The sequence below is a fragment of the Crocuta crocuta genome, unplaced genomic scaffold (genome assembly GCF_008692635.1).
Source record: "Crocuta crocuta isolate KB4526 unplaced genomic scaffold, BGI_CrCroc_1.0 scaffold226, whole genome shotgun sequence".
In the NCBI taxonomy this organism is placed as follows: Eukaryota; Metazoa; Chordata; class Mammalia; order Carnivora; family Hyaenidae; genus Crocuta; species Crocuta crocuta.
This window is the reverse complement of record NW_027530997.1, coordinates 594,785-666,873: the sequence shown is the minus strand read 5'-3', so window position 1 is coordinate 666,873 and position 72,089 is coordinate 594,785. Positions and strand designations below refer to the sequence as shown.

At 38.2% G+C, this 72,089-nt stretch overlaps 1 non-coding gene and 2 pseudogenes across 1 annotated transcript; 2 read left to right on the top strand and 1 right to left on the bottom strand.

Moving 5' to 3' along the window:
* The first annotated feature begins 14,774 nt into the window (after window positions 1–14,774).
* On the top strand, window positions 14,775–15,650 carry LOC144236871 (small ribosomal subunit protein uS2B pseudogene; annotated as a pseudogene).
* A 29,308-nt stretch (window positions 15,651–44,958) lies between these two features.
* On the top strand, window positions 44,959–45,090 carry LOC144236878 (small nucleolar RNA SNORA72). Its single transcript, XR_013336676.1, has one exon. It is a non-coding gene; the product is annotated as a small nucleolar RNA SNORA72 (small nucleolar RNA).
* Window positions 45,091–48,001: 2,911 nt separating this feature from the next.
* On the bottom strand, window positions 48,002–59,839 carry LOC144236856 (E3 ubiquitin-protein ligase FANCL pseudogene; annotated as a pseudogene).
* Between the last annotated feature and the right edge of the window lie 12,250 nt (window positions 59,840–72,089).

Here is a 72,089-nt window from a genome sequence, read left to right as displayed (position 1 = left end):
TCTTTAGACTGGCAAATTTATGAATACATATCATACTTTCTAGAAGCATGTGCCCCCTTTACTAGTACTATCTTTCAATGTGGCACAGGACATATTTACTAACAAATCCAAACATCTTTAGTTTTTCTGTTATAAGAAAATAATAGTAGATAAACCTTGTATGGAGAACAAAGGCAAAAGAAATATAGAAAAAATGAAATTTCTTTGCAACTTACAGTGACCTTCCTCTAGGAACTCAACTGCCCCGTTAATACCTTAGCCTAACTGAGCCTGACCTCCGGGATCCTGTAAGGAGGATCTCCTTTAACATATAAAAATTCCTTTGGAAACCTCCTTTTTCTCTACCCACCAAGATGTATGCCAGCAATCATCCTTCAAACATATGGCCCACTGATATACATGTGAAGGGTCTCATGACTAAGGTTTTGCTAGAGAGTAGTAAATAACCTTATCCTAACAACAGCTAGCTCCTCAACATCCTGGAAACCTTGCTTCCAAATTCCTTAGAGACTTACACTATCCCTAACCTTCTCCCAGCTTGAAAATATGTAATGAGCCAGACCTCACAATCCCAATGCAGCTCTTTCTGTCCACAGGTCCTATCCCCATGCTTTAATAAAACCACCTTTTGGTACCAAAGATGTCTCAATAATTCTTTCTTGACCATTTGCTCCAAACCCCAATGTTTTCATATCAAAACCCATGTTCAATCATTAATGTTTCAGTATTTTATCTTATTTGGAAATGATCTACATATTTAATGAATTTCCATCATCTAATTTAACTTAGCAAAACTGTAAGGTTTTAAGTTACCAAAAATATTTAGGGAAACTATTTAAGTAGACAAAAATATTACTGAAAAGTTCATTTATAAATTTTAATCTCACTTACGCTTATTTAATTCACTTGTTATTAATAGTTATGTTCAGATTAGTTATGAAAACTTCAGGTCTTGCTGACAAATGTAACAGAGACAATATAAATTTGATTAGTAAACCCACATAGTTGTCTATCTGCATTACATTTAATGTTGGTAACTCTGAAAGCATGTCTATTTTAATTAAACCAATATATTTCAAGTAGCTTTATTTACCAAAGATTATCCTAGATCAGGTGAACTTGAAAAGCATTTGGGTTAGTTTCTGTTATTCAGTTATATTATTTCAGAATTTTTATGAATACTGAATACATATAAGCACTTGTTTAAGCCAATTAAACAAAGCTCTTTCACAAATTAATTTTGGGAACACCATCTGGAGGTAGAAAAATATCACACATCTACAACATACATTCATAGATACACATAAACATACAGACAGACACAATCATGGACCTTAGAGCACCAATATTTGTGAACAAGATTTTTCATTTGCCCAATATCAAAATTCTCTCTCTCTCTCTCTCTTTCTCTCTCCTCCCACCTCTCTTTAGTAACCCTACTAATGAGAAATTTCTCTCTAAAGTTTGCATTTCAGAAGAATGGCTCTTGGGTCCTAAAGAAGACGGGCATAAGAAACCTACATCACAAAGGCACAGAAAGTATCCAAGTTTTCTCCAAAGTGGAGTTTTGGGGGCATATTTGCCCATTATCAGAGGTCTAGCATAATTTAAATTTTTCCTTCTTTTTTCTGAAGTGCAGGAAAATTTCATTTTCAATGTCCCAAAATCTGCAAGCATTTTGAGATGAATATACAAGGTCTGGGATTTGGTAAAGATAGGTGGGATTTGAACTGCTTCTGGAGTCACATTCCTGGTTTTGTAGAGAGTTGCAAGACAAAAACAGTTGTTTCAATTCTCCTAAAAAACTGGTTACAGGGGTACCTGGGTGGCTCAGTTGGTTAAGCATCCAATTCTTGATTTCAGCTCTGGTCATAATCTCATGGTTCATGGGTTCAAGCCCCACATCCGGCTCTGCACTAACAGTGCAGAATCTGCTTAGGATTCTGTTTCTCCCCCCCTCTTTCTGCCCCTCTCCTGCTCTCACATGCATGTGTACACGCTCTCTCTCAAAATAAATAAACTTAAAAAAAATGGATTCCAGCTTGAATATCAAAGGAATGATCATCTTTTCAACTATACTTGCTTCTTTCTTTAGGGGTGCCTAGGTGGCTCAGTCGGTTAAGTGTCCGACTTCAACTCAGGTCATGATCTCACAGTTCCTGGGTTCAAGCCCCACATGGGGCTCTATGCTGACAGCTTGGAGCCTGGAACCTGTTTCAGATTCTGTGTCTCCCTCACTCTCTGCCCCTCCCCTACTCATACTCTGTCTCTCTGTCTCTCTCTCTCTCTGGAAAATAAATAAACGTTTAAAAATTAAAAAAAAAAAACTTGCTTCTTTATATCAGGAAAATTTNCTCACAGTTCCTGGGTTCAAGCCCCACATGGGGCTCTATGCTGACAGCTTGGAGCCTGGAACCTGTTTCAGATTCTGTGTCTCCCTCACTCTCTGCCCCTCCCCTACTCATACTCTGTCTCTCTGTCTCTCTCTCTCTCTGGAAAATAAATAAACGTTTAAAAATTTAAAAAAAAAACTTGCTTCTTTATATCAGGGAGATTTCTAACTAAGATGAGAATCAAAATAATTATGCCTTTGTAAAGCCTGTATAAATGTTTTAACAAAAGCCTTCTTTCTGAGTACACGATTCAGCCTTGGCCTTTTATCAGCCTCTAAACATTGGACTTCAGCTGAGCATTTCTAGGAGGGCCCAGGAGTAATTTTGGTCATTTGTTCCTCTGTGAGGTGGGTTGTGAATGGCCACTAACTTTCTAACTTCTGTCTAAATTTGGATAGTCTAAAAAGGGAGGTAGAAGGGTTTTATAACTTAGAAGATCTGTTGCTGTCCAGAGGACAAGAGTTCTTTGGGTGGAGGGTCTAGGATAGATCCACAAAGATTGTGTAGGAAAATCTGAAGCTGGCGGATTACAGAGCCCTGGAAAGTAGGAGTGTGAAGAAATAGCAAAGTGAGGGGCACCTGGGTGGCTCAGTCGGTTAAGTGTCTGACTTCAGCTCAGGTCATGATCTCATAGTTCGTGGGTTCAAGCCCCACGTCTGGCTCTGTCCTGACAGCTCAGATCCTGGAGCTTGCTTCAGATTCTGTATCTCCCTCTCTCTCTCTGACCCTCCCCTGTTCACGCTGTCTCTCTCTCTCTCTCAGAAATAAATAAAACATTAAAAAAAGAAGAAGAAGAAATAGCAAGTGAGCCCTACTGCCTATCCCAGGTGCTTCTGGTAAATTTACTTTCTGAGTTTCAGCATTTTCCTTAATAACCTGTATACTTTGGTCTTAGAGATTAGGAGAGAGTGTTCTTTATAAATTTCATAAGGGAAAGGAAGTTAAAACAGGCAGATGAGGCCAGGTTTGAGGGAAAGGAATTCATGCTGGATGTGGATATTATTTTTTCCTTACGTCTAATTTCTGTTCCTTCATCTTGTGAAGAGCTTTAAGGCTAGCCATTATACCTCTTTGTGTCCACATTTTAATTTGGTCTTTCCATAGGTGCCAATAAGACAATTGTTTAGTAGGAGAGCTCTCTTTTAAAAAGAAATTCAAATATAGAACTTTTGTCCAAGTCAAAGGATTCATCATCTGGCCGTTGATAAGTAGAGTCTATTAATCTTAATAGCAACTCAAATCAATAAGCCCTTTTATGCCTTAACCAGAGATGAAAGAACCACCCTACAAGAGGGTGCAAAAAAATGCAGACCTTCTAAGATCCAGAAAGCTTGCTCCCAAAGGTAGTCCAAGAAAGCAAAGGTCTTCATCGTTGTAAGTGGTAAGAATGGTGTGGTGAAAATATCATTTCCAGTTTCCCACAAGAACAGGAGGTACCTCCAGACACAGATCCAGTAATCTGTGACAGCAGGCAGATGCTACTATAATGGGATTTTTTTCACACTAGCAGAACAATGGAGGTTGAGATGACAAAAGCCGCTTATGGGACAGGACTTCCAATAACAAACTCCCTGGAGAGCTGGCACAGTTGAACAAAAAGAATGCTGCTTGTGACTTTGTGTCTCAGAACCCCTGTCTATTCGACTGGCTACCAAAATGCACACCAGTAAGTCTGTCTTCTGGCTGGGAGACCAAACAGAATATTCTCACTGGTCACAAAGCCACGCTCTTAGGACACAGAACCTAAGATAACAAATGACACAGCAGAGACAAAGAAAACTTGTGACTATCTCTGGGAAGGAAAGGATCAGTAAAAAACAAGAAGTAATCTTTATCAACGTAGAGGCCACTTTTAGGAAACAGGCTTGAGCAATGGCAACCTGAGTAAGGTATAAGGGCCCACAGTGACCACCCAGCTGAATGCAAACAGGTTCATTCAAAATATCTATAAGCTCTAGCTGACAAATAGGCTACTTACAACTGGGCGCAGTTACTAAAAAAAAGGAAAATTCCATATGTTCCCATGACTCTTCACTTCTCCCTTAACTATAGTCCTCCATCCAGCCTCTTGGCAAACAGTCTCTCCTTTGCTCTCCGGCCTGGCCTACTGCTCCCAGGCGGTATATTCAAAACTTCTATCTCCTTTGCTCTGCCTTGGGTGAATTCTTTCACCACCCACACAACCAGCCTCCACCCAATCAGGTTGCTGCACAACAATTCTTTACCAGAATCACTCTACCAAAGGAACTAGTTCCACAACTATTTCCTCCTGCTAATCTACATTTAGAAAAGGAGAAATTCCCTTCACTCTTGCTTTCATCAGACCCTATAGGCCTAGAACTGGTAACTTGACATGATCAGAATTCTTACTTTCTGTTGTCAGAGGTCCTGGAATCACTTAGCTGCTGTAGCCTCAGAGCAAGCAAAGTCAATTCAGTCCTTTGTGATCATCATCTGTAGGGGCAAAAAAGTCCCCCCCCCCCTTTTTTTTTCCTGTCTAGGTTCTTTGGCTGGTCTAAAATTAAGTTGCTATAAGACAGATCAACAGGACAAAATAAAGCAAAAGTGCACTAGAATGTATACCTCCTGTATCCATGGGAGAGACCCAAGAAAATTGAGTAACTAGTCCAAATGGCCAAAGGCATCAATCATGTTAAATATCATCCTCAGCTAAAGACAAAAGATGTTGGGGGCTGGGAGCCAGTTACGGGAGGTTACCAAGAAAAGCACAGGAAGTAAGAGTAAGCTGGTAATGCAGATGTAACTCCATACCTTCTCCACGGATAGCAGTTTCTAGAGACTAAAACTACACAGTTTCCTCTTCATCCTAGCACAGTCAGGGAGAAACCCTTACAATGGAGATTTCTCTTATAAAGGTACAGGTCTCTTACAAAAAGATCACTTCCACTGGGTTTTCAGAGTTTCTCTTCTGTCTGCAGTTTCTTAAAAATGATCAACTTAAAATAATAAATATGCCAAGGAGGCATATTTTTTGGTGTCATATTTTGCTTCCTTTCTAGACAAGTAAATATAAATAAATATATGTTACACATATGTATGTATATATGTTGAAGATACATATACATGGAGAGATGTCAAAGTACCCATAACCCACCAGAATACCACAAAGATTACTTTAAATGAGAAATATTTGAGCTACAAAATATGCATAAGGAAATCTTATCTGAAATTTCCTTATCTAACTACAGCAGAGCCCCCAGAATATACAGCTGCCATTAACCCCCCTTTGAGGAATTTTCCTGTTTGTGAGTAAACGGACTCCTAGAACCAGTAGTTGAGAATTCAGCTGCCATAAATTGCCCTCCAGGGGAGTTTCCAGCCAGGAAGGAGCCGGTCCATTAACATCAGGAGAAAAAAGCCTGCATACATTCCCACTGAAGCTCTTAACTTCCCACACCCTTTCCCCCTACTAAACTGCTATATAAACTATTGTGAATGCTCCCACATGTATATAAATAAATCTTGTCTTTTCTCCTATGAACCTGGCTATTGTCAATTAAGTCACAGGCCCCCATGACCCCAATGTGACCTAAGTTGGTAGAGAAAAAGTCCCCCCAACCCACAAAAAGCAAATGATAAAGTAAATGAGATAAGATGTTAATGATAGATGATTCTAGGTAAAGGGTATATAGATGTTTTTTTGCACTATTCTTGCAAAATTTTTGGAAGTTTGAAATTATATCCAAATAAAAATACAAGAAAAATACAAAATAAAAAAAACAGAGCTACTCATGGAAATGTTATCTATGATAACAAAAGGAGGAAATTTATTAAATAAATGTTTATGTATCCATTCAATACTATCATATAGTCATCAAAGCTTTTTTTTTTCTTAAATTTTTTTCATGTTTATTTATTTTTAAAANTAAAGAGCTCAAGCAGCGGAGGGGCAGAGAGGGAGGGAGACACAGATCCAAAGCAGCCTCCAGTTTCTGAGCTGCCAGCCCAGAGCCCCAAGTGAGGCTCAGACTCATGAACTGTGAGATCATGACCTGATCCACAGTCAGAAACCTAACAGACTGAGCCACCCAGGTGCCCCAAAGCTAATGTTCTTAAAAATGTTCCATAACATGGGAAATGTTACACAAATGTTCTTTTTTTAAAAAAAGATTATAAATAGATAATAAAATAAATAAAATAAAATAAAATAAAATAAAGGGGCGCCTGGGTGGCTCAGTCGGTTGAGTGACCCACTTCGGCTCAGGTCATGATTTCACGGTTCGTGGGTTCAAGCTTCGCATCAGGCTCTGTGCTGACAGCTAGCTCAGAGCCTGGAGCCTGTTTCAGATTCTGTATCTCCCTCTCTCTCTGACCCTCCCCTGCTCATTCTGTCTCTCTCTCTTTCTCAGAAAAAATAAAACATAAACAAATTAATTAATTAAAAAAAGATTAGAGGGGCACCTGCTGGTTTCATCAGTGGAGTATGCAACTCTTAATCTTGGGGTCATGAGTTTCAGTCCCACGTTGGGTATGGAGCTTAATTTAAAAAAAAAAAAAGAATAGAAATCAAAATAATCCATACAAGATAATCCCAATTAGGTTAAATATTAGTTCATGTGTTTGTCCCAGATGTCAACTGAGGTAAGAAGATCCTGTGTCAGTGCTGGGGTGGAAGTGGGTATGGAGAAGGGGGTACTACATTTCTCCTTGTCTTCTTTGGCTCTAAACTTTTGCTTTTGATAAATTATTTGTGTATGGATGCCATATCTCTTGTTTAGAGTGTGGTCTCCAATATAAGTTATATCTCCTTTTTCTTAATTTCCTTCTAAAGCATTAAGTAAGACTTTTGCATGTGTTAGGGAAATAAAAGTCCTTTGAAAAAGAGAGACCCCTCTACATCAATGCAGAAAAGAAAGAAAACTGATTTAGGACTTGTGATCATCTAAATGACCAAATACATATTTCCCATATATATTTGGTTTTTTGTCCACTGTTCCTGGCTCATGAAGCTCCCCAAACCCTTGGAATTTCGTAGGTGTGGAGAGTGATATGGGTGTCTTTGTTATGTTAATAGAGTGACTTTTGGAAAGCACATAATGATAGGGGCTGGTAGCCAATAGAGTCAATGATGTGATTACAGGTTTGGAATTTCGGTCCCACCCCAACCACCTCTTCGGAGAGGGGAAAGGAGGTAGGGGTTGGAGTTTGAATCAATACCAATGGCCAATGATTTAATTAATCATGCCTGTTTAATAAAGCCTCCATAAAAACCCAAATGGATGGGGTTTGGAGACTTTTCTAGGTTGGTGAACATGTGGAGATTAGAGAGAGTGGCATGCTTGGAGAGAGCATGGAAACCCCAAGCCCTTTCCCCACACCTTACTTAAAAATTTTTTTTTAATGTTTTTACTTATTTTTGAGAGAGACAGAGACAGAGACAGAGCATGAGCTGGGGAAGGGCAGAGAGAGAGAAGGAGACACAGAATCTGAAGTAGGCTCCTGGCTCTGAGCTGTCGGCACAAGTCCAATGTGGGGCTTGAATTCGTGAACCGAGACTGTGACATGAGCTGAAGTTGGATGTTCAACTGACTGAACTACCCAGGCTTCCCTTCCCATACCTTACTTTAGCATTTCTTCTACCTCAGATCAATCAAACCCAAGGAGGAGGTTATGGGAATCTGATTTATAGCTAGATGTTTAGAAACACAGGTAATAAGTAGTCTGGGCTTCTGACTGGCTGGTGTCTGAAATGAGGAGGAGGCGAGGGAGGGAGGGAGTAGTCTTGTGGAACTGAACTCTTAGTCTATGGAATCGGATACTATCTCTGGGTAGAGAGTGTCAGAATTGAGTTAGATTCTTGGACATCCTGCTGGTGTGTGAGAATTGCTTGGTGTTTGGGATGTGCTCCCCCTGTCAAACACACACACTGGAATTGTAAGCCAACAGAGTAGTACATGCACATAGGTAGCCTGTGAGTAACCCTGAAGTCAGGATAAAACTTCACACAATTAATTGCATAAAGCAGAAGAGAGAATTAAACTCTTATCTACTTGAGAGACAGATAGTTACTCAGGATAGTCTGCTAGATTAGCTCAGAGTCCTATGTGAAACTTTCAAGGGAGTATGAGGCCAGACTTTGGAGACATCTTTGCATAGGGAAACAGGAGATGGGGCTTGTCTAGTCCTGGAGAGATCTATCTACCTTCCCAAATGTTAAGAGTAAGGGAATCAAGGACTGTTTTGTTTCCCAAAGAGACCTTCAAGGAAATATTCAAGGAATATTTCTCTTCCCCTTTACAAGCAGAAGAAAAATCATTTTAATTTATCCTCAAATATGTGTATCAGCTTTTCAGACTTCTGGAATAATGTGTCTGAAGGATGAGACTACAAGACAGTGGCAGCTGGCAAACTGAAAGTTGACCTTGTTAAAGTCAGCTGGTCATACCAATGACAGGAATTTTGCCCAGAGCGCCTCCATCTCCAAAGATTCTGGCCTCCTGCCATATTTTTGTATTCCCCTTCTGATTCCACACTTCCTCCATCTCCCCTTTAGAAACCTTCCTCCCCTAGATTTTCCTAATAAACTCAATTTCCCTTGTATTATTATGCAAAGCACTTTTGTTTCAACCCCTAACTAGGCTCTGACACATCAATGACATTTCCACTCCCAAGTGCCTTTTTTAAAGTTTATTTATTAATTTTGGGGGGCAGACAGAGAGAGAGAAAATTTCAAGTAGGCTTTGCACCGTCAGCATGGAGCCAGACATGGGGCTCAAACTTACCAACCTCAAGATCATGACCTGAGCCAAAACCAAGAGCCAGACCCTCACCTGACTGAGCCACCCAGGCGCCCCTCCACTCCCAAATGCTTTAATTACTGTGGGCATCAACTCTAGATACCACTCTTTCTCTGAAAAGAAAAAAAATGGGCAGAGGCTTTGAATTTTCAGTCTTTTCCCTTCTTCCTTTCTCACCAGTTTCTGAAGGAAGAGAGAAGTAAAAATATATTCCTCAACTGCTAATAGGAATTATGCTATTGTAGAGGCCAAGGTCAGATTGCCCCACAACAGGTCACCTTGGCATGTAGATTATTTTGTCAATGTAATTCTTAATCCAGTTAGAAGAATTTTGAACAGTGGAAAATTCCTTCCTCCCCAATACCATCCTTCACTTCCATTCCTGGCCCCCCCCCACCCCAAGGCAGAAATGTCTATACTTGGGTTTAGTTTAAAATTTTTAATGTTCTACATGATTTTTCATATTTCTTTGTTCTAATGTTATGGAATCTGGTCTGGGTCACCTGACAGAAGAACTTGGAGATCTAGGGAGGCAGGAGGTTTATTTTACACCAGTGGGCTCAGAGGAGATCACTCTTTAGAGGTCTGAGTCTCGTGCATAAGTAGAGGGAACAATTTATAGTCTGTTACTTCTACATTGCTCTACATTCCTCATTGGTAGTAATTTGGTGTGTGACAAGCAGGGTGGGAAGAAGAGCCCAGAAGGGGCGTCTTCCATCAGGGACAGGAATTTCCCTATCAGTCCCATTAGCCATCTTATAACAGATTTTTTCCCTATCACTAAGATATCTATTTTATTTATGTCTTACCTAAAAATTGAAATATCTTTTATTTGCCATCAAGTGATGATATACTACTTTTATAAAAAATTAGCAAAGATTTTTGGTTTTGTTTGACCAGAGGAGTTAACAAATATGTTGTCAATAGCTAGCTGAATAATAAATGGGACTGATAACTATATTCAAGGCTCAATTCTAACCTAAATTTGGAGTCTGAATGTTCTTAAATTGTCGTCAAAAAACGTGTATCCAAAGAGCACAGAGATAGAGCTATAGAAAGTATAAATCATGTAAAGTCAGTAATAGCCACTGAGGAATGACCACATATAGATAAAGCTGTCTTTCTTATTGTCACTAATACAAGTGCAAAATAACTGCCTGTCACATACCAGGAAATGCTGTCAAAAGATTAGAGAAATTATCAGAGTTCTGGAATAGATCATAGAATTTTCAAGGCTAGGGGAGGGTGGTGTGACTCATCCACGCTTCATGAAGGACTCACAGTAAGACGTTGACCATCAATCTGTCAAGTCTCATGCTGACTTTTAGGAGGAGTTATTTATATTCCCTCAAAATAGAATTCAGTTAAGGAATGCAGCAGAGCCTATGAGTTTAACCAAATAGGTAACATAGTCAAAACCCTGAAATTCAGGAGCACATGTTCTGGACATTACCATGTCTCCATGAGGATCTGCAGAGAATATGCATATCGAAAATATGGGAAAGTCCTGACTCATATGTCAATTACAATACTGAAGAGAAAAAAAGGTAATTATGTAGATGAATTGAATTGTATCAGTTGCTTAGGCTGCCATAACAAACTATCACAGACGGGGTGGCTTAAACAGCAGAAATTTAGTTTCTGACAATCCTGGAGACTGGCAGTCCAGGATCAAAGTGCTTGTTTGCAGATGACTTCCTTTTTGCTGTGTCCTAACATGGCCTTTTCTCCATATGCACTCACCTCTGGTGTCTCTCTGCATGTCCAAATTTCTTCTTCTTATAAGGACACCAGTCATATTTGATTAAGGTTCCCATTTTAATAACCCCATTTAAACTTAATCACTTCTTTAAAGGCTCTTTCTCCAAATGCAATCACATTCTCAGGTACTGGGATTCAACACATGAATTTTGAGAGGACACAATTCAGCTCATAATATGTATGTACTGAAAGTCAGTAGGGATTGTAAGGTGTTTTTTAAAATTTTTATATATTTTTTAAGTAAGCTCTACACCCTACATGGGGCTTGATCTCATGACCTCAAGAGACGAGTCTCATGCTCTACCAAATGAACCAACTAGCTGTCCCTGAAGTCAGTGGGGAAAAAGTGTAATAAACTACTACATGTATATAATAAAATATGTACCTCATACTATTTCCCTCAAGTTTTATATAAACTCTTTTTCCTAGAGTCTAAGGTGTCAACAAATGTAACATTTCACTTCAAGATAATTACTTGAAGTTAATTATAGAAACTTTAGAAAACAGAGACAAATTTAAAGGATAAAACCGTACCCCATTTCCTTTAAACCTTTCTCTATTTTCCAAAATTTTCTATAATAAACATGTATTGATTTTATAATAAAAGTTATATTTTAAATAAATGAAATGAAATATACTTAAGATCTATTCTCTATGGGGAAAAAGAGCAGCCAAATGACAACCGGTTCTCTCTCTTCCTATTTTTCAAAAAAAAATTTTTTTTTAATGTTTATTTATTTTTGAAACGGGAGAGACAGAGCACGAGCTGGAGAGGGGCAGAGAGAGAGGGAGACACAGAATCTGAAGCAGGCTCCAGGCTCTGAGCTGTCAGCACAGAGCCTGACGCGGGGCTCGAACCCACAAACTGTGAGATCATGACCTGAGCTGACGTCGGATGCTTAACTGACTGAGCCACCCAGGCGCCCCTCTCCTCCTATTTATCTACTTTCAATTGAGCTACAATTTGAAGGAAAGAAATTACATTATTTCAGGGTTTTGAGAATTAAAAACAGCCATACAGCATCATAGGATTAAGAACAAAGTGTCTCAGCCTCATGATTTTACTGTTCAACTGTCTGTAATAAAGTGACTTTACTATTTTAAGAAACTCTTGCTCAAGAAATAAAATTGCAAATAACTTTATACTTTTAGGAATTTCCTGAAAAGTAATAAACTAATAACAATACTGAGCTCAACTCAGTGTATCAACTCTGAGACTTGCTCTGAAACTCTCCCCTCACTGTAAACTATTTAGTTTATGTAACTAAACTATTTTATGTAAACATAAACAATTATGTCCCAACTTCACCAATCCTAATCAAGCCCTCCCCTTCACCCCAAAAACCCCTGACTCTCTCCTTCATCCCCCTCACTCCTGCATTGCAAGGTCCACCTTAAACCATATCCTAAAAAAACCTCATATATATCCTGCCTTTGCCCTCCCCACTCTGAAACACTGCCAAGACTCTTCGAAATGGTATTCTCCTTTTCCATTGTAAGCAATAAAACTCAGCTTTGTTTTATCAAGAGGTTCTTTTGGTGGTATTTTTGGGGAGACAGTTCTCAAGATTCATAAGATGCTTGAGAAGTTGCCCAGTTCTACTATCCATTATGCTTGAGTCCCTCATACATTATCTCTAACAAGCGACATTCTGGTTTCTTCTTGAATACTCCTAGGGCCTGGGGTCTCACTATCTCCCAAGTCATCCTTTAGACAGTGACATATTTGTGGAGTCATTCAGGTGTTTAATAGGGAGTAATAATATGATGGCAATAAGTATCATTTGAGTGAATGAAAGGATGGATAGTACATTTCAGTTTTATTACTCTTTCCAGTTAGCTGAGAAAACTATGGTTAACAATTTTATCCTCTTTCTTTTGTGTCTCTGTGTCTGATTAATGTATTCTCTGTGTAAAAAAGAAAGTGTGTGTGTGTGTGTGTGTGTGTGTGTGTAGAAGAGTGTTGGAAACTCCAAAAGTACAGAAAAAAATAAATCTTTGAAATGTAAAAAAAAAGCTTAAGTAATAAAGAAAATTTTAGAAAATACATTTAACTTTACTTTCAAAGCTTTATAATTATGTGCTATAGATTTCTGACTTCTTTGTTATACTCTTTCTAAGTTCAGTTTGAATTATGAAGATGTAGTCTCAACTGGTAATAATTCAAAAAATTAATAAAACTAAGTTGTGAAAAAAGAGAAGGAAAAAATATGAGGAGTTCCTCCAAATGTATTAATTAGGAAAAATACAAACTTCTGACACATCAACAAGGAGAAGAGCATGGCTGATTATCATCATTTCAATGCAGAAATCAGACACATTTGCCAAAAGCTACCGTCAATAAACCAACTGAAAATAAAATTGAAAATCTTTTATTAAGTTCTACTTACCAATGAAAACCACTTACTAGTCTAATTGCTTCAAGGAGGAAAAAAAAATGTAAGAAAAAGTCCGAATTAATAAGAAGTTAGTAATCAGTATACGAAGAAAGATGTATATGCATGTCAGGAGGAGTGTCCTCCAGCACTAACTCTAACACCAGTTTTCTGATTCTCTGAACATCAACTTAGTATCCTTAAATCCTTCAGTCCTCCACAAGACTACCTCTGCTTCAGATGCAAATACAACTTATACTTCCAACCAACTTCTTCAATTTAAAAGTTCTCATAATTCCCCTCCTAAGGTTTGACACTTCGCTAGTATGGCTCACAGGTCCCAGGGGAACACTTTACTTACATTCACCAGTTTATTATAAAGGATACAACTCAAGAACTCAAGAACAGTAGATGGAAGAGACGCAGAGGTCAACGTATGGGTTAGGGCTACACTTGCAAGCTCCGTGCTTTCTTTTGACTTGCCACCCTCCCAGCACATCATATGTTTACCATCCAGAAGCACATCAAATCTTGTGATTCAAAAGTTTTTACAGACTTCATGACCAGCCCTGCTTCCCACCTTGGAGATTGGTGAGTGGGACTAAAATTTCCAACCCTCTAATAACTTGTTTTTTCTGGTGACCAGCCATCTCCTCATCCCACCCTAAGTCACCTTACTAATATAAATTCCAGGCATATCCAAAGGGACTTATGAATAACAATTCACTTCTATCACTCAAGGATTTCAAGGAGTTAGGAGCTCTGCTGTCCACCTCCACCCTCCACTACACATGGTGTGCATAAAGCCTACATGCCTGGAATAGTCCCTGGGTGCCCTGGAGGGCAATCAAGGGTCTAATCTCCCTCTGAATATTGACTTCACACAATCCCTTCTGTTTTCAATATCAGACCTTAATTCTTAGGATCTCTGAAATGTAAGACTTTCAGGGATTCTGGAGGGAAAACAGGTTCATTTCTTGATTCTCAGCTAGTCTTTAGCTTATTTTGACCAACAGAATATGGTAGAAGTAACACTGTGTGACTTCAGAGCTTCAATCTCAGGAGATATTGCAGCTTCTGCTCTCTTCCTCTTGGAACCCAGCCCTGACACTGCCACGTAAGGAGATTAGCATGACCTACTGGAGGAAGAAAGGCCACTTAGAGAACTGAGGCCCCAGTTAACTGCCAGATATGGGAATAAGGTCATCAAGAACCAACTATTCCATAGCCAACCTGCCAACTGATCACAAATGTGTGACCAAGCCCAGACAAACCCACGTGGAGCAGAGAAAAAACACCACAGCTAAGTCCTACAGAATTGTAAAAAAGTGCCAACCCACAGAATTGTAAAAAAATAAATGGTTATTTTAAAATACCAGGCGATTTATAGTAAAAGTTAACTGATACAGCCTTTCTGTGCTACCCAGGGAGGGGTCCATACGGTGTTGTTTTGCGTTCCTTTCATAAGTTAAAGGGAAACTTTCACAATGTCTGGAGACCTTGATGTCCTATAAATGAAGGAAAAGGATGTTCTCAAATTACTTGCAGCAGGAACTCACTTAGGTAGCACCAACCTTGACTTCCAAGTGGAACAGTACGTCTACAGAAGGAAGTGATGGCATTTACATCATAAATCTGAAAGGAACCTGGGAGAAGCTTCTGCTGGCAGCTCGAGCCATTGCTGCCCTTGAAAACCTAGATGATGTCAGTGTCATATGATCCAGGAACACTGGCCAGAAAGCTGTGCTGAAGTTTGCTTCTTCCACTAGAGCCCCTCCTATTGCAGGCCACTTCACTCCTGGAACCTTTGCTAACCAGATCCAGGCGGCCTTCTGGAAGCCAAGACTTCTGGTGGTTACTGAGTTAGGGCTGACCACCCACAGAGGTGTTTAATGTTCACCTGTCTATCATTGCTCTGTGTAACCCAGACTCTCCTCTGCACTATGTGGACACTGCCATCCCACGCAACAGCAAGGGAGCTCACTTAGTGGGTCTGATGTGGTGGATACTGGTCCGGGGAAGTTCTGAGCATGTGAGGTACCGTTTCCTGTGAACACCCATAGGAGGTCATATGTGATCTCTACTTCTACAGAGATTCTAAAGAGATTGAAAACGAAGAGCAGGCCAATGCTGAAAAGGCTATGACTAAGGAGGAATTTCCAGGTAAAAGGACTGCTTCTGCTCCTGAGTTCATTCCTACTCACCCTGAAGTTGAAGACTGGTCTGAAGGTGTGCAGGTGCCCTCTGGGCCTATTCAGTTCCCAACTGAAGACTGGGGTGTTCAGCCTGCCAATGAAGACTGGGCTGCAGCACCCACTGTTCAGGCCATAGTCATAGTCAAAAGGGAGACAAGAAGAATCTGAACCTTGCTGGGTTCCCCTCAGTTTATAGCACTCATTCCTTAACCTGTCATATTCCAATTTTCCTTGATTTCCCACTCTTTATCAAACCTACCACAAAAGTACATAAGTCCGGCTATTTCTCTGGGTTCTTATCTCCTTATGAAGGCTCCCATACCACATCAAACTTACATTAAGTAAACTTGTAAGCTTTTCTTCTTTTTTTAAAGTTTCCTAGTCCAATACAACAGAATTGAATTGCTTCTGTTACCTCAACTAGACTCTCTCAATTTTGTAAAGTTATAGACCCTCTAGGTTATCTGCCTGCTTTCCAACCCTCTGTGTCCTTTCTAGCAGAGTCTGTTTTCCATATAAAGACTGAAAATGACAAATCTTCACTGCCCTAACTCTGCTGTACTTAGGACAGGGGCATGTGACCCCGTTCTGGTCCCATTCTTCTGGAAAGTACTAATTTTTGTGGTTGTTTTAGTAGGCAGCTTACTTGGGTGGAACCAAACTTCAAAGTTTATCTTCCCTGCAGTGGGTGTAAATATTAAATGTGTTCATCTTTGTTTATATGCTAATGAAAAATGCCCATTATGTACCATATGTAAAACAGATAAAACTATTGATTTTTCCTATATATAAAAGTAAATATTGTTAGTGATCAATTGTCTTCACTTGGATTGACTTTACAAATTTGGAGTCTTGCTCAACATTTTATCATCAATAGCAGTTTGGGAAAGCATGACCACTTAGTAAGTTTTTAAAATAAACTTTTTTGGGGTCTCTGGGTGGCTCAGTCAGTTAAGCATACGACTTCAGCTCAGGTCATGATCTCATCATTCGTAGGTTCGAGCCCCATGTTGGGCTCTGTGCTGACAGCTAGCTCAGAGCCTGGAGCCTGTTTTGGATTCTGTCTCCCTCTCTCTCTGACCCCCCCTGTTCACACTGTCTCTCTCTCTCAGAAATAAATTAAACATTAAAAAATTTTTTTAATAAAATAAACTTTTTTTATAAATTTATTTTTATAAATTTTTTTATAAATTTATTTTTAATGTTTATTTTTGAGAGAGAGAGAGAGAGAGGCAGAACGTGAGTAGGGGATGGACAGAGAGAGAGACACAGAGGCTGAAGCAGGCTTCAGGCTCTGAGCTGTCATCACAGAGCCCGATGTGGGGCTCAAACTCACAGACCGTGAGATCATGACCTGAGCCGAAGCTGGACACTTAACCAAGTGAGCCACCCAGGCATCCCTAAAATAAACTTTATACAATGAGTAATGTATACAGTTAATGGAGACATTCTGCAATTTAATTGGGAAAGAATATTTTCCAGGTCAAAATTTAGGATACAATAAATCTTATCCAGCAGACCTATCAGAAAAACAAAGTATTCTATATGATTCTTTTCAATAGCCAGAAATCAATAAATCCAAAAAGGCAGCTATAAGAAGAGCAATACACATGGTAGAAATAGCAGATTGTGAACAAACCTCTTAGAGGCATCTTCCTCTCATTTTACAACAATTCAAATGTAATTATGCATTAATAATATTCTTGGGGGGGTACCTGGGTGGCTCAGTCATTTGGGCATCTGACAGGCTCAGGTCATGATCTCATGGTTCATGAGTTTGAGCCCCACATCGGGTTCTGTGCTGACAGCTTAGAGCCTGGAATCTGTTTCAGATTCTATGTCTCGCTTTTTCTTCCCGCCCCCCACTCAAAATAAATAAATGTTAAAAAGTTAAAAAATAATTTAAAAATAATATTCATGAGATTATGACAATAGACACACATTTTACATGAGCAGCCATACTGAATAAAGTAACAAACACTGTGAGAGTGAAGAGTAAAAGTCAAAAGTAGAGCACATTTGTTTTGGGCTCTGCAAGTTGCTGACATTCCTGAGGTGATGGTGATAGACCCCCAACTTTCCTGGCCTGTACGATGATGAATCAGTGCTAACCAACTGACAGATGACCTTTTCTACACGGCTTCCACTTATTGTTTTTGCAGCTGGTTAAACAGCTGTGTCATAACACCAGCCACTGTGAATCCACAGGAAAGTGATTATAGGCAAGGGGGAAATGTCTTTCTTGGAAATCTAAACTAGTTTGTCTGTATGAATGAGAACCCTTGATGAGAAGACTTTAAACACTATAGTTGTCTGATGATGCAGTGTCAGAGTGGGGCTCTTTATAGAAACCATGCATTATTTATCTGACACCTGGAAATATGTGTAACACAAGCTTCTGAAAGTTTCTTCCAGTAGATCGAAGTTTTGTCCACAAAATAATAATTTCGCAGTCTATACATTCAGCTTCTCTCTCATCTCTTGATACCTGGGAAATGACTACAGTTCACAGATGTATTTTATTCAATTTGCAAGTGTTTAAGACAAATGAAACAATATTTTATTTTATTATTTTTTTAACATTTATTCAGTCTTGAGAAACAGAGAGAGACAGAGTATGAGTGGGGAAGGAGCAGAGAGAGTGGGAGACATAGAATCCAAAGCAGGGTCCAGGTTCCCAGCTGTCAGCACAGAGCCAGATGTGAGGGTCAAACCCACAGACCGTGAGATCATGACCTGAGCTGAAGTTGGATGCTTAGCTGACTGAGCCACCCAGGTGCCCCAACCATATTTTAAAATATGGAGAGTTTGGGGGCACCTGAGTGGCTCAGTTGCTTAAGTGTCTAACTCTTGATCATGATCTTAGATTAATGAGATCAAGCCCCGTGTTGGGCTCTGCACTGGCAGCGTGGAGCCTGCTTGGGACTCTCCCCCTCTCTCTGCCCCTCCCCTGCTTGCATTCTGTCCCTCTCAAAATAAACAAATAAACTTAAAAAAATAAAATATGGGGAGTTTTATCTCAAAAATTCTTTAGAAATAGAAATAAAAACCCAGATTTCCATCTTCTCTTGAAACTAGAAGAATCTGGCAACCCAGCATTGAAAGCCTGCATGAGAACACTGAGGTGAGTTGAGTATTTGTGGCTCCTGGAGGACCTATGCTCCCCATTCACTTTCTTGACCTGCTCAGCCCCTAAAGGAATGGAGTCTGAGATCTAGGCTTTAGACAATTAAAATATTATCTTGTAAGCATTATTCACCAGAGGATGTAAAGATGAAGTTGTTACTGAAATGGCTGAGTGGGCTTTGAGAAATAGTCCAAATACAGGAGATTATAGAGTAACCACACTTTAATCAAACCCTTACAGAGAATATGTAGGTTTTCCTAAAGTGACTTTTTAGCATACAAGCCAGAAACTATCTTGAGGGGATTCATCTATATACAGGCTTTTAGAGAATAGTTGAATACTTTTTTGATGTAATTTATGTTTATTACAAGATTGAGGAATTCACTATTTTTGCCAATCATATATTTCCAATATTGAAGTGAAGGTAGAAATGTCTGTAACCTCTAACTTAAGAGTGATGAGAGAATTTGGGGAAATTTAAAATAAGAACTGAAAGCTATCAGTACATCAAAAATTTGAGCTTGTTGGGGCACCTGGGTGGCTTAGTCAGTTGAGCATCGACTTTCTGTCAGGTCATGATCTCACAGCTTTGAGTTCAAGCCCTGCCTGGGGCTCTGTGATGATAGTTCAGAGCCTGGAGCCTGTTTCGGATTCTGTTTCTCCCTTTCTCTGTCCCTCCCCCACTTGCACTCAGTCTCTCTCTCTCTCTCTCTCTCTCTGTCTCAAAAATAAATACACATTTTTAAAAAATTTAAAAATTGAGCTTGTCAACAGAATAAGTACAATCTATATGAAAGAAGTTACTTCCTGACCAAAGTTCTGATAAACCCGCTAATAATGATAATCTGTACTTGCTCTCATGTATCATTAAGACTATCTTTTTTACTGTGTGAGAGAGAAAGAGTGCACAGAAGGGCAGAAGGAGAAAGAGAGAGGAGAGAGAGAGAGAGAGAGAGAGAGAGAGAGAGAGAGAGAATCTTAAGCAGGCTCCATGCTTAGTGTGGAGCCTGATGCAGGGCTTGATCCCACAACCCTGGGATCATGACCTGAGCCAAAATCAAGAGTAGGATGCTCGACCAACTGAGCCACCCAGGTGCTCCATCAAGACAATGTTATGATATAGATTGTATATGTTATCTATTAACACATAAAAAATTAGCCCAAAACTTAGAAGCTTAAAACAACAAGCATTTACTGTTTGATTAACTCTAAATAAGACTTGGGAAAACCTGTAATTACCAAACTTAAATACTGATATATACTTTCCCTTCCATATGTTCAGATGGTGGCTTGTACAAAAATCCTCCTTAATATACACAAAAAAATATATATGGAAAATAAGTTTTTAAAATATAATATCATACTAGAAATAGGAATGCTTTCCATATGAACTGCTTCCCCCACCTGTTCTCAAAGTGGATCCACATCCTTGGCAAGCTTAGAGCTTCACTATTCACTTTACTCTCATTCTTTCCCTTGCTTTACTTATTTTTTTCTCTATTTCCCTCATTCCCTCTTCAAACAAATCTAATTTTAAAATATTGCTTGAATTTTATGAACCCAATTTTGCTCTTGGGATATTCTACGTAAATTAGGAAATAAAATGTATTCTATTTTTATAGCAACAGTTTGGAGGAAATTAAAACCACCCTATAACAACACACACACATTAAAAAAAAAACCCTGATAAATTGCTATTATAGGCTCTTCTATAATGCAAATTAAATAGTTGACTTCAGTATGCATAGAACATCTGCTAACCCAAATTAAAATGAACGAGGAACTAAATTAGAATTGCTTTTTCCATCTAATCATAAAGAGGATAAAACATATTATGAGCCGGTTATTCTCAGTGTTAAGGCATTGCCTATTAGTAGGCTTAGTACAGAAAATTGAAGCAATAACTAAATAGTATCCTGGGGACTTGAAAGAGTTAATGACTGTAGCTGCCTAAGTGCTTAATTAACAGCTGGGTAGAGTTACCAGGAAATTCTAATTCAGTAATAACAACAACAGGTAGAGATTTATTCTCAATCCCAAACCAATATTGGCCATAGTCCTTTCTCTGGAGTTGAACTATTTTATGCTTTCTTGCTTTAATTACCTGTTATCAAATTTATTACCTCACTATGCATATTATGAAACAGTAGGCAACAGAAAACTATAAAAGATAGAAAATAATTTCTAAAAACATCTCATTCTCACAAATTTGAAAATGTAATTTGAATGCCTGGCAGAAAGAGACAAAATATAATGTTCATTTTTGTATGGAGAACAGCCCATTACCAGTTTCTCTCCCCTACTGTGGCTTTCCCCATTGACTCATGTAATTATCATTGAGGATGACAAGACTTGCTTGATCTTGGTGACCTGAGTTCTTTCTTCTTAAACTTTTTTCCCCCACCATCAAAGAAGAAACAGTATTCTGCTCTTTTCAATAGTACATACATCAAAACTGGAGCAAATCTCAAAAATGGGATTTGCATGACCCCAACTCAAAATGGCATGAGAGCCACTAGAATACTCCATATTTTTCATTACTAAAAATTAAATGAATGGTTTGTAACAGTAGGAATTATTTTCAATTGTTTCAACAAATTTCAATTTGTTTCAACAAATTATGGAGTTATTTTTTGGTTTTTCCAAGGAGCTGTCTAAGATCTAATTACCTTTCTGCTCTAGCATCTCTAGTATGTAGCTATGATCTTCACGAACCCCTCTTATACCAAGATAGCTCTTCTCCTTCCACCTTGCATGTATATTCTAGGAGGAAATAATGAGGAGGAAAAAAGGCAAAAGACATGCACCAGCGTATTACATAATAAAAAAGGATAGAGGTACCTGGCTGGCTTAATCAGTAGAGCATGTGACTCTTGATCTTGAGATGGTAAGTTCGAGCCCATGTTGGGTGTAGAGAATACTTAAATACAAAACTCTTTAAAAAATAATAAATAAATAAAATGAGGAACAAAGATGACCTGTCCAATAATTGATGTTTCTGTGGGGAACTCGCAATAGAAGTTAATACATATTTAGCGCTTAACCACATTCTAAGTATTGATGTAGGTGCTTTCCATATAGTAGGTGTAACTCATTCCATATAGTAACTCATTTAATTTTGATAATAATCCTTTGGGACATTCACTGTTTGTTCACCTCTGTGAGAGGCTGGTAGTCAGCCCTGCTATCAGTAACTTCCTGAAGACACCAGGGAGGCTGTCTGGGCCTGGTTAGCGAAGGTTCCAGAAGTGAAGCAGCCCACAAAAGGAGAGGCTCCAGGGGCAGCAGCCAACTTCAACACCGTCCACAGGCCAGTGCTCCTGGAGGATATAATGTTCACACCACCTGGTTTTTAAATGGTAACAATGGCATGAGCAGCCAGCAGAAGCTTCTTCCAGGTTCTCTCCAGATTTATGTTGCAGATGCCATCACTTTTCCTTCTGTAGATGTATTGTTCCATTTGGAAGTCAAGGTAGGTGCTACCTAAGTGGGTTCCTGCTGCAAGTAGTTTGAGGACATCCTTCTCCTTCATTTGCAGGACATTAAGGGCTCCAGATATTGTTAAAGTTTCCCTTTAAGTTACAATGAGAATGCAGAACAAAGGATCCTGTGCAGAAAAGGTGTTTTATCACCATTTTAGAGAGGAGAAAACAGAGGCATGAAAATAAGCCCATGATAAACAGAAAGTAAGATGAAGAGCCAAGTCTCAAATGTAGGTGTTAGTAACAATCTATAGTCTTCGCACCTCTGCCACAATGCCTTCCATTAGAGTAACCAAGGTTCCTGGGTTCAGCAAAGATAGTCCTGACTTCTAGTATACCTCTCAGTCCCAGCAATGCTGGCATGGTTGGCAACTATTATGCTCCATAGCAGAAAAATTTTCAATGCTAAAACTAACACACAATTTTAAAGAACAATAAAGCATAATGACTACAAATCGTTAATGGTTTTCATAATCTTTTGTCTTAATTTTAGAAGATATGAGAACAATATATCTGAATGAGATAACTGAAGAAAGAGTTATCTGAAGCTGACAATTCTTTATGTTTCACTTCATTTCTTTTTTCTTCTTACATAAATGTGAAAAGGCAGAAAAGGCAGTTTGGAAGTTACTTTGGTTTTAAAATTGAATAATCAGTTTATTAATTTACAGATTCTAATTTTATTCTTCCTTAAGCATTTAACTTCAGTTTACAAATCTCATTATGCCATTATAAGTCTAGCAGATTTGTACTGTCACTTTTAATGGCCTTCAATTCATATTTGGTCACACTCTCAAATGCAGTTAATTAAAGTATTTTAAATGTTTTAAACAAGGCTTGTAAATTTAATAAGTTGCCTTTCTTTTAAGTCCTTCAATTGTCTGAAATATAAACCTTCCCAAGTAATTAAGTCATTCTCATGAACTAAATTTGTTTAACTTAAAAATAGGGTGAAACTTAAGGTTCTAATACTATTATATTAACAGTAAAATTTCTACTTAAATTAATACATTTAAATCAATTACTCAATTCTACATTTAAATGGAAATTACAAGGTTACATTGTTATTTTAAAAACCTAATATTTATTAATATTATAATTTACAATGCTAAATATGCACAGATTCTCTAGCAAAATAGTATGTTGATATGACATATTTTGGTTTCAACTATTTCTGTTGTTAATTCTATAACTTTTATGGGTATTAAAAATGATTATCTGGTTTGAATTTTGGTATCGCTCTCTGGTTTTCTGTAACAATTTTAGTCATAACTTTAAAGGCATTCCACTAGTTCTTCTGTTTAATTCAACTAAATTAAACCCTTTTTGATAGGTTCTGATTTTGTAAGTTTCTCTCTTTCTCTTACTCTATCATGTGAGCAGGTGTGTATACACGCATGTGCACGTGTGATTGTGTGTTGTGTTGTGTTTGCGTGCGTGTTCCTATGTGTATTTGTGTGTATGTGTATTCATGTCTATATTTATATGTATTTGTATGTGTGTGCATGTGTGTGAATGTGTATACACACGTACACGGAGGTGGTAGGGTGAGAGAACGGCTCCCAGTATTTTCAAAGAAAGCTGATAGGAATAGTGCTCAACAACAATAATACTAGTTATTTCAAAATAGTGGGCTTTAGGGACATATGCTGCTTTTTACTTGAAACTTTTCTCTATAGCTTGAATAAGCAAGTGTCACTTTTAAAAGAAAAAAGAAAATGCCTTTTATTTAAAATAATATTTTTAAAAAGGATAACTCCTCTTGTACTGACCATGGGAAGATATCTAGACCATACTGTTAAGTCAAAAAGGGAGATTCAGAGTAATGTATATAATATTATCCTGTGTTTGGGAAAAAAAAAAAAACCTTGGATAAAAATTGAATGTGGTATGGATATAGATGGGGTCTCAAAAAATACACACTATCTCTAGGTAGATCTGGAATTTGGGGCTGGAAGTATGTTCTAGCTATCTAGAACAGGAACATTAACATACACATTTATGATCACATATATCAAGGCCCTAGGCTCTTTCTGGTTTTGATCCCACCATCGCTCAGGTGTGCCTCCCCTATTCACAGTCACATGATTGTTGTTGCACCTACCTCCAAATTACCTCCAAATTCTAGTCATGAAGAAGATAAACAGAAAAAAATGTGTTCCACATGTGTTTATCTCTTTCTCAGGGAAAAAACAGCTTTCCCATAAGTCTTTCCCAGTAAACTTCTATCTCACTGGCCCAACTATGTCATGTGACCAGACAGTTGCAAGGAAACCTGGGAAACCCAGCTTTTCAGTTGGCATGTCAATGCTCCACACATAAAGAATTTTTAACATTAGTGGAGAAAAGATATTTTATATGTATAGACCTATACTACTTCCATTTTTATAAGAAGAATGTACTTACATAGTGTGTGTGTGTATTTTTAATTTGTAAAGAATTTATTTATATAATGAGTGGAGGGGCATTCCAGATAAAAGAAAATAGTCTGATTTAAAATATCTAGGGGTGTCTGACTGGCTCAGTAGGTAAAGCATGTGACTCTTGACCTCAGGTTCATGATTTCAAGCCCCTTGTTGGGTGTAGAGCTTACTTAAAAAAAAAAAAAGACTAAAATATATCTAGATATGTGGAAAATATTTCTTTTTTTTTTTAATGTTTTTATTTATTTCTAGGAGAGAGAGAGAGAGAGACAGTGTGAGCAGGGGAGGGTCAGAGAGAGAGGGAGTCACAGACTGAAACAGGCTCCAGGCTCTGAGCTTACAGCACAGAGCCCGACGCGGGGCTCGAACCCACGAACCGCGAGATCATGACCTAAGCGAAAGTCGGACGCTTAATCAACTGAGCCACCCAGGCGCCCCTGTGGAAAATATTTCTAATATAGTTGTATGTGATTGTATATACTTTTCATTAAAAAGATGAGTTGCTAAAACGATCTAAATTGTTATAATGAATTTCTTACGCAACATAATTCACTGTATTCAAGATATAACAATTAGAATAAGCTAAACCTGGAAGACAGAAAATGCTTCAGGTAGGTTAGAAACTGATTTGATTGTTATGATGGCATTAAAACAAATCAGGCAATTGGGAAACTAGTTGGAGAGAATCCTGCACCAGCACAAGGAAAAAAAAAATTCATATTTGCACTTTATACTCAAATTACTTAAAAAAACACTTATTTGTAAATCCAAATAGTAACATTAGATCAAAGCTCCAAAATAGCAAAAACTTACCCTCAATCATTTCACAACCGTTTATTTTATTTTTTTAAAAGTGAACATTTTGGGGCACCTGGCTGGCTCAGTCAGAAGAGCATGTGACTCTTCATCTCAGCGTCGTGAGTTCAAGCCCATGTTGGGTGTAGAGATTTCTTAAGTAAATAAAAACCTTTAAAAAATAATAATAATGTAAAAAGTAAACACATAAAACATTTTATTTATTTATTTTATGTAATCTGTACACCCAGTGTGGATCAAGAGTTGCACTCTCTTTAGACTGAGATAACCAGGCACCCTACAAACTATTTTTATTTTTATTTTTTATATTAAAAAAATTATTTTTGAGAGAAAGAGCATGTGCATGTGCAGACACACATGAGCAAGGGAGAGGCAGAGAGAGGGAAAGAGAGAATCTTAAGCTGGCTCCATGCTTAGTGTGAAGCTAGACTCAGGGCTTGATATCATGACCCTAGAATCATGACCTGAGCTAACATCCAGAGTCTGTGTTCAACCAACTGAGCCACCCAGGTGCCCTGACAATGATTTTTAAATTTAAGAGATTTCATCCTTTCATTTCCTCTCTGTGTACATGTTTCCCTGTTTGTAATCTCAAATGACTTTCTACTTTACAAACTGGAAATCAATTAGTATGGAGAGGATAATGCAAACATTTTTCTTATTTGCATAAACAAATAAAGAGATACAAAGCAGTGAGCTCTAAGAGAATAAAATAATGCAATATGCTATCTTCTCTGCACTTTGTTTTCTAAAATTCTGTTTTTGAGAGTAGGTGACGGATTTTTTGTATATCCTAAAACTATTGTCTTTTTGATAGAGTGCATCCCATGCATTGGAAGTGGAGGTATAAAAGGTGAAGCTTTGGGAAATAGATTGTGTGCTCTGGTTGAAGGAAGCAGCTGCATGAGGAGAAACAGGAAGAGCTTACTGTGAGCCTCAGAGCCCAGAGCTGGCAGGATTAAGGGCACGGAGGGTATGAAGGATGAGTCAGAAGCCTGGGCTAAGGGAAATTCAGAGGATGTGGGGACAAGGCAAGTTCTAGGGGGAAGTAGTTCCCTCCAACTCTTGTGTGTGTGGGGGGTGGAAGGGGGGGGAGAAGTAAGTAAACAAGGAAGTTGANATTCAGAGGATGTGGGGACAAGGCAAGTTCTAGGGGGAAGTAGTTCCCTCCAACTCTTGTGTGTGTGTGGGGTGGAAGGGGGGGGGGAGAAGTAAGTAAACAAGGAAGTTGGACAAAGAAAGTTTTATTGCAATCTGGAATAAAATTTTCACACAAGTCTAGAAGTAAAAAATAAATTAAATTAAATTAATTAAACAGTATTTGCAAAGCCTCCAGCAATGTACCTTGAATACACTAGGTCCTCAAAAATATTAGCCTCAAGTGTGCCACTGGCTTTGTAGGCCCTTTGATGCCTGTACTGTTTTGCATTTAAGTGTTCACATATGACATGGCTTAGTGTTGGGCTGATGGCCACAGACTGATCATCCTAGGAGACAACATTTGTACAAGATGCTTTCAGCTTTGTAAGCCTTTCTTTCTCTATATCATAACCTTTTCCCAGCATCTTCTGAGCCCATTTGTCTGTCTTTACTGTCTTCCAGAAAACAGGGATCTGCTTCTTTTATGGAGCTCTCTAATCTGTATCGCATGAGATCTCTTTTCTTGTCAGCATTTTAATCCGGGATTTAAGAACTGTCTGCCTCTTGCAGGTGGCTGAGCAGCACCTCCTTGCCTCACACCGAGGCAATCACTAGTTGTACCGCTCCTTGTCTCTCACTGAGACACCAGCTATGCCACCTCATTGCATCAGGCTTGGACCATGCAGTGGAATCCATCCTAACCACTGGTTGTTGGCTGACAGAAAGCTACCTATACAATGGGGAAAAATACAATCTTTTCAACAAACAGTGCTGGTGAGACAGGGAAACTGAAGGAACCCCATGAGGAAAAAAAGCTCTCTTTTTCCCTTTGCTTCTTTTCTGGCTTCTATTCTTGCTAGGACCTGCACCCCCATCCCACTCTACACATGTCTTGTAATGCAAATAGCATAAGTCTTCCTTGTAAGGGATAAGGAGTTAATGATTTCTCTGGAATAGATAACATCTAAGGAAGGAACTGGTGAGAATGACCACAAGAAGCTATCATATGCATATTCCAGACCTCCAGGTGCTAGATATCTTGCTATCTAGATATCTTGATACATAGTTAGCCTGATATTCCTTGACTCTAAGGAATATCACCTGGGCCCTCGACTTTGCTCTAACCAGTTCCTGGATTCCTGAGAGGACATGTGCCCTAGACCACATAAAAACATCCAGGCTCCAAGCAAAGACAAGACCCATATCTTCAATAAACTCTGCCTTCACTTCCTGCTGGTTCATATTTGATTTCCATCCTGCATGAAGCCAAGGACCCGCTTGGCTGGTCCCACGGGAACCTACCCCCGACCATGGTCCTCAGACCCAGCCTGCCTTCATCACCAACTGGATGGCTACATGTAAAAAAGAAACGAAATGAAACGAAACGAAACGAAATGAAAAGAAAAGAAAAGAAAAGAAAAGAAAAGAAAAGAAAAGAAAAAGAAAGCGAAAAAGCAAAAGAAACTGGACCAAGCTAGATTAAAGACCTAAATGTGAGACCTGAAACCATAAAATTCTTTGAATAAAACATAGGCAGAAATGTGTTTGACATCAATCACCCATAGGAATGTTTTTCTAGGTATGCCTCCTCAGGCAAGGGAAACAAAAGCAAAAATAAACTACTGAGATTACATCAAATAAGAAGGTTTTGCACAGCAAAAAAAAAACAAAAACAAACCACAAACAACCCCCCCAAAAACAAACAACAACAACAACAACAACAACAAAACACCAACAAAATGAAAAGGCAACCTATGGAATGAAAGGAGATATTTGCGAATGATTTTTGTGATAAAGGGTTAATATGCAAAATATCTAAAGAACTCATAAAACTCAACACACACCAACCCCCCCTCCACAAATAATCTAATTGAAAAATGGGCAAAGGACTTGAAAAGACATTTTCCCAATCATCAGGGAAATGCAAATCAAAACTATAATGAGGTATCACCTTATGCCTGTCAATGTGGTTAGTATCAAAATGACAAGAAATAACAAGTATTGGCAGGATGTGGAGAAAAATGAACCCACTAGCACTGTTGGTGGGAATGCAAACTGGTACACCCAGTGTGGAAAACAGTATGGAGATTCCTCAAAAATTTAAAAGTAGAAATACTGTATGATCCAGTAACTCTACTACTGGGTATTTACCCAAAGAAAATGAGAACACTAATCCAAAAAAATATATATGCATTCTTATATTTGTTGCAGCATTGTTTACAATAGTCAAGATATGGAAGCAACCCAAGTGTCCATCAGGAGATGGACACATGTATATATATGAATACCACTCAGCCATAAAAGAGAAAAGAAATCTTGCCATTTACAACAACATGGATGGAACGAGGGGGCATAGTGCTAAGTGAAACAAGTCAGACAGAGAACAAATACCATATAATTTCACTCATATGTGGAATTAAGAAACAAATGAACAACAACAGAAGAAACCAAGAAACAGACTCTTAACTATAGAGAACAAACTAATCGCTGCCGGGGGGTAGGTTGGTGGGGGCAATAGTTGAAGGGGATTAAGAGGCACAAACTTTCAGTTACAAAATAAATCACAGAGATGAAAAGTACAGCATAGGAAATATAGTCAATTAGATTGTAATAACTTTGATGACAGATGGTGACTATGTTTACTGTGGCAAGCACAGAGTAATGTATAGAATTGCTAAATCATGTTGTACACCTGGAATGAATGTAATACCGTATGTCAATTATACTTCAGTAAAAAAAAATAATGGAAAAAAAGTAAACTATTTAAAAATCATGCCAGATTTTACTAGGAATATTTAACATCTTTACATCATTCCAAACGTATACATTCCACAGGAAAGTTACATCATCTTTGTTAAATATAATGATTATTCATGAGCACTCTGTTTCATGGTTTTTCTCCTAATTCAGACCATTAATACACCTCATTCAGATTCATAGATCTGCCTGGCTCCTGAAGGAGGACAGGAGTTCCAGGCCCTATATTATATTCAATTTATCTAACTACTATGTTCTAAGACATTTTCATGAAACCCAGATTTGACTATGACTCTCCTGATCAAAAATCTTTAATGATTCCATTGCAGAGGATATATGCTGTCTCTCAAGTTCATGCCCACCTCTATAACCTCAACTGACTTGGGGTTCATTCCACACTCCTCTCAATCGTTGTTCAAGATATTCCTGATATATGGAGTTTTCATCAACTATAGAAGTTTTCCTAGACCCTGCTCCACATTCCAGGAGCTTCTTGAACCTCTTTTTAAGAATCTGTCTTGTGCTAAAATTATATATATATAGGCCTCTTCCATAAGACTGAAACCCAGGGACTGGAACTGGTATTTTATTCATCTTTCTCACTCCCATTTCTTCTTGGATAATTTACCTGTGTGGTATAAAAGTATAAAAGGGGCAACACTATCTACATATGACCTTTGAACTCTTCTTCCTGTGGCAATATTTATTAAAGCCAAATGGATACTTGACTTATGCTGTGCCAATCAGACTCTCTTTTTCTGAATTTGGAAATAGAATACACACAAACTCACACACATAATCTAATTGGAAGATCATGTAGATATAGAGCCTGAAACTATTGTTTGGGGGTAGCTCTGATGGGTCATGAATAAGCAGGTCAGAGAACAGAAAGGAGGCTGACAAAGGCAGAATGAAGCAAAAATACGGCAGGGACAAAATACCATGTTATGAGAAAGAAAAAGGAAACAGAAGACAGAAAGGAAAAGGGTGTGTAAGTCAAGGGAAGGGAAAGAAGATGTCTGGAAGCTTTCCTGTTCCAGTCAGGCCAGCCTGTCCTGCTAATATAGGCTCTATGAGACTTCACATAAACAAACCTGAACTAAAACAGAGTTTCCTTACAACTAAGGGACACCTTATTAATACAGCCTAGCATTATGCTTTGCTCATTAAATGTTTATTAAATTGAAGTGTTAGAGGGGTCCCTGGGTAGCTCAGTCAGTTAAGCGCCTCACTTTGGCTCAGGTCATGATCTCAGCCTGTGAGTTTGAGCCCCACGTCTGAGCTGTCAGCACAGAGCCTGGAGCCTGCTTTGGATTCTGTGTCTTCCTCTCTCTCTGCCCCTCCCTGCTTGCGCTCTGTCTCTCTCTTTCAAAAATAAATAAACATTAAAGAAACCTTTAAATTGAAGTTTAAATTGAATAGAATTTCTTCAAGTTGAATTGGCACTGGGCAGCTTCAGGAATACAAAACACAGGTGGACCAATGTCCTATGCATGATGGTGGTGAGTTGTTCCTATGGAGCAGATCCTCCAACATGGAGGAAAGAAGGCAGAGCTTTCTCCACTGTTCCAAACTGTCTCATAAATTTTGCATTACAAAATCAAGAGTCATTTCTCCAGAGCAATACACATTTATAACCTATGCTATTAAAAATGAATGATTCAATATTTTATACTTTATTCCAGATTTTCAGTAATCTTGGGGTTAATTTGATATTGATTGATAGAATGAGCACTATTACTGGAAGTTACATATAAAATATTCATGAGCATAATCCTATGGACTGAATTAGTCACAGGAGATATGATTAAGATGTATAGAATTCTATCTTTGCTGACCTTAATAAGAGGGCCAAAGTACAGCTTTCATTGGAATTGGACCCTGCATACTAGATCAGAATTGACCTATGGTCAAATTTGACCATTATTTAAACATTTCTATTCTGAAACCTCTACCTAAATTAGAATAAATAAATTATATACTAGTCAGTGCTAAAACAAGAAATACTTTAAACATGAAATTTAGCTTGCATAAAACATAGAGCATATGTTATTAGAACACATTTTAAGAATAGGTTTTTCATGCTATTGTATCTTATAACTATTATCTTTTGTGTGTATGAAGTTAAATGTACATATATGACCAGAAATACAACACAAGGCCTATGTAATAATGTGTGCTTTTTGACCACAATGAGAGAGCTATTTAAAGAATAGCTTGATTGTTTCATCAAATAAAAGGAAAGGCAGTGTTTTATTATGTTCCTACTCTTCATTCAGTTTTATTCTTTATATGCACATTTGTGTAGCTAATTATGCAGAGCAGAGCAAAATGCAGGATCCTGGTCATCTGGGCCAAAGGAATGGAAATTGTTGACTGTTTTTTCCACTTGGCTTCACCTCTGGCAGAGAAAAGGAATCAGTCAAGAATTCTAATGCTAGTGCAGACTGAAGGAGATGCTGTTGAGTAAGAAATTAAGAAACGCTACTCACATTGGAAATATATATAATTTTGAAGCTATATATTTATATAAAATACAAACTATAAACTATATATATAAACAATATATATATGTATGTAAACTATATATATGTGTATATATATAAAACATCCTTATGAAATTCATTTATGGAAAGCAATTTGGGTAGATTTCATGTACATTAAAATGAAAAGAAAAAATAAAATGACATTGCTCCAGCATTCTTGAATCTTTTCCTAGATGTTCAATGTTGTCCTAGAGATGCTCTGTTCTAGAAACTCTGCTGGTGTATCTACAAGCAGAGGGTGTAAGTAAATGGCAGTGACATGGAGAGTGTGCAGTACCACCTTTCAGAGCCAGAGCACCAAATGCTTTCTGTGGTCAGAAAGCAGGTAACTATGATGTCTGAGAAGCAGATGATTTTCTTGATCAATGACAGAGACTGTTTCAGTGGACTGGGAATGGGAAGGGGCAGGATAGGATGTCATCGGGGCCAGGACCTGGACCATCTCGCGATGGGATCCCAATGACCTGGACCCAGGTACATGTTGTGTAGACTAGTTATGTGCCTGAAGGTGCCATATTGAATGGAGAGGCACCAAAAATATTCAAAGACCATGTGAAACATTTCAAATCAGCAGGATGGCCTGACTGTTGATTCTGCAGCAAAGCAGTTGCTAGTTCATCTGTAACCAGTCATCCTGATAGAATCAGAATCTTCCTCAGGGGTGTGTTTGGGTGGCTTTCTAGGAGAGCTGTTTATAGACATTTATTTTCTGCTTGTATTGGATGGTCTCCATCAACTGTCTTCAAGAACAGAGTGCCTGGGAAGGTGCAGGTGAGAAAGACTCCATAAAAGGTGTGATGTCTGTGCAGAGTCTTTAACAATGTCTAGAAGCTCCCCAGGTGTACAGGGAAGAAAACAGAGAGCATGAATATGCAGAGGAGTTGTGAAATAATGGCTTATCTGAGGAACTGCTAGAAGATGGGCATGATACTGTTGTGTACACATGGAGAAGACAGAAGATAAGACCAAGGAAAGTAGGCATTTATATGTGAAATCACCACTTACTTGTGGTGAAAGTCCTTGCCTGACAGGCCTAGGATTTTTCCTTTTATGCTATGAGTGATGAGATATCATCAGAGGGTTTTAAACAAAGAAATGACATTGTTGGATTCACATTTTTAAAAGATTAATTCAAGGCATAATGAAAGACTAAAGAAAAAAGAAAGAAAGAAACAAACAAACAAAAAAGACCAAAAAATAATGAGAGGAAATGGTAAGGCCAGAACTGAGGCAGATCTAGACTGTAAAGGAAGACAAGATCATGAGGAGGTGGGGTGAGCTAGAACTACTGACGAATTACAAGTGGAGGTAAAGGGAAAAGTCTAGGCTGATTCCCAGAGATTCTCCATCTTACAATAGATGAACAGTAAATAAGAGCACAAGAGAAGGAGTGTGCTTGGTGAGTGGGTAAAAGAGGAAGATATTTTCTTTTTTTAATTTAATGTTTTTATTTATTTCTGTGAGAGAAAGAGAAAGAATGAGCAGGGGAAGGTCAGAGAGAGAAGGAGATACAGAATCTGAAGCAGGCTCCAGGCTCTGAGCTAGCTGTCAGCACAGAGCCCCGAGAGGAAGATATTTTCATTTAGAGTTTATGAGACATGTAGCTGAATATGTCTAGTGGCCAGGAGACTTGTCAGGTAAAGAGAAAAAAATGAGGATTGAGAGATAGATCTAAAAGTCACAAAAATATAGAAAGAAATTAAAGTCATGGGACCTTGCCTAGAGAGATACAGAGACTATGCCTTGAACCTAAGACTCTCCTCATAACAGAAGGAAGTCAGGACTTCTAATGCAAATATATGGGAAGCAATTTCTTTTTGAAATCTTTACAGACTTCCCTGATCAAAATTAAGACTTCCCATGTGTATTATTTTGCAAGGACTGCCATAACAAATATGGTGGTTTATACAACAGAAATTTATTTTCTCACTAGACTGAAGACTAGAAGCCCAAGATCAAGATGTTGACAGGTTCCTTTAATTCTGAGGCCTCTCTCCTTGGCTTGCAAGTGGCTGTTGTGTCTTCACATGGTCAGCCGTGTGTGTGTGTGTGTGTGTGTGTGTGTGTGTATGTGTGTATCCTAATCTCTTCTCCCCTTTAAAAATTTTTTATTTAAACAAGTCATTTGGATGACCAGTTTCTTTGTATTTAATTGAGTTACAACTGATATGTGGTTATATCAGTTATAATGAATCACGATAAATTTATCAGTTATGATAAATCATACTGCAATTACAATTACATTACTTTCAGGCATACTACATAGTGATTTGAAAATTATATACATTACAAAATGCTCACCATGAAAAGTGTAATTACTATCTGTCCCCATACAATGTTATTACAGTATTATTGACTATATAATGCTGTCTTTTCATTCCATGACTTACTTATTTTAAAACTGAAAGTTTGTACCTCCTAATCCCCTTCAACTAAATAGGGCATATCCTCCCTGCCCCCTCCCCTCTGGCAACTATAAGTTTGTTCTGTATACTTATGTGTCTGTTTCTGCTTTTTGTTTCTTTAATTTTTTAGATTTCACTTATGCGTGAAATCATCCAGTATTTGTCTGTCTCTTTGACTTATTTCACTTAGCATAATACATTCTAGGTCCGTTTACATTGTTGCAAATGGTAATATTTCATTTCTTTAATGGCTGAGTAATATTCCATTTTGTATATATAGCACTTCTTTATCCATTCACCTATTGGTGGACAGTTAGGTTGCTTCCAAATCTTGGCTATGATAAATCATGCTGCAATAAATACAGGGATGCATATATCTTTTAATATTAGTGTTTTTCTTTTCTTGCTAAATACCCAGAACTAGAATTACTGGGTTGTATGGTACTTCTTTTTTTAACTTTTTTGAGTAAACTCCATTATATTTTCACAGTGGCTACACCAATTTGCATTCCTACCAACAGTGCAAGAGGATTCCTTTTTTCTCCACATTCTCACCAACACTTATTGTTTCTTATCGTTTTTGATACTAGCCGCTCTGACAGGTATAATGTAGTATCTCACTGTGGTTTTGATTTGCGTTTCCTTGATGATTAGTGATGTTGAGCATCTTTTCATGTATGTTGGCCACCTGTATCTTTTTAGAAAAAAATCTACTAGGTCTTCTGCCCATTTGCTAATTGGATTATTTGTGGGGGGTTATGGTGTATGTTGAATTTTGTAATTTTTTATATATTTTTATATTAACCCCTTATCAGATGTCTTCTCCAATTTCTTTTTTTTTTATGCTTTCCTTGATTGTGCAAATCTCTTGAGTTTGAGTAATCACAATGTTTATTTTTGCTTTTGTTTCTCTTGCCAGAGGAGACATATCAAGAAAAATATTGTGAACACCAATCTCCAAGTGTTTATTCCCTATGTTCTCATTTAGGAGTATTATCATTTCAGGTCTTACATTTAGGTCTTTAATCCATTTGAGGTTTTTTTTGTGTATGATGTAAGAAAGTGGTCCAGTTTCATTTTGCATGTGCTGTCCAATTTTCCCAGCACCATTTTTTGAAATGACTTTTTCCTGTTGTATATTCTTGCTTCTTTGTAATAGATAAATTGATCATATAAACATGGATTTATTTCTGGGCTCTCTACTCTGTTCCATTGATCTGTGTCTATTTTTGTGCCAGTACCATAGTGTTTTGATTACTACAGATTTGCAGTATACTTTGAAATCTAGAATTGTGATACCTCCAGTTTTGTTCTTCTTAAGACTGCTTTGGCTATTTGAGGTCTTTTGTAGTTACATACAAATTTTTAGGATTATTTTTGTTCTGGTTCTGTATAAAATACTGTTGGTATTTTGATAGGGATTGCACTGAATTTGTCGATTGCTGTGGCACATGGGTGGCTCAGTTAGTTGAGCGTCCAACTCTTGACTTCAGCTCCGGTCACAATCTCAGGGTCATGGGACTTAGCCCCATGTTGGGCTCCATGCTGAGCCTGGAGCCTGCTTACGATTCTCTCTTTCTCTCCCTTTGCCCCTCTCCCCCACTTGCATTCTCTCTCTAGAAATAAATAGAATAGAATAGAATTTATAGATTGCTTTGGGTACACGGACACTTTAACAATATTAATTCTTCTAAGATGACATCTTTCCATTTATCTATCATCTTTTTTTTTCATCCATGTCTTACAGTTTTCAGAGTACAGGTTTTTCACTTCCTTGGTTAAATTTATTACTAGGTATTTTATTCTCTTTGATGTAATTGTAAATTGGATTAGTTTCTTAATTTCTCTCTCTGCTACTTTGTAATTAGTGTATAGAAATGCAACAGATTTCTGTATATTAATTTTGTATCCTACAACTTTACTGAATTCATTTACTAGTTCTAACATTATTTTTGGTGGAGACTTTGGGTTTTCATATAATCTGCTAATAGCGACAGTTTTACTTCTTCCTTACCAATTTGGATGACTTAATTCTTTTTATTGTTTGATTGAGGTACTAGGACTTGCAGTGCTATGTTGAATACAAGTGGTGAGAATGGACATCCTTCTCTTGATCATAGAGGAAAAGCTCTCAGATTTTCACCATTAAGTAAGACGTTAGCTGTGGGTTTGTCATATATAGCTTTATAATGTTAAGGTATGTATACCTACTTTGTGGAGAGCTTTTTATCATGAATGATATCGAATTTTACTAAATGGTTTTTCTGCATCTACTAAGATTATTGTATGGTTTTTATCCTTCATTTTGCTAATGTGGCGTATCACTTGATTGAATTGTGTATATTGAACCGTGCTTGCATCCCTGGAATAAATCCACTTGATCGTGGTGAATGATCCCCTTAATGTATTGCTGAATTCATTTGCCAATATTTTGTTGAAGATTTCTGCATCTCTGTCCATTAGGGTTATTGACCTCTACATATTTTTGTAGTGCCTTTATCTGGTTTTGGTATGAGGGTAATAGTGGGCTTGTAGAATGAATTTATAAGCATTCCTTCCTTCTCTACCATTTTTGGAGTAGTTTGAGAAGGATGGATATTAACTCTTCTTTAACTGTTTAGTAGAAATCACTTGTGAAGCCATATGGTCTCAGATTTCTCCTTGCAAGTTTTTTGTTTTGTTTTGTTTTTATTGATTTAATTTCATTCCTACTAATCTGTCTGTTCAGATTATTTATTAATTCCTGATTCAGTCTCAGAAGATTGTTTCCAAGAATTTATTATTTTTTTCTAGTTTGTCCAATTTGTTGGCATATAATTGTTAATGTAGTCTTATAATCCTTTGTATTTCTGTGGTGTCTATTGTAACTTCTTCATTCTTTATTTACTTGAGTCCTTGCTTTTTTTTTCTTGGTAAGTCTGGCTAAAGTATTATCTGTTTACCTTTTCAAAGAACCAGCTCTTAGTGTCACTGATCTTTTCTATTGTTGTTGTTGTTTTGGGTTTTTTTTTGTTGTTGTTGTTTCTATTTTATTTATTTCCATTTTGATCTTTATTATTTCCTTCATTCTTCCAAAAACTTTGGGCTTTGTTTGTAATTCTTTTTCCAGATTATTTATGTGTAATGTTAGATTGCTTATTTGAGATTTTGTTTGTTTGCTTGTTTCCTGAGGTAGGTCTAAATTACTATAAATTTCCCTCTTAAAATTGCTTTCACTGAGTCCCAAAGATAGTGACCTGTTGTGTCCATTTTCATTTGTCTCCATGTATTTTTTAAATTTCTTTGGTTTCTTTTTGGCCCATTGATTACTGAGTAGCATGCTGTTTAGCCTCCAGGTATTTGTATTTCTTCCAGGTTTTTTTTTTTCCTGTAATTGATTTCTGGTTTCATGCTTTTGTGGTCGGAAAAGCTGCTTGATATTATTTCAATCTTCTTCAATTTATTGGTACTTGTTTTGTGGCCTAATATGTGATCCAGCCTGGAAAATGTTTCATATGCTTTAGAAAGAATGTGTATTCTGCTGTTCAGATGGAATGTTTGGTATTATTTACTGACTCCATCTGGTCTAATGAGTTGTTCAAAGCCACTTTTTCCTTATTGATTTTTATGTCTAGATGATCTATCCATTGATGCAAGTAGGGTGAAAAAGTCCCCTACTATTATGGTATTATTGTCATTTCTCCCTTTATGTCTGTTAATATTTGCTTTATATATTTAGGTGACTCTATGTTGGGTGCATAGATACTTAGAATTGTTATAACCTCTTGTTAGATCATTCCCTTAAACATTATATAATGCCCTTGTCTCTTTCTTGTTACAGTCTTTGTTTAGTCTATTTTGTCTGATAAAAGTATTGCTATCCCAGTTTTTGTTTTTGTTTTTTTGCTTCCACTTGTATGGAATATCTTTTTCCATCCCTTTCACTTTCAGTCTATATGTGTCTCTAGATCCAAAGTGAGTCTTTTGTAAGCAGTATACAGATAGGTCTTGTATTTTAATCCACTAAACTCTCCTTATTTCTTTTGATAGGAATATTTAGTCAATTTATATTTAAGGTAATTAATAATAGGAATGAACTTATTGCCATTTTGTTGTTTTCTCATTGTTTTTGTAGTTCTCTGTTCCTTTCTTCTCTTACTCTCTGTCCTTGAGGTTTAATGATTTTTTTAGACTAAGCTTTATTTATTTACTTAATATTAACACTTTAAAAGATTTCATTTACTGCAGCAACATGGAAGACAACTGAGCACACTGTTAAAACACTTAAAATCCAGAGGCGGTCAGGGTAGGAAATATCCCAAATAGTGCCTCCATTCCTGACATGGGATGAAAGATCGGTGCCAAGCCTCCAACCTTGGCTAGGCTCTGCCATTAAACTGAGACAACCCAGAGGTAAGACGGCCTTGGTCTCATCCCCATCAGTGGGGCAGCCTTACCTGCTCACAAATAAGAAAGGGCTAGATTGTACTGAGGATTTGGTTCCCGGTGAGTCATCAAGAATGTCAGGTGGTTCTCTCTTCAGCAGGTGGCTCAGCACCTTTCTGGAGAAGAGACAGCAGTAGTCTGAGGTCTGGGGGCTGGAGTGTTATGCTGGGATTCCTTCTCTTATTGTGTGTATGTATGTACATGTATTATAGGTTTTTGGGTTTTGGTTACCAGGAGGTTCCTATGTAGCATCCTATGTATATAGCAGTTATGTTGATAGTTGTGTAAGTTGGAACACACTCTAAGTGCACTACATTTTTATTTCCCCTTCACATCTTATGTATTTGATGCCACATTTTAGATCTTCACTTTGTGTATGTCTTGAGTAATTTTGGTAGATATAATTGATTTTACTACTTGTGTCTTTTAACCTTCATACTAGAATTATAAGTGATTAATCTACTACCTTTACAACCTGGGTGTCTGCATCCTTCCCCAGGTTAGGAAATTTTCAGCTATTACTTCTTCAAACAAGTTTACTACCCCTTTCTATCTCTCATCTCCTTATGGGGCCCCTATAATGCAAATGGTAGTATACTTGATTTTGTTCCATTCCAACCTATCCTCACTTTTTACTTTTTGCTTTTTGCTTTTCAGATTGGTTGGTTTCAACTTCCCTGTCTTCCAGAGTGCTGACCTGTTCTTATGCATTCTCTATTATTCACTCTAGTGTGTTTTTCACCTCAGTTATTGTTTTCTTCAGCTCTGACAGGTTTTTAAAAAAATTTTTTAAATCTCTTTGCTGAAGTTTTCACTGATTTCTTTCACTCTTCTCTAACCTATTGAGTATCTTTATGACGATTACTTTGAACTCTTTATCAGGTATACTGCATTTCTCTATTTCATTTAGCCCTTTTTCTGGGGTTTTGTCTTGTTCTTCCATTTGGAACATATTCCTCTATCTCCTCATTTTGCCTCTCTCTGTTTCTGCATATTACTTAGGTGAGCTACATCTCCTGGTCTTGAAAGCAGTGGCCTATAGAGAAGTCCTGTTGTGGACAGTAGTGCATTCCCTCTTGGTCACCAGAATCTGGTGTTCCAGGGGGTCCCCTATGTGGGCTGTGTGAGCCCGCTTGTTGTGGTGGGCTGAAACTTCTATGGACATACTGATAGGTAGAACTGCCTACCTATCATAGGCATAGCTATGAGCAATTGCTATGAGCAATGACTGGCCAAAATTGATGTGGGCACCCTGGTAGCCGGGTCTTGCCCCCATCCCTGAACTGCTGGCTAAAAAGGCCCAGCTGTGGCTACTGCAGGAGTGCTGGTTGGTGCCAGTCTCAGCTCAAACTCCCCACTGGGTATGGCAGGTGGTAGTCACTCTGGGAAGACATTAGTCTTAACTGAGGATGCTTACTCGGTTGGCAATGTTGGAGCCACTTTGGATACCTGCCACAGCAGGCAGGTTGGGTGTGGTAGGTCTGAAGGGGAAGGCTGGGGTAGGGCAAGTGGTGTTGGCAAGGTAAACGGAGGATGTCAGAACTGCCTCCCACAGCTGTTTGGCTAGAAAGGCTGAAGGAAGACAAGAAAAATGGTGCCCACTAGCCCTTCAATTCCCAGAGAAAGGTTCTGCAGATCCCTGTCCCTCTGGCACATGTCCTAAAATTATTCAATAAATCTTTCATATATAACCCAGGTGCTTTTCAAATTGTTGCTTATGTGCCAGGTCTTGGACCAAGTGATACGGTGCACTGTTCCTTTAAGAGCAGAGTTAGAGCCATCTACATCTACCAGAATTATGCCCTGCTGTTTTCCGAAGCTCCTGGAGTTAAGCCCTGCTGATTTTCAAAGCCAAACCTTATTAAAGCTCGTCTTCCTCCTGCATGTCCCCAGGGCTGGTGGTGCCCAGTGTGGTACTTAACCCCTTTGTTCCTCTGTGCCTGTGAGATTGCTCCCACTTGTGGGTTGCCACACCAGGGGGTTGGTTGGCAATAGCATCTCTGCCTCTCCTACCTTTCTTGATGTAGTCTTCCCTTTATGTCTTTAGCTGTAGATAGTCTGTTCTGCCAGCCTTCAGGTCACTTTTATTTTATTTTTATTTTTATTTTTTTACAAATAGTTTATTGTCAAGTTGGTTTCCCTATAACACCCAGTGCTCATCCCAACAAGTGCCCTCCTCCATGCCCATCACCCCCCTTCCCCCCAACACCCATCAGTCCTCAGCTTGTTCTCATCATTCAAGAGTCTCTCATGGTTTGCCTCTCTCCTTCTCCCCCACCATTTCCCCCCTTCTTCTTCCCCATGGTCCTCCGTTAAGTTCCTCCTAATCCTCCTATACGTGCAAACATATGATATTTGTCCTTCTCTGCCTGTTCAGGTCACTTTTAGAGTGAGTTACATTACATGGAGTTGTTGCCTCAGTGTGTCTATGGGAAGATGTGAATTCAGGGCCCTCCTACTCTGCCATCTTCCCTGGTTCTCTTCCTAATCTATTCTGATAAGGACATCAGTCATAATAGTTTATGGACCATCCTAATGACTCCATTTCAACTTAATTGCCTCTTTAAAGTCCCCATCTCCAAATACAGTCATATTCTGAGATACCAGGGGTTAGGGCTTCAACATATGAATTTGTGGATGGGGGAAAAACAATTCAGCCCATGGCACCATGGCAGGACTAATACTGCATCTCTGCCTGTTCCTCTCTGTATACACTCATGTTGTGACCTAAGCCTTTGGCTACATGCCTGTTACTGCCAAAACTCAGAGCTCCATTCAGTTAGTTGCAATGTGTCACTCATTTCTGAGTCCTGAGACACTGACCTTATACACCAGTTTGCAGAAGTTATTCAAAAACTTGAACACACTCTAAATTTGGGGGTAAACAACTTATTACCAAAACACGTTTTTCCTAGAGATGAACCAGATGGCTAAGGACAAATTCCAGCCCACTGATAGATTGTGTTTGGCCACATTGTTGTTGTTTTATGGAATCAAGAGATTTTATTTTTTAAAAATCTGCAGTTTTGATTCTTTGAAAATGTAGAGACATGGCAAATCACGGCTGTAGAGATAGTTAGCTTGGACATTACCAGATGCCATATTTATTTATTTTTCCAATTTTTATTATTAATATCATAACGAATTCTCATGTACCTGTTACATAACTAGCAATTATTAAAATATTCCCAATTTCATTTCACTTATCCCTCTCCATTTTTTCATTTGCTTAAATATTTTTAAAGCAAATCCCAGGGGCGCCTGGGTGGCTCAGTCAGTTGAGCGTCTGACATTGGCTCAGGTCATGATCTCATAGTTCCTGGGTTCGAGCCCCGTGTCAAGCTCGGTGCTGACATCCAGCTCAGAGCCTGAAGCCTGCTTCAGATTCTGTGTCTCCTTCTCTCTCTGACCCTCCCCTGCTCATGCTGTCTCTCTCTTTTTCTCTCTCTCAGAAATAAATAAAAAATTAAAAAAAATAAAGCAAATCCTAGACATTTTAGTATTCCTCTGTAACTGAAAAATATTTTTTTAACAAAATCACTATGCCATTATTATATCTTTAAAAATAAGCAATAATTCCTTAATAATATCTAATATACAGTATATATTCATATTCTTATTGCAAAATTGTCTCTTTTGTTAGCTTGTTTCAATCAAGATTCAAAATTACTAACCACATTTGATTGTTATGTCTCATAAAACCCTTTTAAAATATCATCTAATTGATAAGACTGAGTCATTTATCTTACAGAATGGCCCAGATTTAAAATTTGGCTGTTTCCTCATGGCATCATTTAATGTGTTCTTCTGGCTTTCATATTTCCTATAAACTGGTAGTCTGACTCAAAGCAGCACTGTTTAACCTCACTTTCTACAGGGTGGCAAATCTATGTCTATGCTGTCCAATAAAATAGTCATGGCTGCATGTGATAAGCCCTTAAAATCACTGAGGTACTGAATTTTCCAGCCTGCCATGTAGCTGTCTGTGTCTATGAGCTAAGGTTTAGTGGATAGAAGAAGGAAGTGATGGACTCACCTTCTGGATCTTGTCTTTAAAGGGAAGGGAGTCAGCTTTCACTCTCCCTTCTTCAGGCTTCTGACATGTGAATGTAGTGATGAGTATAAAACACGATAAGCATGCAAACAATATTCTAGAGATGACAGAGCAATTAGAATGAACCTGGACCCCCAATACCATATCAACCCTAGACTGTTTATGTTTAAACTATTATGGGAGACAAAAACTTTTATCTTACTTAAGCCACTGTTAATTTGGATCTAAGTACAAAGCAGATTCACTAATACATATCCCATTTAACTCATCACAGAAGCCCACTGGGGGTAGGAAAAGGCTCTGAATAACCATATACACAGGAGTACTATTTCTATGGATGTCAGTCATCCTTCTTCCTCACTTCTGGGTGTGTCTTCAATTATCTAATAGACTAAGTACCAATAGGATTTTCAGGGATGGCATATGCATGAGCTCAATAAGGGATATTCTCTTACAGACTCCAGCCCTGCCAATGTTGAGTACTTAATTTTCTAGCAGGGTAGCAAACCGTAGCACTAGGATGGTACCATTCCTCTAGGGTCTTGACAGCTAGCTGTTACCAGGCTGACTTTATTTGACCCCTTTCATCAGGTAGCCCATAATAAGAATAAATGCTTAAATTTGCATTTGAATAGGCTTCCCCTATCCATCATTCTTCTGCCAGGACTAACATCTGTTCACGTATTGAACATCCTATACCAATATGCTTTCTTAGTCAATATTGCCTCTAAACAAAAATTTGTTTTTTTTAGTTTTTTAAAATATTTATTTATTTTTTAAGGAAAGGGAGACAGAGTATGAACTGGGGAGGGTCAGAGAGAGAGTGAGGCACAGAATCTGAAGCGGGCTTCAGGCTTTGAGCTCTCAGCACAGAGCCCGATGTGGGGCTTGAACTCATGAGTTACAAGATCATGACCTAAGCCGAAGTTGGATACTTAACTGACTGAGTCACCTAGGTGTCCCTACGCAAAGGTTTATTTAATGACAAAAAAAAAAAATGTAAAGGAGTAATATAATGCTCCTGCTGTTCTTATCATGTATTCTGGCCTTAAAGAACAGAACAGTAGAGGGGCACGTGGGGTCACTTGGTTGAGCATCCAACTCTTGGTTTCCGCTCAGGTCCAGGATTATGGAATTAAGTCCTGTGTCAGGTTCTGCACTGAGTGTGGAGCCTGCTTGAGATTCTCTCTCTCACAAAAAAAAAAAAAAAAAAAAAAGGAGAGAAAGAAAGAAAGAAAAAAGAACAGAACAGTAGAATGGGTAAAGAAGGGAAATCGTTAGCACCAAACTAAGGCTGCAAGACCATTTGTGAAAATGAGAACAAGACCTGTACTGCATCTGTACTGCATCTTCTTGACTGGGGTGCCTGGGTGGCTTAGTCGGTTAAGCATCCGACTTAGGCTTAGGTCATGATCTCTCGGTTTGTGGGTTCGAGCCTTGCGTCGGGCTCTGTGCTGACAGCCAGCTCAGAGCCTGGAGCCTGTTTCAGAGTCTGTGACTCCCTCTCTCTCTGACCCTCCCCTGCTCACGCTGTCTCTCTCTCTCTCCTAGAAATAAATAAAACATTAAAAAAAAAGAATAATATTTACACTGTCCAGCTTCACTTGCAACTGTCTATGGCTATGAACTAAGATTTAGTGGATAGAGGAAGTGATAGATTCAACTTCTGGGTTGTGCCTCTAAAGGGAAGGTAATAGCTTTCACTTCTCTTCAGACTTCAGACTTCTGCTTGGCATGCAAAAGTAGTGCCAATTGAATATTTGCCCCTTCTCTTTATTTTTTAAGAAGTAGCATAATTTTAAAAAGATCCCTAATCTCTTTCCTCTTCCTTTCCCTCTATTGTTGCTTATACCAGTAGCTTTCAAACCTCTTCGCCATAATTCTTCAAAAGAATTTTTAAAAAACATTGTTGCACAATTTTAAGTAACTTAAATCTTTTTCAGCATGAGCTCAAGTGGTTATAATTTGTGGCAACTATATATATTGACATTTTAAAATAAAATACATCATTTTAAGTAAATTCACTACAAACAACAGTATAGCAATTTGAAAGCTACTAACATCCATTTAAAAAATATATGAATAACCTCTCTCTTTTTTAATTCCAGTGCAGTTAATATACAGTATTATAATAGCTTCAGGTGTACAGTAGAGTGATTCAACTATTCTATACGTTATTCAGTGCTCATCATGATAAGTGCACTCTTAATCCCCTTCATCTATTTTACCCAACCCCACCCCCCACTTCCCATATGGTAGCCATCAGTTTTGAACAAGCTCTTTTTTAAAAATCAAAAGTTCCTGCAAATATTCTCACTGTTCTGATTCTGCAATAATTCTTGCAGGCTAAACATTTGCTATATTAAGACTATGCATGTGTCCCCAGACCTAGTTCTTTCCTTAAGTCTGGTTTTATCAATCCTGCTGATAAACCAAGTCTGACTCATATAATGCAACTTATGTAGGAGATGTCTCTGACTCTAGGAATCTGATCATCCTTGAGAAATGAAAGCAAAGCAAGAGTAATAACTTTTGAAGATAAACATTGCTAATTTGAGGATTACCACTTGCCATTAAATGAATTGTAAAACTAACAATTTAAAAAATAAGATAAAAGTCAAAAGTTTCGGGGCGCCTGGGTGGCTTGGTCGGTTAAGCGTCCGACTTTCGCTTGGGTCATGATCTCGCGGTTCGTGGGTTCGAGCCCCGCGTCGGGCTCTGTGCTGACTGCCAGCTCAGAGCCTGGAGCCTGTTTCAGTCTGTGACTCCCTCTCTCTCTAACCCTCCCCTGCTCACGTTGTCTCTCTCTCTCTCCTAGAAATAAATAAAACATTAAAAAAATTTAAAAAAAAAGTCAAAAGTTTCATATTCATATTTGCATTCAACTTCTTTCACAAAATTTTATCCTCATATATTGTATGTTTATGCTTGAGTGTCTTACATTGACCATTATTTCCTACTCTGTGGCACAAAACCACATAAATATATACTGAAATTAATGTTTTTAGATTCTCTGGAATATAAGACTCTAAGGTTAGAAAGATATCCCCTAGAATGAGTCAACCTTACAATTATTAAATAAACACAAATGATCAAAACAACATGCAAAAATATTCTGATGAAAAATAATAAATATGAAAATAAAAGATTTATTAGACATTCATCTCTTTTTCAATTACACAGAGATTTTTAAATATCTAGCTATGGATTTATAGATGAAAAATACTCATTAGTAGAATGAGACAGGGCACAGAATCAACTATATTTCAATTTTTAAATCTGTATAGATTTTATTTCTGAGAAGTTCTATTCCTATAAATGAGTAGATATGGGATAGAAGGAGTTTTTTCTAGTGGTATGATTTAGTTCTTTGAATTCCTCTTAATTTTTTAATTTTTTTATTTTAATTTTTAAAAATATTTATTTATTTTGAGAGAGAGAGACAGCACAAGCACAAGTAGGGGAGGGGCAGAGAGAAAAGGGGAGAGAGAATCCCAAGCAGGCTCTGACCTTTCAGAGCAGAGCAGGATATGGGGATTGATCTCATGACCTGAGCTGAAATCAAGAGTCTGATGCTCAACCAACTGAGTTACCCAGGTGCTCCCCCCCCACGAGTTATTTTTAAAAAGTCACATGGTATCTATCATCAAAAATATTCTTAAGAATCTAATAGCTGACAACAACACTGACAACAATTAGGCCCTCTTTCAATGTTCTTGCAAGCAAAGAATTACAGACCACTTGGGGCACCTGGGTCGCTTAGTCGGTTAAGCGTCCGACTTTCGCTTAGGTCATGGTCTCGCGGTTCGTGGGTTCGAGCCCCGCGTCAGGCTCTGTGCTGACTGCCAGCCCAGAGCCTGGAGCCTGTTTCAGTCTGTGACTCCCTCTCTCTCTGACCCTCCTCTGCTCACGCTGTCTCTCTCTCTCTCCTAGAAATAAATAAAAATATTTAAAAAAAAAAAAGAATTACAGACCACTTGTCTTGCAAAGGACTTTTTAAATCCAATTATTAGAGTTATGCACTTTCTCATTTCTAGAAAATACACTTAAAAATCTTAACCCATACTTACTAAATGACTATTAAGTATTCCTGTTATTTTTTTTTTTTTAGAAATGCCTCAGTTTTCAAGCTAAAATTGGACAGAAATGGTTTAGAAATAACCCCATAAAACTGGAAATTTCACATTATGATTTTTTACTATTAACTAAAACCTATATCCATAACAAATTTCAATATTTGAAAGTCTCAAAGTGCTTTAAAAAGGTAACAGATGTATGAAGATATGGATACTGATATGACATTATATGTACGGATACTAGACATAGAATAGATACTAGATTTCTCTCTGTATACATAGTTTCATTATCCTTTTTTTTTTCTAAGCAGCCTCCACCCCCAAAGTGGGACTCAAACTCCTGACCCCAAGATCAAGAGTCACATGTTCTACAAACTGAGCCACCCAGGCATCCCACATACAATTCCATTTAATGTCTGAAAATGATAGTTGGTAAGCATGCATTTGACAGAATTAGAATAGCAAATCATCATTTGCAAAAAAAGGAACTAATCTTACTTAGTTGAACAAAATATTTAACTTGGGGCATTACATCCTGACTCCATTTGGATAATACTTATCATAATTGCAGTTTCTAAGAGTATGGTTTAATCTATTTTGTTCACATTAACAAATTTAATCTATTTTGTGCAAATTAACAACAAAATAAAAGAAAAATGTTGGGTTACTAGCAAAGCAGATCTAAAGAAAAGAATTTCAGTGAATGCTGTTAAATGCATTACTCCTATAATTCATAACACATTCCTATTAGTTAATATATATCTAATTAGTACCTTTTAGGAATAAATAAATGAACAGAGAATTGGTTAATGAGTGACAGTCAGCAGACTTCAAGGAAAAATAAATACAGACATAGACTAAACAATACTATTGCTAAATGCTAATGAAAATGATTCTCTTACCAGTCTGAGTACGTGTTTGACAAAAGATAAAATATGTACTCATTCCCAATTCATTTTGTGAACCCCATCAAGATTTTACCAGTCTAGATACTCAATACTTTAATATCTCCATCTTGACACACATACAACTTCTATAACTGGTATGGAGGTCACAGACTTAGAATGTTCTACAGGATTTTGTCTTACAATTTCTTAGTTTATTCTTAGTGAAGAGACAAAGGCAGATGTGTATTATTATGGCTTCATCATTCTTTTTCTCTTCATATTAGTATGTTTTGTTTTATATTTTCTCTGAAGATATAAAATAAAATCTTTTTCATAATTTCTAAAGTTTCTAGTTTCTCACAGAAATGTTACATTCTTATTTCAGGGTCTTCCTCCAGACATTTCCAAGGTTACTGGCTCACCACAATATGGACATTCACCAAAAATGATGCTAATACTCTGTCTACTAGTCAGTAGTCCTATTAACCACTCAATAAGCATACTTGATGGAAAGGCTTTCCACACTGGGAATTATCACACACATGATTAGGAATGACACTATCAAGTTGATAGGCATAACAAACCTCCAATCTGTAGAAAAATCAGATTTTTCCAGGATACCATGAACTGGAAAATCTATTTCTAAAATATTTTTCAAATTTTGTAACAGACTATTTTCTGGATCCCACAAATGTATGTTTCCACATAGCTTAATTCCCAGAAATTTTACCATATGGTCAGCTCTAAGAGAGCAGCACTCAGGAAGTGCGGCAGGATGCCTCACATCTACCTCTATATTTATTGAAGCATCATTATTCCTTAATGCAATTCTGCATGCTGTTGTACTCTGTGTAGGCTTTTCTGGCTCAAATACCCAAGTCTTCTCATTGATTTCATCCACAACATCCCAGAATGCCTTTAGTGATTCTAACACTGCCAAAAAACTGACCATAGACACTTACTAAGGAGCTCTGTGGTGTCCAAAAAACATAAAACACCTACTCATCCTCAGTATATGTTCCTTTGCTTGAAGATATAACATTGATCCATTTTAGAATTAAAAATATATTTTTTTGCTTCCTTTTCATGAATATTTGAAAAACATGCCACTGAGACATACACAAAGGCACAAGTTAATGAAACTAACCACCAAGCTTACCACGAGTGGTATAAATGCAGACAGCTTGCTTCTAAGCACATGGATATTTCTTAAATTGGTCTTGTCACATCCTGAGTGTACAAGTTAGACAGGGCACAGAACCTTGTCATGGGTTTGTCACCCAGCAGAGATAAGGTGCCAAAATCTCCATTTCCTGCTAACAGTCTTTGCTTTCAAGGGACTCTTCCACAGAAAAACAATTCTTTTTAGAAGAGTCAGGGGATAAAAGAGACTAAGTCATTGAATGAAAACTGTCATTTCTCCTGTTTCTAATGTCATGATTTACTGTCAACTGTAAAACATATCAGATAGCAAAAGACACAAAGCTTTCCTGTGGGTTCAAGTTAACTTGATTAAAGAAAGCTTCTCTAACACCAATGACAACAGCCAAATTATGGAAAGAGCCCAAATGTCCATCAACCAATGAATGGATAAAGATGTGGTTTATATATGCAATGGAATACTACTTGGCAATGAGAAAGAATAAAACTTGCCATTTGCAACAACATGGATGGAACTGAAGGGTATTATGCTAAATGAAATAAGTCAGTCAGAGAAAGACAGATATCCTATGTTTTCACTCACATGTGAAATTTGAGAAACTTAACAGAAGACCATGGGGGAATGGAAGACGAAAAAATAGTTTCAAACATAGAGGGAGGCAAACCCATAAGAGACTCTTAAATACAGAGAGCAAACTGAGGGTTGATGGGGAGGGCAGGAGAGGTGGGAAAATGGGTGATGGGCACAGAGGAATGCACTTGTTGGGATGAGCACTGGATGTTGTATGTAAGCAGTGAATCATGGGAATCTACTCCTGAAGCCAAGAGCACACTGTATACACTGTATGTTAGCTAACTTGACAATAAATTATATTTAAAAAATAAAAATAAAATATGTTATAAAATAAAATAAAATAGCTTGTTTTTTTGGTCTTCCTGAGGTTTTACTTCCTGGTAGTTGCAAAATAGTAATAAGACCTGTGATGGGGCAAAGGTATAGTTGAAAAGTAAGGAAAGTCTACTGTAAAAGGGAAGACAGGAAAGCAGAGAGAGGCAAAAGTCCTCTAACTCAAACATATCTTAGGCAAACCAATTACAAGAAAGACTCCATATTAAAGCTGAGGCTCTGGACATGAATTCTCTCAGAACTTTTCATGCTGGAGTGAGTACTCCTTGGAAGGTTTTATTTACCTCTAAATGTACTTGCGCCCCAGTTTAAAAACCACTGTTATTTAACATGTGCTAGTGATGATTAAAATATCCCAGCTAATTCATGGTCTGTGGAGTATATAAGGATATCTGACAGATCCGGAAGAGTAGGCCTACTCTAGGAAATCCTTGGCTTACAGGTGTATGATCCTATGGCATTACCTCTAGATCAACAAAGGGACATGAGTTTGTATCGTCTTCTATTGGAAATGGGTGGCTGCAATTCTGGGTGGGGGTATTGCATAATTCAGAGAGATAGGAGAGCTTCAGATGTATGAGATGGGTTAATGGGTATAGTGGAGAAGACAGTTTTCAAAGTACTGTTCAGTTTACAATACTTTATGTTTCTTTGGAAACTTCCCTTGATACATAAGGTTGAGCAGTCATCAATCATATCTATAATTCACAAATGTGTTCCCCCAAGAATAGATAATTTATTCTGGGATTGATACCCAGCCTAAACTGATCCAATCAAATCTTCTAAGGAATTTGAAATTTTGGACTAAAAGTCACCCAGAACATGAATTGTTATTAGACCTAAGTCACTTAATGGCAGAATTCTTTTAAAAAGATCTATTTCTTGAAGCTTTCTGGTTTCTGACGTTTCAGAGGTGTAGGTTTTCAGTAGTTCCTTATATTTCATGCAATAATACAACATTCCTTATAGTATCTTTTTCAAAATTTAGTAGTGCTACATAAATAAGTAGATCAATGAAACAGAATGGAATCCAGAAATAGATACCAATATGTATGAGAATTTAAAGTACTATAAAGTACTATAAAGGTAGCATTTTAGGAATTAGTAGAGAAATTTACCAAAATAAATTTAAGATAGAACAAATACCTCAATGAAAAATTTTAATAAATTACGTAAGGAAGATTTTTCTGGTTTGTTTTCTTCCAAGATTTCATTCAAGGTATGATTTGGGAGGCTGCCTTTTGAGGGGTTATACAGATTTTACATCTGAATTCATGCCAGTTACAGATTTGGGGCCTTGGATAATTGATTGAAATTCATAAGCTATTGCTTTGTAGAGATTTAGAAATTTGTTGGCAATGTGGTTCCCCAGAATTCAGTATATTCATGGTCTATTGTGAGAACCATAACCAGACTTTACCCAGATATATATTTTTACGTGTGTGGTTATCATTTACTTACTATCCTCTTTATTCTCCACTCCCCCTCCCCCCATAGCTAGCTCCAGACCATTTGGAAGATAAAACTTCTAAAATCTATTCTTTGCTAGTGAGTTTGCTCCTATTTTCTAGTTAAAGATTCTTAGGAGAACACAGTAAGGTGTTCTGCTTTTATTACAGTCACCAAATATTTAAAACAACTTTAGTCTGGGGCATAGAAGCAGCTTGCCTTTTCAAGCTTCAAAATAGAGTGGTCATAACTTGGATTGCAGGCCACAATAGAAAGGACCTTTCCAGACTGAGTCACAATAAGGTTTGGTTACTGTTACTAATTTGGCGGGGACAAACTACTTTATAAGTGGCATTGTGGTTTTTTTTCCAGGCACAAAATACCTGTTTGTCTGTCTTTTTGTGATGCTAGCAGTCACTGATGCTCAATGTTTAGATTTAATAATTCATTAGGGGCTGTCAAGAAAAATGTTCATATTCAAATTCTATTCTTTTTTCTTCAGCCACCTGATGGACTCCCATAAAGAGAAAATGCACATCACCTACTATTTGATTAACTAGTGTTACAGTTTGTACAGGAAAGGCAGGATGAATGCTTGATTGTTTTCTCTTATTTACCAATTTTCAAAATAAAGAGTTGGTTTCCCAGCATCCTTCAGTAATGACCAATTAATTTTTTGGATCAGGATGAAATCATGAATTTAAATACATTTGATGTGTTTTGTTCTTATTGGTCTTAGTGATACGCAAGTTATTCCATCTCTAGTCAGTAAGAGCCAGTAACAATACCACCAATGTGATGACTAGAAAGAGTTACAAAGTTGCATATGCTCTCCATATTCTCACCCACTTCTTTTTACAATTGCACTGTATCTCCATTGTCAGACCATTCAGCCATTACATACCATATTCTCTTCCTTACAGCTCTCATTTAGTTTTAGTTCTACACAGAAGTTATATGTTCATCATGTCATTTTATCACTGTCACTTGAAATATTTTGCTTATTTTAATCCCCTTCTCCAGTAATTTCTTTTTTTTTCCTTAAATTTTTTTAATGTTTTTTATTTATTTCTAGGAGAGAGAGAGAGACAGCGTGAGCAGGGGAGGGTCAGAGAGAGAGGTAGTCACAGACTGAAACAGGCTCCAGGCTCTGAGCGGGCAGTCAGCACAGAGCCTGACGCGGGGCCCGAACCCACGAACCGCGAGATCATGACCTAAGCGAAAGTCAGACGCTCAACCGACTAAGCCACCCAGACGCCCCCCTTCTCCAGTAATTTCATAGAGAATACTATTCCCTGAGTTCTTACGTTGGTGACAGCTTGTATGGATATAAAATTCTTTTTTTTTTAATTTTTAATGTTTTATTTATTTTTGAGAGAGAGAGAGAGAGAGAAGCGTAAGCAGGGGAGGGTCAGAGAGAGAGGGAGATACAGAATCTCAAACAGGCTCCAGGCTCTGAGCTAGCTGTCAGCACAGAGCCCAACCCGGGGCCCATACCCACGAACCGTGAAATCATGACCTGAGCCGAAGTCAGACGCTTAACCGAATGAGCCACCCAGGCACCCCTATAAAATTCTTGCCTCATATTTTCCTGCTTTGAATATCTTAAACACATTACTTACTTTTTTAAACAATAAAGTGTTGGTGTTGAAAACTGTAAAGACAGTATTACTTTCTTCCCTGTATAAATGATGGGCTATTTCTCTAAGTGCCTAAAGGATTTTTTATTTCTATCCCTCTAAAGTCCAATAATTTCACTAGACCATATCTCAGTGATGGTCATTGTGGGTCACCTTTATCAGATAAACTGAGTGCCCTCTCAATATTTCATTTTAATTCTCATTTCAGTTTCTCAAATTACAGATTTCAGGTTTTCATTCTTTGTCAGGATTTTCTTCAGATATTACTAATTACGTTGACCTCCTCTGCCTGTCTTATTGTTTCTATTTTTTTAAGTTTATGTATTTTATTGAGAGAGAGAGTGTGTGTGTGCTGCCATGCATGAGTGGGGAAGGGGCAGAGAGAGAGGGACAGAGAGAATCCCAGGCAGGCTCTGCACTGTCAGCCCAGAGCCTAAAGGAGGGCTCAATCCCATGAACCCATGAGATCAGGACCTGATCTGAACACAAGAGTCAGAAGCTTAACTGACAGAGCCACCCAGGTGCCCTGTTTTTTGACTCCGTTTCATCTCTTTCTTTGTGATTTCTAAAAATTTCCCTTCTTTTCATCTTCCATTGAGGCATTACTTTGTATTCTTTTTCTACTTTTGATTTTGTTTCAGTTCTTTGTTTCTATTTTAACGTATGAAAGTGATAAAAGTGGTATTTTATTGATAGACATTTGTTTTATAAACTCAAATTTATGATACTTACCTAGTATAAAGTCAATAAAAACAAAGGTGAATATAAAATTAGCGAACTTAAAAGTTTTAAACAGGGAGCTATGGAAAACAGCAGCAGTCTATCAACCTTATCATCCAGCTTATTTCTGTATCTTGTTTTAGTTACAAAATATCAAATGGTTAACAAAGATTGGTTTAAAAAAGCACCATTTGCAACAGTTCTCAGTTTGCTTTACAATCTCAAGATGTTCTTTAATTAAATAGAGGATATTTTTTAATTATAATTTTTAAAGTTTACTTATTTTGAGAGAGACAGAGACAGTGTGAGCAGGGGAGGGACAGAGAGAGAAGGGGAGAGAGAGAATCCCAAGCAGGCTCTGTGCTGACAGCAGGGCTTGAACTCATGAAACCCAGGAGATCATGACCTGAGCCAAAACCAAGAGTCAGACACTTAATCGACTGAGCCACCCAGGTGCCCCAAATAGAGGATATTCAATAGAGGATATAGAAAAAGCTGTATAATAAGGCCTATACAAAAATGCATTAATTTGATAGTAAATAACAATACATCTTGGTAATCTCTAGTTTTTTTATATTTGGCATTGTGTATATATTGTTTTTCAGAACATATTTTTTAAAGCTTAGATTAAAATTTAACTGAAGTATAATTGATATCCAATGTTGTATTAGCTTCAGGTGTACAACATAGTTATTAGACAATTCTATATATTATATAATGCTTACCACAATAACTGTAATTAACCATTTGTCACAATATTATTGACTATAATAATATATTTGACTATATTTTTGACTACACTCCCTATGTTACACTTTTCATTCCTTGTTTATTTTATAACTGGAGTTTGTACCTCTTAACATGCTTCACTTATTTTGCCCTCTCTCTCCCCCCTATAGCTACTACCAATTTGTCCTCTGTATTCGAGTCTGTTTCTGTTTTGGTTTTTTGTTTATTTGTTTTTGTTTGTTTGTTTGTTTTACATTCCACATGTAAGTGAAATCATGTGGTATTTGTCTTTCTCTGCCTGACTTATTTACTCAGCATATGTGCTAGGCCCTTCTATGTGGTTGCAAATGGCAAGACTTCATTCTTTTTTTATGGCTGAGTAATATTCTATTGTATACATATATCACATCTTTATGCATTCATCCATTGATGGACACTTACGTTGTTTCCAAATCTTCTGTATCTGACTATTGTTTATAATGTGTCAATAAATGTATGCACGCACACACTTTTTTGAACTAGGGTTTTGGTATTTTTGGGTAAATACCCAGCAGTGGAATAACTGGGTTATGTGGTATTTCTCTTTTTAATATTTTTGAGAAAAATCCATACTCTTTCCCACAGTGGCTGCACCAATTTACATTCCCACTAACAGTGTGCACAAGGGTTCCTTTTTCTCTACATCCTTACCAATGCTTGTTAGTTCTTGTCTTTTTGATATTAGTCATCTGACTCGTGTGAGGTAATATCTCATTGTGGTTTGATTTGCATTTCCATGATGATTAGTGATGTTGAGCATTTTTTATGTGTCTGTTCACCATCTGTATGCTTTCTTTGGATAAATGTCTATTCAGGCCCTCTGCCCATTTACATATATATATATATTTTAATTTTATTTATTTCTAGAAGAGAGAGAGAGACAGCATGAGCAGGGGAGGGTCAGAGAGAGAGGGAGATACAGACTCTGAAACAGACTCCAGGCTCTGAGCTGGCAGTCAGCACAGAGCCTGATGCGGGGCTCGAACCCACGAACCGCAAGATCGTGACCTAAGCGAAAGTCGGACACTTAACCGACTAAGCCACCCAGGCACCCCCCTCTGCCCATTTTTAAACCAGATTTTTTAAATGTTAAGTCTTATGAGTTTTTTGTACAGTTTGGATATTAACCCCTTATTGGATATATCCAATATTGCATATTTGCAAATATGCTCTCCCATTTGGTAGGCTGTCTTTTCATTTTGTTCATTTCTTAATAATTTTATTTTAATTCTTTTCTGAGATGTATCACCTCAAATAAAACTTATTTGTTCTTTCATTTGTTATATTATTTCTTTGTGTTCTAACTTGATTTGAGGTGTTATAGTTTTTAATCTGGTTTACAAGAATGTCTTCTGGGCTAGTTTTCTCATCTATAGAGATGTTATTCTCCATTCCCTGAACTTTTGTAGAATTTTATCTCCATCTTTTCTGTTTCTTAATTTGTATGTCAAAGTAGTTTTCCTAAACTTTTAAAAAACAATGTTGCTTTGGATAACTTTTTAGCATTTAACTTTCTATCTAAACCTTGATGATAACTTTATATTAGAACATTATAACACTAGTATTCACTTGTTTCAATGTTTTTTCTAATGAAAAATTGGCAAGAAAATGGCAGGCTTACGTTTTGAAACTTGATTGCTCCTTCCTACCTTCATCCCACTACTAAACTGGATGTTCTTTTACTTTGAACTTTCCTGTCTGTGTCTTGCTAAATTTGGATTCTATCCCCAGATGTTTCTTTCTCCTCTTTGAGAGTTTAGTCACTGACGGGAGCTTTAGTTAGAGAACGTATATGGACCATATCATCCTAGCCTTTTCAAACTTTCTTGCAACCCTTTGCACTCCCCTCAGACAGAGACATATGACATTGATTCTGTCAAGGAAATAAGAAAGATTAAGATGCTAAACATGTAAATCTACGATTAAAAAAAGGAAGAAAGGGNCCCTCCCCCCCCCCCCCCCCGCCCCTCCACTGCTCTCTCTCTTTCTCAAAAATAAACATTTTTTTAAAGGAAGAAAAATTCTCTGAGGAAAGTCCTTTTGTGGCTATTACAACAGCTGTCTAACAAAAACAATTAAGAAATTAAAGAAATTCCCAAAGTTTCATGTGGAAACACCATACTGGTTAACACTTCTATATGTAATAAAAACCACCTCTAGCTGAAATTTTATAAAGATGATTTATCATAAAAACGCAGAGCTGATTCAAATGGCCCAAGAGTAGGAAGCAGCCAAGCCAGGAAGTCTTCCTCCAGCCCCACCCCACCCCCTAGCTTTCAACTCTGCTTCAATCTCTGCATCTTCCTTTTTCTAACTACACACTGATTTAGCTTACTTCCTGGTTCACAAGGTGGAAAGTATCTGTTGATACCTGAGTTTCCATCTCCTTTGTTCCCCAAACTAGGCAAAATAAGCCTAGAATTTCTAGTCTACATTCCAAATGCCCTCAGAGAGACTCTGATTGGCCCAGCTTTGAGATTTAAGACTATGGCCAGGGGGCGCCTGGGTGGCTTAGTCGGTTGAGCGTCCCACTTTCGCTTAGGTCATGATCTCGCGGTTCGTGGGTTCGAGCCCCGTGTCGGGCTCTGTGCTGACAGCCAGCTCAGAGTCTGGAGCCTGTTTCAGTCTGTGACTCCCTCTCTCTCTGACCCTCCCCTGCTCACGCTGTCTCTCTCTCTCTCTCTCTCTCCCCTAGAAATAAAAAAAAAATTAAAAAAAAAAAAAAAGACTATGGCCAAGAGAGTGGGGGCGGCGGGGGAGGGAGGGGCAGTTGTTAGAACAGAAGTGTCTCCACTGTAATCAAATGGATTACATGGATTGAGCCTGTAATCAAATGGATTACATGGATTGTATGGATTGAGCCTGAGGGTAAGATAGAAGAGGGGCAGGACAAGTGAAAAGAAGAGTCAGTTCTTGGAAAATAGGGAGTCAAACAGACAAAACAGGTATGAAATCCATATTTCTATTTTCATGAACATTAGACATGTATATTTTACACACAACATTCACCTATGAAAAGTCGGGATGAAGAAAAACTGGTTCGAAAACTAGAAGAATGAATAAGAACTAGGAGATCTTTTTTCCTCCGTCTTCAACATTACTTTCTGAAACAAAATCAAGACTATGAGACATACAGGGGTGCTTGGGTGGCTCAGCTGGTGAAGCATCACACTTCGGCTCAGGTCATGATCTTGCAGTTTGTGAGTTCAAGCCCCACATCAGACTCTCTATTGTCAGCATGGAGCCCACTCGAATCCTCTGTCCCCTTCTCTCTCTCTCAAAAATAAATGTTAAAAAAAAAAAGACTGTGAGACACATAGTTTCTCCCTGGGAGGTTATAAGCAATAAAAACAACATAAAACAAAAACCCAGACTGAATTCTGAATTTTAAAAAGGATATGCTTGCTGAGCACTGTTTTGCTACCTTTTTAAGAACTAAACTTAGATTCTCCAGGAAACTGAAGAGGTGATAGTACTATGAGCCTCAGAACTATTTTGTTTAAATGAATATGGAGAAGTTAGCTACTTAACTTAATGTAAGCAAAATAGACCAAGTAAAATACATATTGTGGAAGTAAATACTTTACAAACTTGGTTATGGGCTCCACTTGAGAAAGATCAGCTATTTGAAATAATTTTGGTTAGTGAATAGTGATAAAGTTTGAATCCTCAAAAGAATACAAGTTTCAGCTCCTAAGATATATATGCTGTCAGTTGTCACTGAATTTTTTATTTATTGTTCTACTACTTTTTCATTTTTAAGATGAACAGAACAATAAATCCACTTAGCCTTTGGAAAGCAAATAATTTGAAGATAAATATCTCAATTCTTCTGTCATACTCTTGATAAAGTCTTCTTGGGAAAGACGAATATTTCTCATAAATATCTATGGTACATAATTTTTTAAAACAAATTTGAAGCTTAAAATACATACATGAATTAACATTGTATAAAAATATGGTTACACAGTTAGACCTGAGGTGGGCTTCCATCAAAGGAGAATCTCTCCAGAGAATGAATTGTGTTTTCTTATATTTGGGGAGGGAAGCTGGCATTTGCCTCACCGTTTTCAAACACACTGTATTGCTGCAAATGTACCATGATGGTAAGGTATACTGATAATGGGGAAGGCTATGCACCTGCGGGGGCAGGGAGTCTGTGGGAAGTCTCTGAACTTCCCTTTCAATTTTGCTGCTAACCTAAAACTCCTCTAAAAAATAAAGTCTTAAAAAAGTCTTCATTATCTTTAAAATATAATTTGAGTTTTCTCTCTTCGATTTGTAGGTGTCAATATCTAGTGTCCCTGAATGGTTGACTAAATTGTGAAGAGGGGCAGATGTGAAGAGGGGCAGCAGCCATATCTGCTGCCTGGTTAATCACAGTCATAAGACACTAGCAATTGTTAAATGCATCTCAGGTTAAGAGATGTTAAAGTGCTGAAGTAAAAAAAAAAAAATGCAGCTTAGAAGCAACATAATTATTTCAGATGCCTCCCTGATGAGAGAAATCATTTGAGCTCAAGGAACTGAACCATGCAGAAATCTGAGAGAACAGCATTCTAGGTAAAGGGAGCAGCAAGCACAATGTCCAGGGGTAGGATGAACTTGGATGTATTTAACAGAAGGAAAGAAGGCCAGCATGACAGGGATAAAATGAGCCATTAACAAAGAGTAGTGAGTTCAGTGTCAAGGCTGAAACAAAGTCCTGAGTCCAGTATTGAGTCTGGTTTCAAATAGGATAAAATGAGATGCTGGTCCAAGGGTGAACACCACGTATTGGATTTGTGTCTACATGCAATTATTATTTTATATGTTCTACATCTAAATATTGCTGAGGCAGCCACTTAACCAAAAACCTTTACTGAAGCCAAATGTCACTAGATTTTGTTAAGATTATTAAATAATTAGGCTCCACAAAAGTCTCAGGGAGGCCCAAGCACCTTGAGACTGTGAGACCACTCACCCCTTGGATCTGGACTTGGCAAGATGAATACTACTTAGAATCATCATTGTGGTACTTCATCCTAATTCTTTGCACATATTTTTACTGAGTGGAAGTCAGAACTTGAGACCCCCTTGACTTGAGGTCTTGAACAAATGGCCCTGACTACTCGGTCTGCCACATGAGTTTGGAAAATAGTTCATAGGCAACTGAGAGGATAAGGTAGTACTACAATCTAGCCCAAATTCCACTAACTCAGCTCTGAGTCCTGGGGCTGGGCTGTGTCCACCAAAGGGGGCTTTTTTTGTTTTGTTTTGTTTTGTTTTGTTTTTTCTTCTAATTTGCACAAAGCCCCCATATAGGCTAGCTTTGGGCCACCTCAACTTCCCCCTCACCTTTCTGGATTTTCTATTATGATTGTTTGTATAACACTTTCTAATTTTCACAGGGCTTTAATCTTATTCTCTTGTCACACAAGGCAATCTTCTTACCCTGGTTTTATAGAGAAGTGAACAAAGGATCAGCAAGACCATCTGGTTGGTCCAAGGTTTTCCCCTGAAGAGTGGCAGAACTGACTGTAAGTCACAGGTCTTCAGCTGGGGTCTCACTGTATGCCCTGCTGCCTCAAGCATGATGTTAGCGGAAGGACCATAGCACTGGCTGAACTGATGCTCCTGGCGTAGAAAGCTCCAGGGGCCTTTCTAATCATGAAAAGTGCTTCTCCATCCTTTTACTTTCCACACTCATTTTTCTGCTGGGCCAGCATTTCTCTCTCTTCTTCTTCTTGTCTTTGAAAATAGAACAGCTGCCATGACCACTAAAAGTGGTGATTTTATTTCAAAAGACAATCACCAATTTTTTCACTTCTTATGAATTTTATATTCTTCTCACAAGTTGTTCATGGTACAGAAGGGAAATGTGTTAAGAAGAGCAGCATAAGGACGACTTAATAGATTCAGATGTGCTTCTTTAAATAAGTTGTCCTGGTGTCTAGAATTGTGGTACCATCACGGAGCACATCAGGCCACAGCGTCTTCCCAGAGGGTTTCAGTCTCTTCAGGCAACCTCCTGCCCAGATCATGCTCATCTTTCCATGCCAGGCCTCCTTCTAGTTGAGATCTCAAGAACCAAGGCTCAAATTCTTTCCAACCCATCCTAGAATCACTTCCCACATCAGAGTTTGAGGAAATATCCGTAACCATCTTCCCATAGGCTGTGACCTCTCCCGTTTCCAGAAGGCAGGAACTCTCTCACTTTCTTCTCTTCCACATTTTTTGTTAATTCCAGAAGTTGGAATAATATTAAAGCAGTTGCTTCTGATGCATATGGAGATGGAAACAGGTGAGTGAGAAACTTTTCACCTGCTGACTACAAAGAGAGAATAAAGACAGTGAAGTAAATTTTGAATAAAGTTGAATTTCTCCAATTCGACCATCCATTGAGCTTTGGTTGCCTCTGTGTTTTTATGTTAAAACAGCCTGTATTTTAAAATGATGATAGTGGGGCGCCTGGGTGGCTTAGTCGGTTAAGCGTCCGACTTTCGCTTAGGTCATGATCTCGCGGTTCGTGGGTTCGAGCCCCGCGTCGGGCTCTGTGCTGACTGCCAGCTCAGAGCCTGGAGCCTGTTTCAGAGTCTGTGACTCCCTCTCTCTCTGACCCTCCCCTGCTCACGCTGTCTCTCTCTCTCCTAGAAATAAATAAAACATTAAAAAAAAAATGATGATGGTAACAGGTACAAAGTTTTCTGTTTTATTTTGTTTTGNCGAGATCATGACCCAAGCGAAAGTCGGACGCTTAACCGACTAAGCCACCCAGGTGCCCCTATTTTGTTTTGCCTTTTAAAGAATGTCCTTATTTGGCAAAATACGGTCTCAAAGCTTTAAGAATGGAAGCTATTGTGCTAAGGTCTGTGGTACAGGATGAACAAATCCTCATTATGGAAGGTATTTCCATTTTCCTCTCCTGCGTGTTTCACCTTATGGCCAGACTGGCTCAGCAATTCTCAATCTATAATGGAAACAATGTTCTCTGCCAAAATGTTACATGCAATTATTCTAAGAAAGAAACACACAAAGAACTTACATACCTATTACAAAAGAAATGGTTAAATATATCCTTAGTTAAATATATAATGGGGATATCATAATGCAGTTAAAAGAATGAAGCTAATGTAAATTTATCACAGGTAAAGCTCTTCCTAACCAAGTATTTTATGGAAAGAAGGAGTATATTCATTATCTAGTATATTAGTTTGGGATCTCCAGAGAAATGGAATCAACAAACGTATATCCTCTAAATCTATTTACTTACATGCCTACCTACCTATCTATATTCTATATATATACATATGAGAGAGAGGAGAGAGAAAGAACAATTTATCATAAGGAATAGGCTCATGCAATTATGGAGGCTAAGAAGTCCAAGATCTGCAAGTGGCAAACTTATGAAAAAATGTTCAGTTTTCGAAATCATTGGGATTTCAGAATTATTGATAAGAGACTGTGGATCTATTATTAGGGAAAGACAGAACCAATGAGTAATGGGTACACACTCCATTAATTAATTGACTTATATAGAACTGATGCCCTTTGGAAGATATTTGTGTATCTTTGTTAGCTGGGGACATCTTCATTACTACCCGTTTGCCCTGTAGGGGAGAGGCAGCCTTTTGCCCCTTACCACCGTCCCCTAGCTGGGGCAAGCTCTTCCCTTAACCCCCCACCATAACTGAGATAGGTTGGCAGGGAAGCTTAGCAGCGGCAGTCACTTCTTACTACCTTTAGAAGCGGCTTCTCTCAAAGATGCCACCACCAAAGGGATCCTGCCGTGACTACCTCCCTGTTTGGCTCCAGGTCAACATCATACTCTCAGCAAGGACTTCAAAAGAGATAAAAGTTTTCCTTTCTCTCTAGTTCCTGCCCCTCCTCCATCCCTAAATTTTGCACCCCAATAATTTACAACTACTAGTCAAGTGGATGATGGCCAGTAGAATTATTTCCCTTCAGAAGAATCACCACCAAAACAAGGCCATGGTTATCCTAAGCTCTGCCTCCTCCCACCCATCAGGATAAAGATGACACAATGGCAGCCAACATCAGCACATTCTGGGTTACAGAATCTCAGTGGGCACATCCACAATCCACTCTGTGCTACACTGGACCACAGAGGTAGGCCAGGCGTGCTTGTCTCTCCTGCAGTTTTAGAGCTTCTCCCCTAGTTCTCTGTGCTCTATTCCACAAAGAAGAACACATATACACATCTCCAGGAAACAAACAGAGCACGGTCTAAATCTCAATATGGAAAGTAATCCTTTCTCCTGTGGAAGACACAAGTCTATATGGTCTGGCTTTGCTAAAATACCACTCTTTGGCAAGACACACTAGTTTTATATTACAAAATAAAATACTTTATTGTTGCTAAAATTGATCTCTGGGTTCTGGTGGTGTCAGCCAGTTTTCTCCACTGTAAAGTTCCCTGTCAACATTTTACCTAATATTTGTAGTAACCTTAGTTGATCCTTCACTAGAGGATGAAAACTGATGATGGTCCATTCCGTCATTGCTTCTTTACTCATGAGCTGGCGTTTATCTGCGAAAAGCTTTTCCTCAGGGCTCTTGGCTAGCTCTGTCAGTGGAGCATGTGACTCTTGATCTTGCGGTTGTGAGTCTGAGTCTCACAGTAGGTGTAGAGATAACTTAAAAATAAAATCTTTAAGAAAAAAAACTTTTCCAGGGTGCCTGGGTGCCTCAGTCAGTTAAGCGTCTGACTCCTGGTTTTGGCGCATGGTTTTGTGAAGTCAAGCCCCACATTGGGCTCTGTGCTGGCAGAGTTATTTAAGCTACTTAATAAATAAACTGAAAAAAAAAAAAAACCTTTTCCTTATCTATGAAGAATTTTTCTTCATTAGTTATTTCATTTCATTTATATAAGAAAAGCAGGATACTTGATTTCCCCCCCTTTTATTCATCAATGTTTAAATATTACATTACTTAGTAGTCTGGCAATTTCCAATGATAAGCAACGTGGTCTTTATTTTTTTTCCAATGTGTTCTTTAAAGCATCATCATAAAATCACAGATTTATACATATTTGATGTTCAATTCATTGCAGTCATTATGGTTTTTGTTTAACTTTTAAAATTTTACACTTGTATCTCTTTTCTCTTACAGTGAAAACTCTCAATTTCCAATGGTATTAACACAATTATTTATCTGCCTTTCCCCCTATATCATATCACTATTTATACTACAAATAAGACGGCTAAATGCAGGATAAAACTTCTTCACAGTTCTTTTTTCTTCAGAATACATCCTACTAGGGATGTATTGCATTTTAAATGAAGTAATTATTTTATCTACAGAGCTATGGTACCAAATTGATATATGGTTATGTTCATTTCTTTCCATTCATTTTCAATTTTAGGGATTTATTTTTCTCACTTTCTAATTACATAAACCATTTATATGATTCTGAAGCTAAAACTATAGAACAAGATGCACCCACAGAATTTTTTCTTCTATCCTTGCCTGTTTATCATGCACCCTCTCTCCCAACACAGGAAACCATTTGTATTAGCTTTTGATGTATTGTTTCATTGTTTGTGAAAAATATAAACAAATATTTTCCCACCATTTCTCACACAAAAGGTAACATACAATAAAGTCTCTTGCATTTTGCTTCATTTCACTTAACAAAATAGCCTGGAGACTGTTCCATACCAACGTATCAAGATGTTTCTCATTCCTTTCTACAGCTGCATAGTTCTCCATTGCTTAGATACGCCATGGTTTATCAAACCAGTTCCCTGGCACGTGGGTTGTTTACAGTTTATAGGTTTGTGTCTTTAATTTCATATTTTTGCAAGTATATCCTTGGGGGACATTCCTAGAAGTGAGATTGTTGGGTCAAATGTAACACTGCCAAATTCTACCTCNGGTGGTTATAAATTTTGCCTTTCTACAGGCAATGAAAAGAATCCAAAGTCATGAAGGTTTTTCTCTATTCTTCTATGAGTTTCATGGTTTTAGCTTTTGGCTTTTGTGTGTAAATCTCTGATCCATTTTTTAAATGTTTATTTATTTTTGAGAGAGAGAGAGAGAGCGAGGGAGCAGGGGAAGGGCACAGAGAGAGGGAGACACAGAATCTGAAGCAGGCTCCAGGCTTGGAGCTGTCAGCACAGCTGGGCCGGAAATCAACAACCTGCAAGACCATGAGCAGAGCTGAAGTCAGGTGCATAACCAATTTAGCCACTGAGACACCTCCTCTTTGATACATTTTTAGTTAACTTTTGTACATGATGTTAGGTCAGGGTTCAAGTTCATTCTTTTGGACACGGATATCCAGTTTCCCCAGCACTATTTGTTGAAAAGAATGTACTTTCACCATGAATGATATTGGCACCTTTGTTGAAGTCATTTGAACATATATATGACAGGTTATTTCTGGGTTCTTGATTCTATTCTACTGGTCCTTATGCCAATACCACACTTTTTGATCACTGTAGTTTTGTAATAAGTTTTTAAATCAGAAAATGTGAGACCTACAAGTTTGTTCTTCTTTTTCAAGATTACTTTGACTATTTGGGGGTCCTCTGAGATTCCTCTGAATTTATCCTATGAATTTTCAGAAGGATTTTTCTATCTGATAGGGATTTCATTAAATCTGTAGATCACTTTGGGTAATACTGACACCTTACCACTAGTAAGTCTTTCAGTCCATGAATACAGAATATCTTTCCACTTATTTATGTCTTCTTTTATTTCTTTGAGCAATGTTTCATATTTTCCAGTGTCTGAGTCTTTCACTTCCTTGGTTAATTTCTAAGTATTTTATTCTTTTTGATGCTGCTGTAAATAGAATTGTTTTCTTAATTTCCTAGTTGGATTGTTCATTGTCAAATATTTCCCTTATTATAGAAAGGCTGAGCATCTTTTCACACTCTTAGGGGCTATCTGTATTTATTTTTTAGTGGAACTCTCTGTTCATATCTTCTACTCATATTTCTACTGTGCTGTTGGTATTTGTCTTCTCAATTTTTAGCAGCTCTTTATATATTACTAATACCAGCCCTTTGGAAAGGGGCTTGAATTACACAGGTATATGCATCTGTCAAAAATTAGTGAATATACACTTACGTTTTGTGCATTCATTGCATTTAAATTTTATATCAGGAGAAAGTCAAACTTAGGTGACTGATAAATGGAGCTGCTTTTTAAAAAAATTTTTCTTAATGTTTTATTTATTTCTGAGAGAGAGAGACAGCATGAGCAGGGGACAGTCAGAGAGAGAGGGAGACACAGAATCCGAAGCAGGCTCCAGGTCTGAGCTGGCTGTCAGCACAGAGCCCAATGCAGGGCTTGAACCCACGAACCGGGAGATTATGACTTGAGCCGAAGTCGGATGCTTCACTGACTGTGCCACCCAGATACCCCTAAATGGAGCTGCTTTTAACCAAATCAGGCATCTGGAGACTAAAGAGATTTTATGAGGTTAACTTGGACATGTTAAATTTGAGGTATTCTGGGACATCTGCTTCCCAGTTTCCTCACCTGCCAAATGTAGACAGTGATAGTATTCATCCCACTGATATATTAACAATCAACTGATACAGTATATGTGAATACATTTTGTTAATGTTTAAGTGCCGTATTCATGTCATCTTATATCAGCCCTGCACGTATCCATAGTCTGATGAAAGGACACAGAGGAGAGATTGAAATATTGTCTGCGTTTGCACAAAAGCAGCATCATCCATCTAGTTCAGTAAGACAGGAGACGCTGGAGGAAAATGCTGAAGAGAATGAAAAATGTGGATAGTCAAGAAAGAAATATAAGATAACAAATCATCAATTAGAAATATACCCCAGCTGCTTCTAAACATAATAAACTGTCAAAGCTTTCCATCAAGTAGAAGAAGACAGAGTTACAATGAGATCTGGGAGAAAACACATATTAAAAAATTCAACTGAGCAATTAGTAGCAGCATTTACTGTAGATTAGAAACCCTCTACAGAATCACTTCTGCCTTGTAACACACGTAACATATATTACAAACTGTTGTTACTGTTCAATTTTCATCTGCAGACAAATTTAAAGTTAAAATATAATATGTCTTTAAAGGCGATTGCAAGTTCAAACTTATCATTAAGGAGACTGCTTCCTAACTCCTTGATTATATGTTCAGAAAACATCTAGGAAGTTCAACCATCTGACTGGTTAGACAGTATTTGGGTGTGAAATGTAATTCTTTGATGCATGCTGTTCTTCTAGAATTTATAGGCAGTGCTGCATTCTTAAATTTGTTTTGCTTTTGTGAAGTAAGCAAATTATCTGACTTTAAACCTCAGTAAAACTATTCAATTAAATGCAATACGTAGCTATTGAAGATATATCAAGGCCAGGCAGGGTGTGGTCACTTCCCTCAGGGAACGGATAATCTGGAGGCCGAGAGGCCTCTAAACAAGTACTAAGGAAAGTGAGTGAGTGCACACGGAGAAACACAGTGAGAAACCAGCTGGCAAGTATAAAAGCATGGTAAAGTGTGAGGGGTTCTTTCCATCTAATCAAACTTCTCAACCTTCTTTCTAGCTTTCAGGAAATGAAGGAGCTAAAGAAATACAGGATGGATAAAAGAGAGAGTAAGACAATAAGATGCCATCAGAGATCACAAACTCAAAGTTTTATGACTTGATTGGAAATGATCTGAATAAGGATCCGAGAGTCCATCTAATGTCAAGGTCATCACCACCCTTGATCTCCCTTGGTGGGGCACACAGCACTAGTCTGCCAATTAGTTCAGCTAGCTGTAGTCACAGGATCTGCAGCAAGTCCTATAAAGAGTGAGGGACTATTTGCCCAATTCTTGAATCTAAATTGGCCTCTGGGTTTCCTCTGATCCACAGAATGTGGCATATGTGATCTTGCTTGTCTCCCAAGGCTATGCCTTAACAAGTCTGACAGCTTCTGCCTACACTCTTTTAGATGCTGCCCATAGATGGACAATGTAGCCTGTGAAGGAGAGGGCATGCCCTGCTCTCTATGAAAGAATCCTCCAGAAGAACTGTGGCCCTCAGTGGTTAGCATCACCAACAGCCAGACATGTGAGGCCACTTTGGACTTTCAGCTCAGCTTACTCTCCAGCTCAGGGTTTGGAAAACTACAGCTTAAGGGCCAAATCTAGCCCTCAGCCTGTTTTTATGTTGGGCCCTTGAGCTAAGAATAGTTTTGCTTTTCAAAGGTGTATAAAGAATGAAATAAATAAGTAACAAAGAATAATATGCAACAGAGACAAAGTCTAAAATATAGGGTGCCTGGATGGCTCAGTCAGTTAAGCGTCCTACTTCGGCTCAGGTCATGATCTCACGGTTCGTGGGTTCGAGCCCCGTGTCGGGTTCTGTGCTGGCAGCTCAGAGCCTGGAGGCTATTTCAGATTCCGTGTCTCCCTCTCTCTCTGCCCCTCCCCTGCTCATGCTCTGTCTCTCTCTGTCTCAAAAATAAATAAGCTATAAAAATAATAATAAATAAATAAAATACGCGTCACTGGCCCTTTACAGAAACTGTTGCTAATCCCTGCTACAGCTGAACATAACTGTATACGCCCAAACAAAACCACAAAGGAAACATCCAACCAACTCTCAGAATTGTGAAAAATATTAAATTGATATTTGTAATACATGGGATAGTTTGCCCTACTGCAATGGATAAATTAATCACAAGAAGCTAAATGCTATACAACAAGCAAGGAGACTGCCTCAAAGGAAATACTCTCTTAAAGGTTTTGAACTTTTCCTTCTCACTAATTTAGGAGGATTTCTTACCCCAATTTGCTGTCTGCGCCTCTGTTTTGTATTCTAGAGAGGTTTTGGCAGCTACACATACATACTATTCATGGGACATTCAAAACATTGTTTTGATTTTTTAGAGATTGAGAAAGAGTGCATGCATGAGTTTGGGAGAGAGGAAGAGGGAGAGAATCTTACAGCATGGAGCATGACAGGGGGGCTCAGTCCCACACCCCTGGGATCATGACTTGAACCAAAATCAAAAGTGGGATGCTCAGCCAACTAAGCCACCCAAGTGCCTCCAAAACATTTATTTTTAAGAATTATTTAGGATTTATTTATGGGGGTGGGGGGAGACAGAGAGAGAATCCCAAGCAAGTTCCATGCTGTCAGCACAGAGCCCGACATAGGGGTCAATCTCACGAACCAAGAGATCATGACCTGAGTCAAAATCAAGAGTAGGATGCTTAACTGACTGAGTCACCCAGGCACCCCCAAAACAATTTAAAAACAAGTATTAGACAACAACTTTTCTTAAAAAAAAAAAAACAACCATAGTATTTGCAAGATATAATATTAATGTCCTAACACAACTTTCCAAATACAAAGGTCTTTTTTTTCCTCCCTAGATTAATCTATTTGCAGTGGAGCCTGCCTAGTTTTGTTATCAATAAACCTCCTTTACTTAGTGAGGTAAATTGTCAGCCAAGGTGGGGTGAAGAATGGCTGTGATAAAGACATCAGCAAGAAGCAATCACTTTACCCTTTGCAAAGGGCACAGGTACTTCCAGGGCTGGAACCAGGAAAAGAATCACAACAATGATTTAGATCTGAATATTCATTCAGCCTGGAATTCCACTACTACTATCTAAATATGGTTTTATTGTACACCCATTTTTGACTCCTATATCCACCTATATTATTTTCAGAGAACTTCCAAATTACCACAAATGATTTTTAAATCCATATTTCACTCCTCTATTCTTTCCCGTTAGCAGACAAAAGGCTTTCATAAAGAAGTAGCAGACGAATTTACAGGAATCTGTAAACAAAAAGAAATGGTGGGCCATATGTATAGTCAGTGCAAATTGGGGATGGGCAGTTACGGCGAGGGTCAAAGTTAAACAGATGACCCAGACCCACCATATTTTGAGCAAAGGACTAATATGACCAATACTACACACCTGAATCTGCATTTGGCTTAGATCAGTGTGGTAGCTCCTTTCCAAATATGTCCCTCCTCCCCCACAGTGAGCCTCATCTCCTGGTGATCATGCCCTGTCTGATCCCTTTCCCTTGAATCCTGAATAGTCCTATACTTGCTTTTGACCAACAGCATGTGGCAAAAATGATGCTACATAACTTACAAGGCTCATTTTTGCCTTCTAGGTTCTGTCTTGGGACTCTGAGTATGCTGATGAAATTCAGATCAGCTGTCAGGGGTAAGAGCAGACACTAATTTGCTGATAACAATTGAAAATCACTGATACAACCCACTGACTTTAACTTACTAAAAATTGTCCTCCTTTGACAAGTACGGATATAGGCTGTCTGTTTGGAACTCTCCATTTGTCTGTAGAATAGATGATGCACTTTGAGAGTTCTCTTGTGGAAGCTGAGATATATCTCTCAGATATAAATTAAATATCTTGAGGTAGTCACTGTTATATGGCACGAATTGCACATAGCTCTTGCCCGGCACAGCTTATGAACTTAAAACGGATGAGCGCACACCTGTAGATATTTCTATGAGCCAGAGATCAGAGGACAACATGCAGAGATTACACAGTGTATTGTATACTCTTGATCTGTTTCTATTATTAGAACTGAGCTGGTAGTGTAGATCAGGCATGCCCAGGTAAATAAGGAAACTCCTCCCGAATTTTATAAAATCTTCTTAAAACATACATCACAAGACCTATAGAAAGCATCACTGCTTTTACCAGAATTATCCACAGGATCTCTAAAGTGGCCCAAACTCTAAAGAGACCAGAGTTTTACTATTCTTTGAATAAAGCTAGTATTTCATACAATGAAGGTGAGCTGAGGTAGCAAGAACCAGAATGAACCAGATGATTATCTACCCGCCCAGGCAAATGGATTTCTAATCTGTGTCATCCTTGCAGGATCTAAGACTTTCTCCTACAAAGAGTTCCAAAGCTTCTACCCTCTCAGATTACCTATTAACCACAAAAGGGAAAGTAGACTTTATAACGGACTATATAGAGAAATCTAGAGGCTAATTCAGATTTCAGTTATTGATACTGGGACAACCTATTATATATTTAAAAATTAATATTATGTGTTTAATATTTAATACTATGTTCTTCTTGATAGGAAACAAAATGAAGAGCATCTCCTAAAGTCTGGATTCTTGACATCTAATGAAATCTCTTGATCTTCCTTCTAGTAATAAATGTGGGAGTTAGAGAAAAACAAGTTAAATGACATCAGGAGGAAAAAAGAGGTCTAACAAATGGAGAAAGCAGAACTCTCTGCAAGGTTAATACCATGAAAACAAAAAATGTGAGGGGCATTGTTCTGCATTAAGAGACAAATATAGGGGCGCCTGGGTGGCTCAGTCGGTTGAGCATCAGACTTTGGCTCAGGTCATGGTCTCCTGGTTCGTGGGTTCGAGCTCTGTGTCGGGCTCTGTGCTGACAGCTCAGAGCCTGGAGCCTGCTTCAGATTCTGTGTCTCCCTCTCTCTCTGACCCTCCCCTGCTCATGCTGTGTCTCTTTCTCTCAGATATAAATTAAAAAAAAATTTTTTTAATGTTAAAAAATAAAAAATAAATTAAAAAAAAAGGAGACACATGTAACCAATGCAATGCACAAATGCTCATTGCACTACCTTTCTACAAAACTAATATATAACATTTCTTTTGACAACTGGAGAAATTTGCATATGGGCCAGATATTAGGTTATATTATCAAATTGTTAAGTTTTTTTTTTTTTTTTACATGTGATTAAGTTTCTCATGTGGTTGCATGGAGGAATGTCTGTTTTTATTCTTGGGAAATGCAGGCTGAAGTGTTTAGGAGACAGAAAAAGCAATTGTGGCAAAATGTTTTAACACTTACTCAACCTTGGAGTTAAGAACTTGGGTGCTCACTGAACTGTTCTTTCAACTTTCCACGTGGGGAAGCCGAAGTCAAACTGTCCACAGTCCCACAGCCAAGCGGCCAGAATGGGGAACTGTTTTCAAATGGCACTATGCCAGGGGTGCCAGGAGAAGAGAGGGGAGGAAATATTATTTCTGGATTAATTCAGCCACCTCCACCCAAAGACCGGTATGACCAGAACCCATACAGCAACACCCAGGTCCCACGCCTAAAAAAGCCTCGCCACTTCTTCGAGGGACCACTAGTCAATGACAACTCTGGGTAGGACAGACTTTTCCTGAATTCTCCACACCAAAAGAGTTTCAAGATAGATGCCCGAAAGCAAGCGACTTCCTGGGACTCCGGGTCCTACAGCAGACCACTGTAACCCCGAGGTGTCCCCACCCTTCATTCCCTTTCGATTCTAGAAGGAGAACACACTTTTCTTCTAAGATGAAAGAACTTCCCGAGGTTTCTTCTTTCCTTAAGAGCTCTGTGCGGACTTGAACAAGCAAATCCCTCCAGAACTGCTCGAGNCCCGCCGCTGCGAAGAGCAGCTGCTGGATCCCGATCCGCGCGGGATAAGGGGCCTGGCGGGGCCGTGGGCGACACTGAGGGACTCCGGGACGTATAGCGGGCCCAGGCCGCGGCTGCAAGGAGCACCCTGCCGTGCCTGCTCTGCCCTAGGGCGCAATCCCCTGAGCCCCTTCGCTTTGGGCCTCTCTGGCGACCAACTCGGGGAGCAGTCCGGAGCGCGTTAGCCGCGGCGGCGAGGGAAAGGACGCGGGCTGTGTCTCAGTGTCGGTGGATTTCCGAGCAGGCCCGGGACGAACCCATTCCCAAGGCGCCAGGGAAGGGCCTGGGAATCGAATTATGAAATATGGGAGGGTTCTTTTTCATAGGGAGGGTTTGGAGGAGTATGGACCTAAGGAGGAGAAAGGGCGAATTGGGCAGAGAGAAAGGAAAGCCCAAGGAGCTAGTGTACACAATTTATGAGA